This window comes from Syzygium oleosum, unplaced genomic scaffold (genome assembly GCF_021117445.2).
Source record: "Syzygium oleosum isolate NSW1041296 unplaced genomic scaffold, Sole_v2.1 Sole_v2.01, whole genome shotgun sequence".
In the NCBI taxonomy this organism is placed as follows: Eukaryota; Viridiplantae; Streptophyta; class Magnoliopsida; order Myrtales; family Myrtaceae; genus Syzygium; species Syzygium oleosum.
The window spans coordinates 12,598,252-12,670,089 of NW_026607485.1; the positions used below are offsets into that span (position 1 = coordinate 12,598,252).

The 71,838-nt window shown below is 41.4% G+C and overlaps 3 protein-coding genes, 1 long non-coding RNA gene and 2 pseudogenes across 5 annotated transcripts; 5 read left to right on the plus strand and 1 right to left on the minus strand.

Annotated features, from left to right (window-relative positions):
• Positions 1-1,568: 1,568 nt before the first annotated feature.
• On the plus strand, positions 1,569-24,389 carry LOC115683564 (uncharacterized; annotated as a pseudogene).
• A 1,640-nt stretch (positions 24,390-26,029) lies between these two features.
• LOC115683584 (uncharacterized) lies at positions 26,030-32,068 on the plus strand (annotated as a pseudogene).
• Positions 32,069-33,383: 1,315 nt separating this feature from the next.
• Positions 33,384-35,854, plus strand: LOC115683536 (pentatricopeptide repeat-containing protein At4g11690). Of its 2 annotated transcripts, none has more exons than XM_056311512.1 (2): positions 33,384-35,123; positions 35,448-35,854. In XM_056311512.1, the coding sequence occupies exon 1, from the start codon at positions 33,602-33,604 to the stop codon at positions 34,934-34,936; it is 1,335 nt and encodes a 444-aa protein (XP_056167487.1). In that variant the 5' UTR covers positions 33,384-33,601; the 3' UTR covers positions 34,937-35,123; positions 35,448-35,854. The 2 variants fall into 2 exon arrangements, with proteins under 2 accessions (XP_056167487.1, XP_030463936.1); XM_030608076.2 differs by having other exon boundaries at positions 33,384-35,078.
• Positions 35,855-36,550: 696 nt separating this feature from the next.
• On the plus strand, positions 36,551-38,370 carry LOC115683537 (uncharacterized). Its single transcript, XM_030608077.2, has 3 exons — positions 36,551-36,837; positions 36,932-37,023; positions 37,116-38,370. Exons 1-3 carry the CDS (start codon positions 36,760-36,762, stop codon positions 37,960-37,962), a joined length of 1,017 nt encoding a protein of 338 aa, XP_030463937.1. The 5' UTR covers positions 36,551-36,759; the 3' UTR covers positions 37,963-38,370.
• A 2,656-nt stretch (positions 38,371-41,026) lies between these two features.
• Positions 41,027-45,546, minus strand: LOC115683538 (uncharacterized). Its single transcript, XM_030608078.2, has 2 exons — positions 44,710-45,546; positions 41,027-41,389 (listed from the first exon to the last, which is right to left on the minus strand). Exons 1-2 carry the CDS (start codon positions 44,946-44,948, stop codon positions 41,332-41,334), a joined length of 297 nt encoding a protein of 98 aa, XP_030463938.1. The 5' UTR covers positions 44,949-45,546; the 3' UTR covers positions 41,027-41,331.
• A 20,804-nt stretch (positions 45,547-66,350) lies between these two features.
• On the plus strand, positions 66,351-67,181 carry LOC115665187 (uncharacterized). Its single transcript, XR_004003728.2, has 2 exons — positions 66,351-66,954; positions 67,056-67,181. It is a non-coding gene; the product is annotated as an uncharacterized LOC115665187 (long non-coding RNA).
• The last annotated feature ends 4,657 nt before the right edge of the window (positions 67,182-71,838 follow it).

Below are 71,838 nucleotides of genomic sequence, written 5' to 3' on the forward strand. Positions count from 1 at the left end.
TACACCACAATATAGAGAATCTCGATACGAGTGCGACGGTACCAAGAACGTCCCAAATGGATGCCGGACGCGCCCTCACGCGCCATCGGAAAATGCGGCGCGTGCGTGCGTATTTAGTCGGTCAAACCCGTCTGAACCGCCGGTCCGACCAGTTGACCGGTCCAACCGGTCAATGGTCAACGTACCAATCCGACCGGTTGATCGATCGGGTCAACGGTCTGGTCTGGTCGAGTCATCGATCGGTCGGGTCAATAGTCAGGTCGGGTCAGGATCCGGGTCAACCCGGATCCGCGCCCCCACTAACGTCATGTCAGCAGTTACCGATGGTTACCGGTGGGAGACGCGCTGGTTCATCATGGCCGCGCGTGGCCGTCACGCACCGCCGCGCCCAGGGCGTGTGTCGGCGCGTTAGGGCGCGTGCGGCCTCCCCTGGTGACGTGCCGCCCGTCAATTTTCTCGTCTTAACGAGTAGATTCCAAATATGTAATAAAATTCAACTTTTATCCGACCAAAAATTCCGAAAAGTGGCAAAAACGTCTCGGTCAAGACGAAAACGGTCTTAATCCGCATGTTTCAGTTATAATCTATGGCAGGCTTTGATACCACATGTTAGCCACGAAAATGGCACATCCAGGATCACCATAAACAGAAACCGAAACACGAAAATGGAAAAATTATCTATTCGCGTACCTGGTTTGAAAACCATCAAACTTGACGCGGAATTGGCGACGATTTCCGAACACGAACTCAAGTGCATCTCCCCTATACCCTTTGTCGGACACTGGCCTAATGAGATTGCCACTCACAAGAAGAAATTTCTATCTAGATCCGTATGTGAGTTAGATTGTGTATCATCAGGTTAGGGGAGGGACTTGAACGCCATTTATAGAGTTTTTGACTACGGATCCTCTCATTACGGGCCGGGCCGTACTTGGCCCACACTAACCAGCCCCATATTAGACTTATTAAGAACCCATATATCTCACATTTATTAGACCAAACTAATTTAGTTAATTTCAATTAATGAAGTCCACATTAAGAAATTCTTACACCTACGTCATTAAAAAGTATAAGCCAATCTTCAAGTTCTTGCATCCTTCTCGTATGCACGACTGGACAATCACCGGCATTCACTTTGTTTGATGCCTGTTTATTTTTGCAGTTACCTAGAAGGACTTGAGAGCAATCCTGACGTCGATCGCAGCGAAACTTTGGGACAGTTTATCAAGTCACAGGGTTACTCTGAATTATTTCAAAAGGCTTACCTTGTGAGATTGTTGAATCACTGTACTCTGTCATATCATTGATCTTTTACTCATATAACAAATTCTGTCCTTCGCTTGTTTGTAGAATGTAGATATATGGCAATTACCAATTAATTTTATTTTCCTACAGATCCCAATTTGTGGTTCAATCCGGTCTTGCCGTCTGGAAGGAGTATATGAGCTATTCAGCCTTCCCGGTTCTGTCCTTTTGCCACAATCATCATCTGCTTCAGGTAGATCACGTGGCTCTAGAAGAGTTAGTGATTGATTGGAAATGACAAAAACTTTGTTTCGCAATTTCAGATGTCCTACCAACCAATTCTCTGCTGCTTAAGTTGGTAGCATTCTGTATCAATAAGTCAATCACCTAATTTTTTCTTCCATCTCTATCAGTCTGTCGTCATAATACTCTTTGTACATTTTTATTTGGTTTCTTTGCAGGTTTTGACCACCCTCAGTGGCTTACTGTCCGAAGATTTTCGCATTCTTATGTCAATAAGGTGATGATAATTTGGACATTTAGTAGTTTGAGATGCGAAACTGGACGTTCTTGGTCATAATTTTTTTCCTCTTGAAGCCCTCCAAAGAATTTCATGAGTTGAACTGTAAATATTTGTGAATTCAGGTCAGAGATGAGCTTGAGAGTAGAGGGTGTGAAATAAAAACAAGTTGTGAAGTGCGATCCATCTCAACTAGTGATGAGGGTAAGAACTTGCTGTTTAAGTCTTGTCCTTTTCTGCGTTGTTTCGGTCACATGACATGGAACTAGAGTAAATGATATGGGCGTACTAACTAAATTGTCATAGTAGGTATATTTAAGAATCATTATGACAATTTATAGGTTTGATCCTTTTAGTCCACAATTTATCAGTAACAGAAGGAGATTGAACAGGATGCGTTGTCCTAACTGGAGATGGTTCTGAAGAAGTATATGATAAGTGTATTGCAGCCGTCCATGCACCGGATGCTCTGAGATTGTTGGGAGACCAAGCAACTTATGATGAGATGAGATTACTTGGTGCATTCCAATATGCCTACGGGTATAATTGGTTAATCTATAGCTGGCACATTTTTGGATAAAGTTTTCATGACTAGTATCTGCCAACATACAACTTGAGAAATATTCAATTGTCTATCAGGGCACGTTTAGGTGATGTAGAATGGAACAATGGCGTTCATAGTGATACCGTTGTCAATTGCATCTGCTTTAAGCCTTCTGCTTGGGCAAAATTTCTTTTGAAATTTCAAGAATGGCAAGCTTCTTTTTGCTTTCTATATTTACGGCAACCATTGGTACATTTTATTTTGGCAGCGAGATCTATCTTCATCATGACAAAACTTTCATGCCCAAAAACCCAGCAGCGTGGACTGCGTGGAATTTTCTGGGGAGTACTGAAAATAAAGTGTGCTTGACGTACTGGCTCAATGTGCTTCAGGTATGGCAAATGTGCCTTGCTGATTTTATTTGTGATTCTGCTGTGCCCTTCAGGATCTGTTGTGCTACAAACTCGTGCTACATATCGCCTTAAAATAAAAGAAGTGAAACTTGCAGTTGTCTGCACAAACTACACTAAATAGTATTAGGTCTATATGCATAAAAGTTGTGAACACCTACTAAAATTTTAGAAACATAGCATCTTCATGAAGTGCATTCCGCAACATGTCGAGGGTCCTAATTTTTAATGAGGGTCCTAATTTTGTATGGTCTTTGCAAATTTTTACAGGCCCTACTACAAACTCGTGCTACATATTGCCTTAAAATAAAAGAAGTGAAGCTTGCAGTTGTCATGGAGTGCATAAACTACACTAAATAGTATTAGGTTGATATGCATAAAAGTTGTTAATGCCCACTAAACTTTTAGCAACATAGCATCTTTGTGAGGTGCATTCCGCAACATGTTGACAATTTCCGTGGCTTGACTGCCTCTAGAACTTCATTTATGTTGGCACCGGTTTCAGCATGACTGATGCTCTTTTCTTTAATAGGGCCTGTAAAAATTTGCAGAACCTTGATCAGAAGGATTTGCCATTTCTCGTGACTCTCAACCCTTCACATGAACCGCAGCACACATTGCTTAAGTGGTGCGCTGGCCATCCAATTCCATCTGTTGCCACATCAAAAGCTTCACTCGAGTTAGATCAGATCCAAGGAAAAAGAGGAATTTGATTCTGCGAAGCATACCAGGGTGAGCCTTTTAATTTCTATATTAGCGCTGGTGATTTTTTTTAGCAACGCTGAATGTTATTTATTTCTATGCATGTAATAAAGAATACTCCTGCAAGATTCTTGCCATCTTTCTTGTGGTGAAATTTTTAATGAGGGTCCTAAGTTATGCCTAGTTGATGAGTCAATTTTCTATGGTCTTTGCTCATAAAGTTGGTGTAACTTGAATCTTTCGGCAGCTAGAATTTTTTAATTCTTGAACTCAGGTCGCCAAGGGAACATAGTTGTATATGTCATGACCAACTTGAGTTCTTATTCTTCTTTCAGGTTATGGCTTCCATGAGGATGGATTGAAGGTATAGGCTCTCTCTCTCTCTCTCTCTCTCTCTCTCTCTCTCTCTCTCTCTCTCTCGACAAGTTGGATATGCGATTTTAAGTTAAGGGACTTCTTTGCAGGCTGGCATGGCTGCTGCACATGGAGTGATTGGACAAAGTCCTTCTGTTCTTGAGAATCCTCGACATATGGCTCCTTCACTCAAGGAAATGGGGGCACGCCTCTTTGTTAGTAGATTTCTCGGACGTTATATTTCTACTGGCTCGCTAACGTGAGTATACTACTACTTATCACGATAACTACTTGTGACATTCCGAAATTCCACCGATTGGAATTTATTAAATAACTGAGTTTTATGAAATGTGCTCGTAGTAAATTTCTTGCCCGGAACTGATCATTCCTAGGAATGCTAACCATTAGGAAAAGGTTAATAGGGAAATTAAATTCGCGCGACTAAAGAAAATTCGACCGTGAATGGACTTCGACCATTAAATCGCGGAAGTGATATTTTGAGCCACTGTTGGCCGATCCAAGGATAGTTAGGGGTCAGTTCGCCACTGTCCTAGTAGTGGATCGCGGGTGATTCCGTTGGACCACGAAACGACTTGACGAATGATTCTGAAATTATACCGAACGATCGTACCCCTTGGATCAAGTGATTGATCTTCGCGATTTTAATGACAACCGAGGTCGTCACGCACCGAACGGACTTGCACGTGACTTGATTTAGGTGATGCATGAAAACCATTCTGGTTTTGTCCAGAACTGGTTTTTTGTTCCCAGAATCAGTTTTGGACCAGAAACTCGTTTGGTAACGCAATTTCATTTTTCTATTTCCGGGATAGGTTTGCTTCCAAAACTGATTCTGAAATCAGAAATGAGAACCAAAAAAAAGTTGGTTTTTTATTTCTGGAACAAAAGTGAGAACCATTTCTGAGGAATTCATTTTCTTCAACACACATATTCATATGGAAGTCACGATCTTTGAGGTGAGAAAAAAAAGCAAAAAATCAAAAATTTCAAAACTTAACAGAATGGTTTAGAATCCGTGGCTACCCACTTTCAGTGAAATTTAAATTTTTTTAGGTACCGAAAAAAATAAAAATAAATAAATAAAAATAAAAAATTTCAAAATTTCACAAAATGGCTTAGAAAACCTATGGCCACCCACTTTGAGCAAAATTTAATTTTTTTAGTTGCCAAAAAAAAAATAAAAAATTCTAAAATTTAAAAACTTCACAGAATATCTTAGAATACCTGTGGCCACCCAATTTGAGCGAAATTTTATTTTTTTAGGTGCCGAAAAAAAATAAAAAAAAAGCAAAAAATCAAAAATTTCAAAACTTCACAGAATGGCTTAGAATACTTGTGGTCATCCACTTTGAGTGAAATTTAAATTTTTTTAGGTGCCGAAAAAAATAAAAAAAATAAAAAATTTCAAAACTTCACAGAATAGCTTAAAATACCTGTGGCCACTCATTTTGAGTGAAATTTAAATTTTTTTATATGCCAAAAAATAAAAATAAGCAAAAAAGTAAAAAATTCAAAACTTTACAGAATGGCTTAAAATACCTGTGGCCACCCACTTTGAGCGAAATTTTATTTTTTTAGGTGCCGAAAAAAATAAAAAAAATAAAAAAAAAATTTCAAAACTTCACAAAATGGCTTAGAATACCTGTGGCCATCCACTTTAAGCGAAATTTAAATTTTTTAAGGTGCCGAAAAAAATAAAAAAATAAAAAATAAAAAACTTCACATAATTGCTTAGAATACCTGTGGCCACCCACTTTGTCACGCCCCGAACCCCGCGAGCGCGCAACATCCTGCAACGGTCATTATGATGCGACGTCCCAGAACGCGTCGCCGACCCAACATTTTATCTTTTGGCTACGCATGCGGAAGCTAAACAAAGATTCACCCGGACAACAATAATAAACAAGGATAGATAGGAAAACGGTTTACAACATCAAAATCAAAACACCATTTTAACATTTACTTGATTAACCCCTGGAAACATTTTTACAAGCCCACTTCAGGCATTTCCAAACATAGTCTACAAAAAGATGTCGGGCTGGGGGTCAATCTACTTCACCAAAAGTTAGCTTCCAGGCACCCCGAACCATACTCGGTGCATCAATATGCTAAGGGCCTGAAAAATGTTTAACAACCACAAATGAGATAAAAATCTCAATAAGTTAACGCCTAAGCCCCGTTTAGAAGGTCAACTCACCTCGGGGGTCCCTAACCAGGCAATACAGCATCAACAGCAACATTATTAAATAACCACAGGCATCCTTACCTCGCCTTGGTACACTCGTTGATGAAATGAACATGTCACATACTCGAAGCATTTAAATAGATTTCCCATGCATCAATGCATCACAGGCGCGCGTGTCTCGATTATAAGACAAAATCCACTTGGGCACGTCCCATACCATGCCTAGCAGTTTCTACCCTATAATCAAGCACTATGCATCACACGTATTCCAGTTATTACGCCCCCTCGAGGCCACTACACATCAAGCGATCTGCAGCAAGATGGCAGTCTTCTGGCATAACCGGGCTCCGTCTCGCCCCATCGGGCACGGCTACGTCAAACGATCTACAGTAAGACGGCATTCCAATACGGCAACATCAAACGATCTACAGTAAGATGGTATCCCGTAAGGAGCATCGAGTCCGGCCTCGGGCCGCGACAAGGCATCCGGGGTATCGGCACTCCAGATAATCCCCAGGCATCCGATAAATCGGGCATCGTCAAGCGATACACAGCAAGACGGCTCCAACGTGTGACCACACGAGCACACAAGCATTCCGGCCAATTATTATCTTCTCAATTAGCCCATGCGTCCGTGAATAGTGCTCACATTAATGCCATACAATAATATCACATGGTCACACATGCAACAGTCAATCGATTCATTTTCAAACATGAATTCAACATCGGATCACAGCCAAATAAACATTATTGAAAAGCTAGGTAATTGCGGTTACTGTCTCTATTATGCCGGAAATCGAAAGCCAAAGATTTCAAGTAAAGACCGGCAGATTATGGAATTCTAGTAAAACTGGACAGATTTGTATGTTTTGGGAAATCAACTTCAAAAGCATAGCAAATGGCCTCCAAAAATTATAAAATTCGAATATGTTATAAACAAGACCTTCACAAATATTTTCCATGAGAACACAATCCCAAAATCCTTATACAAAGATCACTTTTGATGGCTCGGAAACAACCCAGAACTGGTCCGCCGGAACAGGGGAACTGAACCAAAAGAAATACTCGTTTTACAAATCAAATCCTTTCAAAACACTTTGAAATTTTTACACGTTGTAGAAATGGATTTCGTTTACAAATCTTGTGAAGGAAGTATGGTCGAAATCGAACTGGAAATTTTTATAAAAATCCGAATAGGCACGAAGGTCACGGAATCCACAGTATAAAACAATTCTGATTCGGTAAGAAATTGGACCTTCGTGTAACCCATTTGAGCTCAGAAAAATATGAAATTCAAGTATGTTATAGATCAAGATCTTGTGAACAACTTTGATGAGGAACACTTTTCAAGATTCTAACCACAAAATGCTTTATAAAAATGGAAAACCAGGGACGTACAGTAAAATCAGTTCTGAAATCAAGATAAAAACTCCAAGAAACACCTTCAACTTTGAGATCCACCACTTCTCAGCCATGAAAATACCACACCAAGAGTTCAAAACGACATCCAACATCTATTTCAACTTAATCTAGCAATCAAGACTCGCCAACGCTCATTCTAGAAGTTCAAACGCACTAAAACATTAACTAGCTAAACTACCCAATGCAAGTTAAACATCCTAAACAAGGGATTAGATGTTAACTTACTCGTCTAAAAACGAGTACAACGCGAGGACGACGACAACGACACGAGTTGTCTATGGCGGCCTCGGCTTGACACGGCAAGCGACAGACGGCGGTGAACGGCACACGGCGATCTACGGGGGCTCAAGGATGGTGGCGTGAAGGTGTTGGTGGGTGGACGGCGGTGGTGGGGTGATTCGGCCGAGAGAGAGGGAGAGAGAGAGAATAAGAGAGAAAGTGAGGAGAGAGAGAAATAGGGTTTAAATTTAAATCAAGATCAATGGTTGGGATTTGTTCTTGATGCCCAAGCAAAGATCAAGGGCTAGGATGTGTTCTTGCTCCCCAAGCAAAGATCAAGGGCTAAGATCAAGCCTTGCTCTCCAAGTTCCATCCAACGGTCAAGATTTAATCTAACACAAATGTTTCTAGAAGGGTAATTTAGCAAATAATTTTCGATGGCCAATTTGTAAAAATTATGAGGCGACGTCCTATAGTTCGGGTGTGATATCCTTGAGCACTCGACATGCAAAATCGGATCATAATTCGTGTCTGAAATCGATCAATCGCAACTATAGTTTATCTCGAACTAACGAGCAGCTGCTAGAAATAAATTTTTCGATAGCCTTTCCCCTTTGGTTAGTATTCCCTAGGTGATCAGGCCAGAGCGAGAATTAACTAGTAGAGCGTCGATGAAATCACCATTTCATAAATCACCAAATTTGGTCGAATTTTCAGGATATCACACACTTTGAGTGAAATTTAATTTTTTTTTAGGTGTCAAAAAAAAATAAAAATAAGCAAAAAAGAAAAATTTTCAAAACTTCACAGAGTGGCTTAGAATACATGTGGCCATCCACTTTGAGTGAAATTTAATTTTCTTTAGGAACCAAAAAAAATAAAAAAAAAATCAAAAATACCATTTGGGCATCTAAAAAAAATTAAATTTTACTCAAAGTGGGTGGCTAGAGGTATTGTAAGTCATTCTGTGAAGTTTTGAAATTTTTGATTTTTTATGTTTTTTTTCATCTAAAAAAATTTAAATTTCACTCAAAGTGGATGGCCACATGTATTCTAAGTCATTCTACAAAGTTTTGAAATTTTTTATTTTTTGCTTTTTTTCACCTCCAAAAATTAAAATTTCACTCAAAGTGGGTGGCCACAGGTATTCTAAGCCATTCTGTAAAGTTTTGAAATTTTTGAGTTTTTGAATTTTTTTGGGCACCTTAAAAAATTTAAATTTCACTCAAAGTGGGTGGCCACATGTATTCTAAACTATTCTGTGAAGTTTTGAAATTTTTGATTTTTTGATTTTTTTTGGGCACCTAAAAAAATTTAAATTTCACTAAAAGTGGGTGGCCACAGGTATTCTAAGCAATTCTGTGAAGTTTTGAAATTTTTGATTTCTTGATTTTTTTTGAAAAAATTCAACAAATTTCCTATTTTCCCGAAATCTAAATTTTTTTTATTTTCTCGACATTTTGATGATTTTTTCTGGAATTTTTCAATTTTTTGGGATTTTCTGAATTTTTTTAAAGATTTTTATGAATTTTTCGGATTTTTTATTCCATTTCAGGAAATATAAATTTTGTGCTGTTATCAAACGGGTTTCTGTTCTAGAAATATAAATTTTTTGTCATTATCAAACGGGTTTTTTTTCTCAGAAACTCATCCAGGAACCAGAAATAGAAAAATCTATTTCTGGTTCAGGAACTCATTCCGGAACAGAATGGTTATCATTCGCTACCTTAGTATCAGTCATGAGTCGATTTCGCGAATTTCCCCAGCAAGCCGCCCATTAGCTCGAGAAACGCTCGAGTTGCGTTTAATAGAATTTAATTATTGAAATTTTGCCCAAATTGGACACCGGAAAATTAGGAAGTCACGACGGAACGCTAGGACGACGTTGCACATGACACGTGCCAATTTTTGGTGCGCTCAAATTCTTCGGAAAAATTCGATTTGGACGAGAAATGGAGAAAGTGACGATTTTGCCCTTAAGGATTTATAAAGGATTGTTTTAGGGGCAAGGGGCATTTTGGTCATTTGTGCCTTAGATATTTTGGGTCAAAGTTACTATTTAGTCTAGACCACTCTTCTCTCTCTCTCCTCTCTCTCATTTCCCATTCGGTTTTCTCTCTCCCCGTGAAAATTTCCCCCAAATTGCCGTGAGCTTCCCCCTCCTCCACCGTGGGCTTTCCTTGGCCGTTCTTCCTCCACCGCCGGCACCGCCACTCGCCACCACCGTCCGGGCCGCCCTCCAGCCGCCGTACCAGCCCTCAAGCCACCACCACCAGCCGCCGTTTTCTCTCTCCCTTCCTCTCGGTTCCCCCCTTTGGCCGTGAGCCTTGCCGGCCACCGCCCAAGTAAGCCGCGCCGTCGCCACCCAAGCCGATCGCCGCCACCCGGGAGCCGTACGTCGTCGCCGCTGTTCCCGATTAAGGGTTGCCGCTTTCCGTTCTAGCCGCGATAGTCTAGAACGCGGGTAAGTCGCGCTCTAAACCCAATTTAGGACTTCGGGTATCGACGGGCGATTTTGGGCGAAATCTGTATAAAGTTATGTGCGGAATTGTATGAATTGGTAGTGGAAATTTTATGGCGGGCCTTGGGATTTAATTCGGGCATTAATTATTGGAAATTAGAAAATAACAGTGGCTGTGATCTACTGTTCATGGGGCTGTGATGGGCCAATCGGGACGCAAGTTGAATTTTTAGAACCAAGAAATTATGGTGAAAAAGTCCCGTGAAGGACCGAAATCGATTTGACGTCGTTTGGTGGAAGAAAAATAATGATTTCGGTATTAACGGACTAGTGTTCGGCAAAATTTGGGGTTTGTTTCATGGACGAATTTATCGAGTTCACCTTGGGTGAAATTATGGCTGAAATTATGATGGTTTTGGGGTTATTTAGAGAGTAAATAAGGGCTGCCTATGAGAAGTATACATGCTGGAATTTGTGGTTCGGAATAATGTGTTTATGGCTTGATTTGTGGTGCATATGTGTCGGATTGTTTTGTGATGTCGTGGCTGAATTGTGAGGGTCCTTGTGACTGAAATTACTCGCGATTGTGATGGTTATATGTGTGTTTATAAGCTGCGAATTACTGTTCACAAGCTGTGATTTACTGTTCACGGGGCTGTGATGATTTGTTCGGGACACAAGTTGGATTTTTAGAACCGGCATTTAATGGCGAGAAAGTGTCGTGAAGGATCGGAATTGATCCGACGCCATCTGGTTAGAGAAAATTGGCAATTTACGCGTTTTAGGCGCGTTTGGAATTATTCTGGATGGAGTTGATTTAATTGGGTGCTTAGTTGTGTAATTATATAATAGAATTATGCATGTTTGGTGCACGCGTGGGCCAGATTGAATTAATTGTTGACAGTGGCCATGTGAATTGCTGAATGAGCGTGTTTTATGTGTGAAGTGATGCGTGCACGGGCCACGTGTGAAGGGCCAGTTGCGTGTGATAAATGCATGTGGAGCGTGGGCATGAGGGAGAAGGAAATTGTAGTGTGGCAAGTGATGGTGGGAAAGTGTGTGAAAGTGCGAAAGTGCGAATTTGGGATCGGGCCGAGTATCATAAACTCGGGCCGCGATCATGTAGGTCTGTTGCATTTGGCACAGGCTGAGGCTTGAAAAAGCAAGAATGAGAATCGGCCCGAGGCACGATCAGCTCGGGTGAGACCAAGATTGGACCAAGGCATTATAAGCTTGGGTTTCAATCATGTAGGCCTGTTGCATTTGGCGCGGGCTGAGGAAAGTGTGAATGTGGGATCGGACCGAGGCGTGTGATGCTCGGGGCGCGATCGAGTGTGAGTTGGGATCGGGCCTGGGGCGTGTGATGCTCAGGTCGCAATCGGGGCCTGAGGCGTGAACGAGTACGCAGGCCGGAAGTGTGGTGATGATTGGTCGCAGTGTACCTGAGGCGTGTACTTCAACGCGGGTCACTGGCGAGGATTGTGAAAGTGGAAAATGAGAATGGAAGGAATAATGGGATGAGAACGGTACATGCGGGTGTTGCATATGACGTGATCGTGATTGAGTGCAAGTGTGTGCATTATTGAGCCTGACCGTCTTAATTGATGTGCTTGTGATGTGATTACTTGATGTTCGTGAATGTGTGTGATTGCGTAATTGTCTGGAGGTACGTGATAGCCTAGGTGGGGTTTAAGGGTGAACTTACTGAGAAGTGTTCTCACGGTTGTTTCAACCGACAATTTCAGAACCCCGACAAGAACCATGAATCCTCCACCGCAGCCACCAGAGCGTTTTGGGGTACCCGTGCACTCCGAGTTGGACGTTGCAGAGTTTCCAATGGGAGATGGGATGACCTGGATTAGGCATACTACTACCGTTTTCGTAGAAATAGGCTTGCCCCTGTGGGAGGAACAAAAGCACACTGCCTGGTTATTCCGGGATGCTGACGGGGATGAGTTCGGGCCCGTTAGGGGTTTTGATGTTCCCTTTGATTTAGTTGGGGATTGGGACCCGACGGCCGTACCCCCGATAGACGGAGAGTTGACTAGTGTGGATACTAGTTTAGCTCAATCGGGTTTGCATTCAGCGGCCGCAGCTCAAGGATCTTCAGGGGCTGAGCATGAACCCGAGCCCGAAGCGTCGCAAGTTGAGGACGACCCGATGGACATAGATTTAGAACCGATCCCCGAGGAAGAACCAGAGGAAGCGGAGGCCGAGGTAGATCCCGAAGCGGAGCCCGAAGTGGAACCCGAGGACGAATCTGGCGAGTCTGAAGAGCCTGTAGGAGATCCGGAGTATATACTCCCGTTCGAGCAGTACATGGATCCCAATTATGTGTCTGAGTATAATTTCTTCGATTTCTTGGCTGAGGAGTATCAGAACGCAGCTCCAGCTGAGTCGGGCGACATCAATCACCCGATTGTGATCGAAGCAGAGTCAGAGCCCTCAGAGGAGCAAGCTGCTCAGGAGAGTTCGGAGTCAGAAGATGAAGAATCAGACTCAGAATGGACGCCTAGTAAGGGGCGTTAGGGGTTAGTACGGGGGTTCCTAGTAAGTTTTGAAAAGTAACATTTTTGGGATAGAATGCCAGGTCATCGGTCTTTTTGGTATATCGATGGGTTGTAGTACGGGGTGTAAGTGTTGCGATGGTGGAAAAATGTGGCGGTCGTAAGTTGTGAATATTTTATAAGTTGGCAATGAAAAGAAATATGTGTATTCTCCTTATTCTCCCCAGTTTTATTTGTCAAGGATTATTTATTAGTATTCGCCGTGGTTGTAAATCTCTGATGGCGATTTGAGGTCGGCGACATTCCTGGGACGTCGCACAAATCGACCATGTGAGGGTGTCGCGTGCCCGATGAAGTTCGGGGTGTGACATCGCGTATGAATTGGTATCAGAGCAAGGTTAACTCGATCTGGACTGGTCGAAGTTTGGAGTGATAAGGAGCAAAGATTTGGGGTAGAAATTAGGGAGATTTGAGTGAGACAGAGCGGAGTGAGCTACACGTGCCTCCAGATTAATTGTTGTGACTGATTGAGCGGATTGTTTGTTGTGATGATTGTTTGCCTGCTAAGTGAATTATTGTGTTAATTCACTGCCTAGAACTAGACTGATCTAGTTGGCTTAGATTACTAATTCCTGAGTGGAATTATAGCAAGTAGGAGAGTGGTAGAATTGTGGGATGAGCAGTGAAGGAAAAGGAGTAGGAAGAGTCCCAAGAAGGGACGCTAGAAGAGGAACGAGAGGTCGAGGTCGTGCTCGAGCTAGGGCTGTCGAGGACCTCGGAATGGGTGTTAGAGCAGTAGAGAATCCTAGAGTGGATGTTGGAGCTACCGTGGACACTAGAGTGGAAGTTAGACTTACTAAGGATCTTCGAATGGAAGTTGTTATGAGGACGTTGGAACGGATCGGAAATCTGTTAGAACAGCAGACTCAGGAAAGAGCTGCTGAAATTGCCCAACCTGTTGAGGCCCCTATGGCTGCTGCTACTGTCATTAATCATGAGAATCAAGGGCAAGGGCAAGGAGTTGTGAATAGACCGATGCATCAGCTAGTAGAACAGTTTATAAAGCTGAAACCGCCTAAGTTTGCCGGGAAAGGTGATCCTAAGGCTGCACCTCGATGGGTAGAGGAGCTTGAAAAGGCTTTTGAGGTGTTAGAGTGCAATGATCATGAGAGGGTAACTCTGGCGGTGTATCAATTGCAGGATAATGCAAATGACTGGTAGAAAGCCACCAAAGATAGGATTCTTCCGGAAGGCACAGCTAGGACCTGGGCTGTTTTTACTGAGAACTTTTATGAGAAATATTTCTCGGCCAGTGCTAGGGAAAGGAAGCTCGCTGAGTTTATGAGACTCCGCCAGGGTCAGATGACGGTAGATCAGTTCGTGATTGTTTTTATTGACGATATATTAGTGTACTCGAAGAGCCTAGAGGAGCATGAATTTCATTTGCATCGAGTGTTGCAGACTTTAAGGGAGAACGCGCTATATGCTAAGCTTAGCAAATGTGAATTCTGGCTCAGTCGAGTAATATTTCTTGGACATGTGATTTCCGGAGAAGGAATCTCAGTGGACCCATCAAAGATTGAGGCTGTGATGAAGTGGCCTAGACCAACGACGGTAACAGAAGTTCGGAGTTTTCTGGGTTTGGCCGGATATTATCGTCGTTTTGTGGAAGGATTTTCGGCAATAGCAACACCGTTGACATATTTGTTGAAAAAAGTAAACGAAGTTTGAATGGACTGACAAATGTGAGAGGAGCTTTCAGGAATTAAAACATAGGTTGACAACGGCACCGGTGTTGATGATTCCATCAGGACCCGAAGGATATGAGATATATAGTGACGCGTCGTTGAAAGGATTAGGGTGTGTGTTGATGCGACATGGGCGAGTGGTAGCATATGCATCCAGGCAGTTGAGGCCACATGAATTAAATTATCCGACGCACGATTTGGATTTAGCCGCAATAGTGTTCGCCTTTAAGATTTGGCGACATTATTTATGCGGAGAAAGATTTCAGATCTATACTGACCATCAGAGCCTCAAGTATTTATTCTCGCAGAAAGAGTTGAATATGAGGCAGCGACGTTAGATGGAATTGTTAAAGGACTATGATTGTGATATTTTATATCACCCCGGAAAGGCAAACCGAGTAGCGGATGCGTTGAGTCGGAAATCAAGCATCGCGTATTTGATGGTCAAAGAATGGACTCTGTTGGAGAAAGTGCGAGACTCAGAGTTCAAATTGGAAGTAAGTCAAGTCTCAAGCTTGTTAGCCACTTTAAGGATTGAACCGGAAATACAGGCTAAAGTTAAAGCTTTGCAGTCTACGGACCCAGAGGTACAGAAGATTATTGAGATGGACGTTACTAAGAGGAAGCCGGATTTTCAGATATCCGAAGACGGTGTATTGAAATTTCGTGGGAGGTTATGTGTGCCAGACGATGCGGGAGTTAAGGAAGAAATTTTTTTTCCGAAGCACATCGTAGTCAGTACAGTATTCACCCCGGCAGTACAAAAATGTACAGGAATTTGAGACAATTTTATTGGTGGAATGGTATGAAGTCGGATATAGCTAAGCACGTGGCTAAGTGCCTGACGTGTCAGCAGGTGAAAGCGCAACATTGTAAGCCTGGAGGATTGTTGCGACCGTTGGAAATCCCAGAGTGGAAATGGGAACATATAACCATGGATTTTGTGTCGGGATTGTCGAGAAGTCAAAGAGGTTATGACACCATTTGGGTGATTGTCGACAGACTAATTAAGTCGGCACACTTTTGGCAGTGCGAAAGGATTTCGCGTTAGAATGATATGCAGAGTTGTACGTGCAGCAGATAGTTTGCCTGCATGGGGTTCCAGTATCGATTACGTCAGATCGTGATCCCAGATTTACCGCCAATTTTTGGAGAAGTCTGCAGACGGCTCTAGGATCGAAGCTGCAATTCAGTATAGCTTATCATCCACAAACGGATGGTCAGTCTGAGAGGACAATTCAGACTCTGGAAGATATGCTCAGGGCATGTGTGCTGGATTTTCAGGGTAAGTGGGAGGAGCAACTACCCTTAGTAGAGTTTGCTTATAATAATAGTTTCCAGCAGAGTATTGGAATGGCGCCTTTTGAAGCGCTATATGGCAGGGCTTGTAGAACGCCCGTGTGTTGGGACGAAGTGGGAGAAACGACTATAACTGGACCAGAGCTTATTGAGCAGTCAATTGAGGCAGTTAAGATTATTCGCGAAAGGCTGAGGACAGCGCAGAGCCGTCAAAAGAGTTATGCAGACAAAAGGCGAAGACCTCTCGAATTCCAAGTAGGGGATCACGTGTTCCTTAAAGTTTCGCCTATGCGAGGATTATCCCGATTTGGTAAGAAGGGCAAATTGAGTCCGAGGTACGTGGGACCCTTCGAAGTGTTAGAAAGGATTGGAGATTTGGCGTATCGCATCGCGTTACCGCCAAATATGTCGCAGGTGCATAATGTGTTCCACGTATCGTTGTTGAGGAAATACGAACCGGACCCGACGCACGTATTGAGCTATGAAGAGATAGAAGTAGATGATAAGGTATCGTACGTCGAGAGACCAGCCAGGATTGAAGATCGGAAAGAACGGGTTTTGAGAAATAAGACGACCCCAATGGTCAAGGTTATCTGGGAGCACCACGGGACTGAAGGCGCAACTTGGGAAAGTGAAGAAATGATACAACGTCTGTACCCCCAATTGTTTGAGCAGCAGTAAGGAATTGTAAATTTTTAGTAGTGGTAAGATTGTAAATTTCGAGGACGAAATTTTATAAGAGGGGAAGATTGTGACATTCCGAAATTCCACCAATTGGAATTTATTAAATAACTGAGTTTTATGAAATGTGCTCGTAGTAAATTTCTCGCCCGGAACTGATCATTCCTGGGAATGCTAACCATTAGGGAAAGGTTAATAGGGGAATTAAATTCGCGCAACTAAAGAAAATTCGACTGTGAATGGACTTCGACCATTAAATCGCGGAAGTGATATTTTGAGCCACTGTTGGCCGATCCAAGGATAGTTAGGGGTCAGTTCGCCACTGTCCTAGTAGTGGATCGCGGGTGATTCTGTTGGACCACGAAACGACTTGACGAATGATTCTGAAATTATACCGAACGATTATACCCCTCGGATCAAGTGATTGATCTTCGCGATTTTAATGACAACCGAGGTCGTCACGCACCGAACGGACTTGCACGTGACTTGACTTAGTATCAGTCATGAGTCGATTTCGCGAATTTCCCCAGCAAGCCGCCCGTTAGCTCAAGAAACGCTCGAGTTGCGTTTAATAGAATTTAATTATTGAAATTTTGCCCAAATTGGACACCGGAAAATTAGGAAGTCACGACGGAACGCTAGGACGACGTTGCACGTGACACGTGTCAATTTTTGGTGCGCTCAAATTCTTCGGAAAAATTCGATTTGGACGAGAAATGGAGAAAGTGACGATTTTGCCCTTAAGGATTTATAAAGGATTAGTTTTAGGGGCAAGGGGCATTTTGGTCATTTGTGCCTTAGATATTTTGGGTCAAAGTTACTATTTAGTCTAGACCACTCTTCTCTCTCTCCTCTCTCTCATTTCCCATTCGGTTCTCTCTCTCCCCGTGAAAATTTCCCCCAAATTGCCGTGAGCTTCCCCATCCTCCACCGTGGGCTTTCCTTGGCCGTTCTTCCTCCACCGCCGGCACCACCACTCGCCACCACCGTCCGGGCCGCCCTCAAGCCGTCGTACCAGCCCTCAAGCCACCACCACCAGCCGCCGTTTTCTCTCTCTCTTCCTCTCGGTTCCCCCTTTGGCCGTGAGCCTTGCCGGCCACCGCCCAAGTAAGCTGCGCCGTCGCCACCCAAGCCGATCGCCGCCACCCGGGAGCCGTACGTCGTCGCCGCTGTTCCCGATTAAGGGCCGCCGCTTTTCGTTCTAGCCGCGATAGTCTAGAACGCGGGTAAGTCACGCTCTAAACCCAATTTAGGACTTCGGGTATCGACGGGCGATTTTGGGTGAAATCTGTATAAAGTTAGGTGCGGAATTGTATGAATTGGTAGTGAAAATTTTATGGTGGGCCTTGGGATTTAATTCGGGCATTAATTATTGGAAATTAGAAAATAACAGTGGCTGTGATCCATTGTTCATGGGGCTGTGATGGGCCAATCGGGACGCAAGTTGGATTTTTAGAACCAATAAATTATGGTGAAAAAGTCCCGTGAAGGACCGAAATCGATTTGACGTCGTTTGGTGGAAGAAAAATAATGATTTCGGTATTAACGGACTAGTGTTCGGCAAAATTTGGGGTTTGTTTCATGGACGAATTTATCGAGTTCACCTTGGGTGAAATTATGGCTGAAATTATGATGGTTTGGGGGTTATTTAGAGAGTAAATAAGGGCTGCCTATGAGAAGTATACATGATGGAATTTGTGGTTCGGAATAATGTGTTTATGGCTTGATTTGTGGTGCATATGTGTCGGATTGTTTTGTGATGTCGTGGCTGAATTGTGAGGGTCCTTGTGACTGAAATTACTCGCGATTGTGATGGTTATATGTGTGTTTATAAGCTGCGAATTACTGTTCACAAGCTGTGATTTACTGTTCACGGGGCTGTGATGATTTGTTCGGGACACAAGTTGGATTTTTAGAACCGGCATTTAATGGCGAGAAAGTGTCGTGAAGGATCGGAATTGATTCGACGCCATCTGGTTAGAGAAAATTGGCAATTTACGCGTTTTAGGCGCGTTTGGAATTATTCTGGATGGAGTTGATTTAATTGGGTGCTTAGTTGTGTAATTATATAATAGAATTATGCATGTTTGGTGCACACGTTGGCCAGATTGAATTAATTGTTGACAGTGGCCATGTGAATTGCTGAGTGAGCGTGTTTTATGTGTGAATTGATGCGTGCACGGGCCACGTGTGAAGGGCCAGTTGCGTGTGATAAATGCATGTGGAGCGTGGGCATGAGGGAGAAGGAAATTGTAGTGTGGCAAGTGATGTTGGGAAAGTGTGTGAAAGTGCGAAAGTGCAAATTTGGGATCGGGCCGAGTATCATAAACTCGAGCCGTGATCATGTAGGTCTGTTGCATTTGGCACAGGTTGAGGCTTGAAAAAGCAAGAATGAGAATCGGCCTGAGGCACGATCAGCTCGGGTGAGACCGGGATTGGACCGAGGCACTATAAGCTCGGGTTTTGATCATGTAGGCCTGTCGCATTTGGCGCGGGCTGAGGAAAGTGTGAATGTGGGATCGGACCGAGGCGTGTGATGCTCGGGGCGCGATCGAGTGTGAATGTGGGATCAGACCGAGGCGTATGATGCTCGGGGCGCGATCGAGTGTGAGTTGGGATCGGGCCTGGGGCGTGTGATGCTCAGGTCGCGTTCGGGGCCTGAGGCGTGAACGAGTACGCAGGCCGGAAGTGTGGTGATGATTGGTCGCAGTGTACCTGAGGCGTGTACTTCAACGCGGGTCACTGGCGAGGATTGTGAAAGTGGAAAATGAGAATGGAAGGAATAATGGGATGAGAACGGTACATGCGCGTGTTGCATACGACGTGATCGTGATTGAGTGCAAGTGTGTGCATTATTGAGCCTGACCGTCTTAATTGATGTGCCTATGATGTGATTACTTGATGTTCGTGAATGTGTGTGATTGCGTAATTGTCTGGAGGTACGTGATAGCCTAGGTGGGGTTTAGGGGTGAACTTACTGAGAAGTGTTCTCACGGTTGTTTCAACCGACAATTTCAGAACCCCGACAGGAACCATGAATCCTCCACCGCAGCCACCAGAGCGTTTTGGGGTACCCGTGCACTCCGAGTTGGACGTTGCAGAGTTTCCAATGGGAGATGGGATGACCTGGATTAGGCATATTACTACCGTTTTCGTAGAAATAGGCTTGCCCCTGTGGGAGGAACAAAAGTACACTGCCTGGTTCTTCCGGGATGCTGACGGGGATGAGTTCGGGCCCGTTAGGGGTTTCGATGTTCCCTTTGATTTAGTTGGGGATTGGGACCCGACGGTCGTACCCTTGATAGACGGAGAGTTGACTAGTGTGGATACTAGTTTAGCTCAATCGGGTTTGCATTCAGCGGCCGCAGCTCAGGGATCTTCAGGGGCTGAGCATGAACCCGAGCCCGAAGCGTCGCAAGTTGAGGACGACCCGATGGACATAGATTTAGAACCGATCCCCGAGGAAGAACCAGAGGAAGCGGAGGCCGAGGTAGATCCCGAAGCGGAGCCCGAAGTGGAACCCGAGGACGAACCTGGCGAGTCTGAAGAGCCTGTAGGAGATCCGGAGTATATACTCCCGTTCGAGCAGTACATGGATCCCAATTATGTGTCTGAGTATAATTTCTTCGATTTCTTGGCTGAGGAGTATCAGAACGCAGCTCCAGCTGAGTCGGGCGACATCAATCACCCGATTGTGATCGAAGCAGAGTCAGAGCCCTCAGAGGAGCAAGCTGCTCAGGAGAGTTCGGAGTCAGAAGATGAAGAATCAGACTCAGAATGGACGCCTAGTAAGGGGCGTTAGGGGTTAGTACGGGGGTTCCTAGTAAGTTTTGAAAAGTAACATTTTTGGGATAGAATGCCAGGTCATCGGTCTTTTTGGTATATCGATGGGTTGTAGTACGGGGTGTAAGTATTGCGATGGTGGAAAAATGTGGCGGTCGTAAGTTGTGAATATTTTATAAGTTGGCAATGAAAAGAAATATGTGTATTCTCCTTATTCTCCTCAGTTTTATTTGTCAGGGATTATTTATTAGTATTCGCTGTGGTTGTAAATCTCTGATGGCGATTTGAGGTCGGCGACATTCCTGGGACGTCGCACAAATCGACTAGGTGAGGGTCTCGCGTGCCCGATGGGGCTCGGGGCGTGACACTACTTGCTTGTAGTAGACATGTTTCTTTGTCTTATTTCTCTGTAGATCCTTAGAATGTTAACTGTCATTGCTCTGAATCAGTCTCTTAGTCAACATCTTTTCATCTTCAGCGTCATATCCATCGCTAGTTTGCTGTGGTCTGCTCCTGCATTTTCATTAATAGCTTAGAACAGAATATGCAAATTTACTTGTCAGTATGAATGATATTACAAAAAGTGAAATTTGTTCTTAATGACTTACGGCATAGGGGAACATTTTCAGAATCACGGAGCTATAATTATGCTTTCGTGAGTGGCAGTTTATTAGAGGAAGGAGGCACGATGTTTACCTTCGAGGGAACCAGGAAAAGATGTCCTCTGATGGTTACTATGAGGATCCACAGTCCACAGTTTTACTGGAAGGTATTGTTCTAACTTTACGCTCAACTTCAGCCCACACCGCATAAGACTATTCAGGACCCTTCTACGAGTAAAGCCCAGTTTTTGCTAGTTCCTGCTGAGACCCTTTTGTGTCTTAATAACAATTTTTTTGGTTTTTCAGGTCATGATTCAGGCCGATTTAGGCCTAGCAGACACATACATAACTGGTGATTTTTCTTTTGTAGATAAAGATGAAGGTTTTCTAAATCTTATTCTGGTTATTTTCTTCATCAAACAGACTACATTTTCCAAATGCTGTATCCTTTGAACTTATCAAATGCTTAATCACTTGTCAACAATGTGTATAATCGCAGATTCTCATAGCCAACATAGATACTGATACTACTGTCCCAAAATTAAGTAATAAAAGGTATTCAATAATTTACTAAGTGGAACAAAATGCTTTGGACCTTGTACGATCTTATTGAAGATACTAAACCAGTGGATGTCCCTTTTGATTAGGGGTTGGTGGACACCGATGTTAATAACAGCTGGTATTGGTTCGGCCAAGTACTTCTTCAAGCATGTATCAAGGCAAAACACTTTAACACAAGCTCGCAGGAACATCTCCCGGCATTATGATCTGGTAAATACTTTATTCCTAATCCTTTTTCCTAGCATTTTTTCAAGAGAACAGAATGAGCCATAATACATTGTCAATTACTCAACATTGATGTATATCAAAGGCAAGAATGTGCATGTACATATGATAGGATGTAATTCTAGGATTTCCATTTTGTCATGTTTGCAGAGTAATGAACTTTTCTCGCTGTTCTTGGATGAGACTGTGTCATACTCATGCGCGGTATTTAAGGTCAGCAAGTACAACAACCCGTTTTGATATTTCTGCTGCTGAATACATGCTTTAGAAGCCAGAGTCAATAAAGAATCCATGTTTGAGTGAAGTCTAGTCGCTCAAAACAATGATGTGTTCTCGTCCTGTTGAAAAATTTGATAGATGGCAGGTGAAGACCTAAAGGCAGCACAGATGAGAAAAATCTCTCTTTTGATTAAAAAAGTAAGTTTTACTTGCTATTAGTTGTGAGCTGCTTGACGGTTAACCTCCGACTGTTTTGTGGTAATGCTTTGTCTTATCGAAATGTAGTCGAGAATTGAAAAGATGCATGAAGTTCTTGAAATTGGCTGCGGTTGGGGAGGCTAGGCCATTGAAGTTGTCAGGCAAACCGGATGCAAATACACCGGCATTACTTTGTCAAAAGAGCAACTGAAGTATTCTGGATCGAGAGTGATAGAAGCGGGCCTTCAGGTACCCAATCTGCCTGCATTTTGTTCTTGAAATTCTACTTTATTAGGTCCAAGAGATAATGTATTTCCTTTTAATGCAGGACCACATCAAATTTCTTCTTTGTGATTATCGCCAATTGCCAGGTACCTACAAATATGACAGGATCATTTCCTGGTCAGTTTGTCTTTTCATATTAATGTTAAACAGACCAAAAAAGATGCTTAAAAAACTCACTGTTGATTTCACAGAGAGATGATAGAAGCAGTCGGCCATGAATACATGGACTTCGGCTGTTGCAAATCGGTGCTAGCCAAAGACGGACTTTTTATTCTACAGGCATGTGACATAAACCAGTTTTGTGGCTCGAGTTATTGTTTCAAAAGTAAAAGATGTGCTTATTTTTTTCGCTGGGGTGTTAAATTCCACTAGTTCATATCCATACCCGATTAGCGGTAGGACGAACACGGGCGGAGTTCAGACTTCATAAAAGAATGTATCTTCCCCAGCAGCTGCATGCCTTCGTTAAGCAGGATAACATCAGCTATGGCCTCCACGTCCCGACTTTGGTACAATTGCGTATTTAATTCTTTGTTCTTCTTCTCTTCATTTTTTCACCGAAAGATCTTCCACTACAGCGTGGAGCATCTGGACAACATAGGAATCCATTACTACCAAACGCTTCGGCGTTGGAGGAAGAACTTCATGGAGAAACAGAGGTGACTAGTGACAGGATGCTGCAATCACTTTCGTACAATTTCTCCCAGTGTAGTTGTCATTCATGACAGCTTTCTCCCTTTGCAGGAAAATATTGGCTCTGGGATTCAATGAAAAGTTCATAAGGACGTGGGAGTACTACTTCGATTATTGCGCAGCTGGTTTTAAGTCCCGCACACTTGGAGATTATCAGGTAATGCTAGTCATGGCCACGGCCGGTTTTGGCCCGGAACCGGCTCGGGTCAAACCCGGGACCGGCCCGTTGACCAGGCCCGCGGTTCGAAACCGGAACCGGCCCGTGGCCTACGGGCCCGGTTCTGATTCCAATAATTTTGGAACCAGCCCACAACCAGCGATTCTGGCCCGATTCCAAAAAAAAAAAAACAGAAAAAAACTGTTGCTGCACAGCAGCCCCACCCCCACGTTCCCACCCCCACCACCGGTCCTCCTCCTCCAAATCCCTCCTTCCCCCCTCTCCCCTGCGCCTCCTCCGGTCTTCCCCTTTTCTCCTCCACCCGCCCCCCGTCTTTCCAGATCTGACCCCCGCCGCCGTCGCCCCCGCCCATGCCGCAGCCGCCGACGCCGATGCCCCCTCCTCCTCCCCCCCTCGCTACCCGGCGCCTCCTTCCCTTTTCTCCTCCGCTCACCCCTCATCTTCCCAGATCTGACCCCCGTTGCCGTCGCCCCCGCTCATGCCGCAGCCGCCGACGCCGATGCCCCATCCTCCTCCCCCCTCGCTACCCTGCGCCTCCTTCCCTTTTCTCCTCCGCTCGCCCCCCGTCTCCCCATATCTAACCCTTGCCGCCGTCGCCCATGGCCGCAGCTGCCGACGTCGACACCCCCTCCTCCTCCCCTCCTCACGAACCCGCCCAACCCCCGGGGGAGGAGGACCCCCCGCTCCTCCTCCCCGTCCCCGTCCCCCTCCCGGCCCCCTCCTTCTCCCCCTCGCCGCCGCCCCCGTCTCCCGCTTCATCTCCTCGCCGCCTTGAACCCCGCCTCCACCACCATGGCCAAGGCCGCGAAACCCGAGCGACGACCGACGGAGGATCAAGCCTGCAATTTTTATTTTATAATTTATTTTATTAATTTTTAAATTACGAACCGGAACCGGCCGGAACTGGAACCGGAACTGGTCCGGAGCTGCCGGTTCCGAACTGGAACCGGAACCGGAACCACCCCTTGTGGTTCCGGTTCATACATGGCCACGAACCGAAACCGGCGGCCGTGGCCATGTAATGCCTCATTATTTGAAATAGTACTGCTTTCTTTCCTCGTGATAGGAGAAATCTGCTTTCGCTCTCGTCAAGTTGAAAATAAAATAATACACTAGTGCAGATTACAAATGCACTTTTATTCTGGCGCTTCCTCTTCAAAGTGTAATTTTCCATGAACTTCGAGATGCAGATTGTGTTCTCACGTCTGGGAAATGATGCTGCATTCGCCGATCCGTACGTGAGTTTCCCGCCGTCTAATTGATCTTTTCGTTGCGAAGTGACTAAGCACCACCCAACAGAGCCTGCTCACAATAAATTCTCTCTGGGTCATTCAACCCTTGGTACACGGGAAATTTTCCTTGCTTCTTTCAGTGATTCAGCATTCTTTGGTTTGTAAGAACGATGTTCAAAAAGTGCAAGCTGACCGGTTGAGAGAACGGTTCTCCTTTCGTAGTCCAAAATAATATTCAAATGAGTGCAGTTATCGATTCAGAGACGGAATTAGCCAAAATTCTCCTTCCACAACTAGTAGTATAACATTTGCATTTGAAGTAGGGGTAAGCATAATTTCAAGGTAAAACCTGAAACTTGAAAACCTGATCGATGAGAATCTATAGTTTCCAAGTTTCAAGGTATGCAGGGTAGGTTCTAGATTCTAAAAATTGAGGAACCTATTTCGACGAGTAAGTTTCAAGTTCTAGGTAAGTGGAACTTGGAACCTGAAGCCTAAATAAGTATTTTGTATTTTTTCTTGGTCTATGTCTTCGCGTGATCCTGCGGTGTTTCATGATGTTAGATAATGAATGTATAATCTGGAACCACTAATTTGAGCTTTCATTTTATGACTTGTTAATGTTTTATATTCTTCATATATTTAAATATATGTTCTGATCAATGGATCATAACAGTAAGTGGAAGTCATTAAAAGTGATGATTCACTGTAATTATTCAATTAATAATACATGAGAAATCTGAGTAGACCCTGTAACCTACCTGGAACCTGTGATAGATAGGTTCCGGATTTCAAAAAATGAGGAACCTATTCTCATGGGTAGGTTTCAGATAAAACATGTACGGAACATGGAACCGCTCACCCCTAATATCGATTCACACAATGACTTCTCGTTTTAATTATATTTATTTGAACCGTAATACCAAGAAAACTAGTTTTCTGTATTTTTCTTGATGAATGATAAGCTTGTTCAGTATTATTGCATTCATTTTCGTTTTATTTAAGTAAAAATGAAATTAAAAAAAAGAAGAACATGTTAGACCTTAGAACCTACCCTAGAACTTGTGACCAAGTAAGTTCCAGGTTTCAAGTTCTAAAAAATGAGGAACCTGCACCCGAGGGCAGGTTCCAAGTTTCTTACACTCACCCCTAATTTGAAGTTGCAAAAATATGCTATTCTTTGCCGGCTTTCGAAGCAGTTTGCACAAGCATGAGATGATGTGAGTTGAGAGAGAGCGAGATCACTTTAGACAGTTTTGATTGCCCATATTGTGTCGGCATCAGATGAACGAGACAAGATTGTGTCCCGCCACAATAATTTCCTCAATCTGATAGTAACATTCTCACCATGGGTTGGTAATTTAGTTTCAATAGCACAAGATAACTTTTCATAGACTAATGAAAATTCTATATGATTTTGAATCTTGACAAGTTTAATGAAACAAAATCTAAATTCAAAATTAGTACAAGAATAGAGGGGAACTGACTGTGATATGGAACTATTTTTCAATTACATGAAGAATAAAGAATTTTAAAAAAAAGTAGAAAAAGACAAAGGGAATGACGGGTCTCCTGCAGGTTACAACCCTAACATGTTGGAGTTGTTTGAGAGTCTTTGAGTGGAAATGGAGATATCAGACATGTCATTTTCGTGACTCTCAGTACCCTAATATGATGGAGAGTTGTCTGAGAGTTTTTAGTGGAAATGGAGATATCAGACATGTCATTCTCGTGACTCTCAATCCTTCACATGAACCGGAAAACACATTGCTTAAGTGGTGTACCGGCCATGCAATTCCATCTGTTGCCACATCGAAAGCTTCGTTTGAGCTACATCGGATCCAAGGAAAAAGAGGAATTTGGTTCTGCAGAGCATGCCAGGGTGAGCCTGTCGAAGTTTCGACATTAGCACCGGTGATTGTCATACCACAGCCTTTTAGCAACGCTGAGAGTATTATATTCCTATGCATGTAACAAAACTTTGAAGGGCCTAATTGATGAGTCAATTTTGTATGGTCTTTGCTCGTAAAGTTGCTGTAATTTGAGTTCTTATTCTTCTTTCGGGATATGGCTTCCGTAAGGGACTTCTTTGCAGGCTGGCATGGCTGCTGCACGAGGAGTGATCGGACAAAGTCATTTTGTTCTTGAGATCCCGACATATGTATGGTTCCTTCACTCAAGGAAATTGGGGCACGCCTTTTTGTTACTAGATTTCTCAGACGTTATATTTCTACAGGCTCGATAACGTGAGTATACTACTACTTATCATGAAAACTATTGGCTTGTAGAGTACACAGTTCCTGGTCTTGTTTCTCCGTAGATCCTCAGAAGTGTTAAGTGCCATTGCTCTGATACAGTACTAAGTCATAGTCAACATCTTCTCATCTTTAAAGTCATATCCCTTGTTCCGACCAAAAACAAAAAGTCATATCCATTGCTAGATTGTTGTGGACCACTCCCGCATTTTCATTAATATATTAGAACAGAATTTGCGAATTTACTTGTCAATAAGAATGATATTCGAAAATGCAGAATATTCTTAATGACTTGTGGCTTAGGGGAACATTTTGAGAATCACGTGGTACTAATTATGCTTTCGCGATCGGCAGGTTAATAGAGGAAGGAGGTACGATGTTTACCTTCGAGGGAACAACGACAAGATGTCCTCTGACAGTTACTTTGAGGATCCACAGTCCACAGTTTTACTGGAAGGTATTGTTTTAACTTACGCGCGACTTCAACCCTCACTGGATCAGACTATTCAGGACCCTTTTATGAATAAGGCCCGGTTTTTGCTTTTTCGTTCTGAGACTTTATGGTAGCGCATGATAATCATTCTAGTTCTGTCCAGAACTAGTTTTCTGTTCCCAGAAACAGTTTTGAAATAGAAACTCGTTTGGTAACGCAATATCATTTTTCTATTTCTGGGATAACTTTTTGTTCCAGAACCGATTCTGAATCATAAATCAGAACAAAAAAAAGTAGGTTTTTTATTTCTAGACCAAAAATGAGAATCATTTCTGAGAGAACTCTTTCTTCAAAATATATGTTCATATGGAAGTCACGATTTTTGAGGTGGGAAAAAAAGAAAAAAATCAAAAATTTCAAAACTTTACAGAATGGTTTAAAATATGTGGCTACCCACTTTAAGCGAAATTTAAATTTTTTTAGGTGCCGAAAAAAATAAAAAAAATAAAAAATTTCACAAAATGGCTTAGAATACCTATGGCCACCCACTTTGAGCGAAATTTAATTTTTTTTAGATGCCAAAAAAAATAAAAAATAATCAAAAAATCTAAAATTTAAAAACTTCATAAAATGTCTTAGAATACCTGTGGCCACCCAATTTGAGCGAAATTTAATTTTTTTCAGGTGCCGAAAAAAATTAAAAAAAGCAAAAAATAAAAAATTTCAAAACTTCATAGAATGGCTTAGAATACCTGTGGCCATCCACTTTGAGCGAAATTTAAATTTTTTTAGGTGCAAAAAAAAATAAAAAAATAAAAAATAAAAAATAAAAAACTTCACGGAATGGCTTAGAATACCTGTGGCCACCCACTTTGAGCGAAATTTAATTTTTTTTAGATGCCAAAAAAAATAAAAATAAGCAAAAAAGCAAAATTTTCAAAACTTCACAAAATGGCTTAAAATACCTATAGCCACCCACTTTGAGCGAAATTTTATTTTTTTTAGGTGCTGAAAAAAATAAAAAAAAGCAAAAAATCAAAAATTTCAAAACTTCACAAAATGGCTTAGAATACCTGTGGCCATCCACTTTGAGTGTAATTTAAACTTTTTTAGGTGCCGAAAAAAATAAAAAAAATAAAAAATTTCAAAACTTCACAGAATTGCTTAGAATACCTGTGGCCACACACTTTGAACGAAATTTAATTTTTTTTAGTTGCCAGAAAAAAATAAAAATAAGCAAAAAAGAAAAAATGTCAAAACTTCACATAATGGCTTAAAATACCTGTGGCCACCCACTTTGAGCGAAATTTTATTTTTTTTAGGTGCCGAAAAAAATTAAAAAAAGCAGAAAAGCAAAAATTTGAAAACTTCACAGAATGGCTTGGAATACATGTGGCCATCCACTTTGAGTGAAATTTAAATTTCTTTAGGTGCCGAAAAGAAAATTAAAAAATCAAAAAAATCAAAAATACCATTTGGGCACCTAAAAAAAATTAAATTTCACTCAAAGTGGGTGGCTAGAGGCATTCTAAGTCATTCTGTGAAATTTTGAAATGTTTGATTTTTTATGTTTTGATTTTTTTTTTCGGCACCTAAAAAAATTTAAATTTCGCTCAAAGTGGGTGGCCACATATATTCTAAGTCATTCTGTGAAGTTTTGAAATTTTTAATTTTTTTCTTTTTTTTCACCTCCAAAAATTAAAATTTCACTCAAAGTAGGTGGCCACAGGTATTCTAAGCCATTCTATGAAGTTTTGAAATTTTTGAGTTTTTGAATTTTTTTGGGCACCTTAAAATATTTAAATTTCACTCAAAGTGGGTGGCCACATGTATTCTAAAATATTCTGTGAAGTTTTCAAATTTTTGATTTTTTTTGGGCACCTAAAAAAATTTAAATTTTACTAAAAGTGGGTGGCCCAGGTATTTTAAGTCATTCTATGAAGTTTTGAAATTTTTGATTTTTTGATTTTTTTTAAAAAAATTCAACAAATTTCCTATTTTCCCGAAATCTGAATTTTTTTTATATTTTGGAAATTGTGATAAATTTTTCTAGAATTTTTCAATTTTTTTGGATTTTTTGAATTTTTTTGAGATTTTTAGGAATTTTTTGGATTTTCTAATTATTTTTATTCCATTTCTAAAAAAATGGATTTTTGTTCCTGGAAATAGAATTTTGTGTTATTTATCAAACAGGTTTTTGTTTTAGGAAATAGAAATTTTGTGCTGTTATCAAATGGGTTTCTGTTCCAGAAATAGAAATTTTTGGTTGTTATCAAACGGGTTTCTTTTCTCAGAAACTCATCCTTAAACCAGAAATAGAAAAATATATTTCTGTTTCAAGAACTCATTCTGGAACAGAATGGTTATCATGCGCACCCATATGTCCTAATCAAGAATTTTTGGTTTTTCAGGTCATGACTCAGGCCGATCTAGGCCTAGCAGATGCATACATAAATGGTGATTTTTCTTTTGTAGACAAAGATAAAGGTCTCCTAAATCTTTTAAAGGTTATTTTCTTCATCAAACAGACTTCATTTTATAAATGATGTATCCTATCAAACATATCAAATGCTTAATCGCTTGTCAACAATATGGAAACTCGCAGATTCTCATAGCCAACAGAGATTCTGATACTGCCGTCTCGAAATTAAGTAAAAAAAGGTACTCAATACTTTACTAATTGGAACAAAATGTTTTTGACTTTATATGATTTAAAAGATACTAAACCAGTGGCTGCGCCTTTTTGATTAGGGGCTGGTGGACACCGATGTTCTTAACAGCTGGTATTGCTTCGGCTAAGTACTTCTTCAAGCATGTTTCAAGGCAGAACACTTTTGACTCAAGCTCGCAGGAACATCTCCCGGCATTATGATCTGGTAGATACTTTTATTCCTTATCTTTTTTCCTAGCATTTTCTCATGAGAACAGAACGAACTAGAATACGTTCTCAGTTTATCGACATTGATGTATATCAGAAGCAAGAATGTGCTTGTGCATATGGTATTCTGTAACGCCGATTTCCATTTCATCGTGTTTGCAGAGTAATGAACTTTTTTCGCTGTTCTTGGATGAGACTATGACATACTCCTGTGCGGTATTCAAGGTCAGCAGCCACAACCCTGTTTTGAAATTTTGCTGCTGAATATGTGCTTTAGAAGTGAGAATAAATACAAATCCATATATTAATGAAGTCTAGTGGCTCAAAATAATGTCGCATTGTTATCCTGTCGAAAAATTTGATAGATGGCAGGTGAAGACCTAAAGGCGGCACAGTTGAGAAAAATCTCTCTTTTGATTACAAAAGTAAGTTTTACTTGCTATTAAATTCGGGCTGCTTGACGGGTTAACATTCGACCGTTTTGTGACTAATGCTTTGCCTTAAAAAAATGTAGGCAAGAATTGAAAAGACACATGAAGTTCTTGAAATCGGCTGCGGTTGGGGAAGCTTGGCCATTGAAGTTGTCAAGCAAATCGGATGCAAATACACCGGCATTACTTTGTCAAAAGAGCAACTGAAGTATGCCGAATTGAGAGTGAAAGAAGCAGGGCTTCAAGTAATGCAAATACACCGGCATCTACCAGCATTTTGAACTTGCAAACTTACTTTATTTGGTCCAAGAGATAATGTATTCCTTTCGTATTCCTTTCGATACAGGACCGCATCAGATTCCTTCTTTGCGATTATCGCCAATTGCCCAGTACCTACAAATATAACAGGATCATTTCCTGGTGAGTTTCTCGCCATTTTGTCTTTTCTTGATATGGTTAAACAGACCAAAAAGTTGCTGAAAAGACTCTCCTAATGGAATGAATTCACAGTGAGATGATAGACGCAGTTGGCCACGAATACATGGAGGAGTTCTTCGGCTGTTGCGAATCGGTGCTAGCCAATGACGGACTTCTTGTTCTACAGGCATGTGACATACAATGGTTTGGCAGGTTGAATCATTGTTTCAAAAGTTAAAGATGTGATTTTTTTTCATTGGTGTATTAAATTTTACTAGTTCATATCCATACCCGATGAGCGGTGCGACGGATAAAGGCGGAGTTCAGACTTCATAAAAGAATATATCTTCCCTGGTGGCTGCCTGCCTTCGTTAAGCAGGATAACGTCAGCTATGGCCTCTGCGTCCCGACTTTGGTACAATTGCGAAACATTAAGTACATGAGTTTCTTTGTTCTTCGCTTCGTCTATTCACCGAAAGGTCTTCCACTACAGCGTGGAGCATCTGGACAACATAGGAATCCATTACTACCGAACACTTCGATGTTGGAGGAAGAACTTCATGGAGAAACAGAGGTGACAATCGACATGATGCTGCGATCGCTTTGGTGCAATTGCTCAGTTTTGTCATCAGTCGTGACACCTCTCTCCTTTTGTAGGAAAATAATAGCTCTGGGATTCGACGAAAAGTTCATAAGGACGTGGGAGTACTACTTCGACTATTGTGCAGCTGGTTTTAAGTCTCACACGCTCGGAAATTATCAGGTGATTCCTTGTTTTAGGCAGTACGACTTTCTTTCCTCGTGATGGGAGAAGTTACTTTCACTCTCGTCAAGTCGAAAATAACACAACTGCAGATTACAATGCACTTTTTCTTTTGGCGCTGCTTCTGCAAAGTGTAATTTTTTGATGAACTCCGAAATGCAGATTGTGTTCTCACGCCCAGGCAACGATGCTGCTTTTGCCAACCCGTACGTGAGTTTCCCGTTGTCGAGTTGATCTTTTGGTTGCGAAGTGACTAAGCACAGCCCATTTGAGCCAGCTCACAATTGATTCCCTCAGGATCATTCAGCCCTTGGTTCTGGGAAACTTTTGTTGCTTCTTTCAGTGATTCATCGTTCTTCGGTTGTGACCACCATATTCAAACGTGCAAATTAATCTTGTTGAAAGAACAATTCTCTTTTTGTTGTCCAGAACGATATTCAAATGGGTGCAGTTATCGAATCAGGGAAAGAATAGACCAAAATTCTTCTTCTGCAACTAATAGCAAATCATCTGCATTTCAAGGTGTAAATAAGCTATATTCTCCAACTGCTTTTGAGTCAGGTTGCACAGGCATGAGATGATGCGAGTTGAGAGAGAGAGAGACTAATTCAGACAGTTTCGATCGGAACAAGACGAGATTGCGTCCCGTGACGGTAATTTCCTCAATCTGATACTAGCATTCTTAACATGGGTTGGTAACTTAGTTTCAATAGCACGAGTTTTAGGACGCGAATGATAACTATTCTGTTTCTGTCCAAAACTAGTTTTCTGTTCCCGGAAACAGGTTTGGAACAGAAACCCGTTTGATAAAGCAATTCAATTATTCTATTTCTGGAACAACTTTTTGTTTCAGAACTGGTTTTTGACCAAAAATCAGAACAAAAAAAAAATAGGTTTTCTATTTCTGGACGAGAAATGAAAACCATTTCTAAAAAAACATGTCTTCTCTCTTCAAAACACATCTCTTCCTAAATTTGGCCCCGATTTGACCTGGTCAGACCGATTCGAAACGATTTGGTCCGGTTCATTTCCGGCGGGAAAATAAAAAAAATTCTAAAAAAATTAGAAAAATCAGAAAAATATCAAAAAATTCAAAAAATTCATAACAAAAATTTAGAAAATCCGGAAAATTTCTAAAAATCTAAAAAAAAAAATTTCAGAAAATCCATAAAAATTGAATAATTCCAGAAAAATTCATAGAAATTCCCAGAAAATAAAAAAAGGTCAGATTTTGGGAAAATAGGAAATTTTGTGAATTTTTTCAAAAAAAAAAATCAAAAAATCAAAAATTTCAAAACTTCACAGTATGGTTTAAAATACCTGTGGCCACCCACTTTGAGTGAAATTTAAATTTTTTGAGATGCCCAAATGGTATTTTTGAAGACTCTTTAGTTTAGGGATTTAAAAGGGCTTTTAACCCCCAAAAGGAGTTCTAAAAAAATGGATTTTTGTTCTAGGAAATAGAAATTTGTGTTGTTATCAAATGGGTTTCTTTTCTCAGAAACTCGTCTTGGGAACAAAAATAGAAATATATATTTCTGTTCTAAGAATTGTTTCTAAAACAGAATGATTATCATTCATGCCCTTAGTTCCCATAAATCATGTAGCTGTCACGAGACTAATGAAAGATGGCCAGAGTCTTATTCAGTGGCAACTTAGGCATTTTGCATGCCATAGAACTTGAAATTGAATGACAATTCAACTTGCCAACATATATGCTAGGAAGCAGATACACTCTCCGGAGGTCACGGTGTCCGACACGCGTCCAACACGTGATCAACAGGTGTCAAACATCCGACACATGGTCAACGCTCTGGACACGTCAAGGACATGCAAATCATGCATCCCAACGCGCCATTCCAACACGCACCGGTCAATTTTAAACATTTTCGTATCATGTATCGCTTGTCAGTGTCCGCGCTGCTTAGCATATATGAAGGGAAAAGACAGACAGAGAGAAGAAGCCCGCCAAGCTCTCACCGCCGCTCCAAAAATGGTGGAAACCCCGCCACTCGACGCCTTCTCATTGATCACATCTCCCAACCCAACGACACCTTAGTTCTACTCAATCCTTCTTGCCCTTTTGCAGTCTCCATCGACGGAGCGAGACCATGATTGTTTGACCCCCGAATGGCGAAAAATGGCCTCGTCCCCTGTCCCAGCGCCCTCAACAACCTGCTGACTTCTCTCATTCGTTCCGGCTCGTTCGACAAGGCGTGGCGCCTGTTCAGTGACTCCAGGGCCAAACCCGGAACAGTCGACGAGCGGAGCCTCGGGATCATGGTGAAGGGCTGCTGCGAAGCCGGTCGCTTGGACAGGGGTCTCGAGATCTTCGCCCGGTTGAAGGAGATGAACTGGTCTCCGGTGGCTTACGTATACACGGCCTTGATCGATGGCTGTTGCAAAAGCGACGACGTCGAAAGGGCCGGAGAATTGTTCTCCGAGATGAGTGAGCTGGGTTTGGTTGCCAAGCGCAACACCTACAGAGTGTTGCTTGATGGGTATCTGAGGAAAGGCATGAAGGAAGATGGTTTCGAGCTGTTCCGAAAGATGAAGGTTAGTGGGGTTGTTCCGAGCGTACATACTTGCAATCTCATGATCAACGTGCTTTGCAGGGGAGGTGATGTAAACAGAGCCTTTGAACTGTTCGACGAAATGCGCGAGCGAGGGATCGCGTACAGCGTTGTTACATTCAACGTTCTCGTTCGGGGGCTGTGTCGTGAGTCGAGAGTTTGGGAAGCCGAGAGGTTGGTGGACTTGATGAAAAGGAGCGGTATGAATCCGGACGTGATTACATATAATACGCTCATACATGGATTTTGTCACTGTGGGAAGTTGGATAAGGCTTTCAGCTTATTTGATCAACTGAAGTCAAATGGTCACTCCCCATCGTTGATTACATACAACACTTTGATTGCTGGATTCGCTAGAGCCAAGAATTTGCCTGCAGTGACTGATTTGGTGAAGGAGATGGAGGAGAGAGGCATCTCTCCTTCGAAAGTGACCTATACTATTCTAATAGATGCCTTCGCGAGATCAGATGACATGGAGAAAGCATCCGACATCTATTCATCCATGCAGAAGGCAGGATTCATTCCTGATGTGCACACATACGGTGTTTTAGTACACGGGTTGTGCACAAATGGTAATATGAAGGAAGCATCGAAGCTGTTCAAGTCAATGCGTGATGGGTGTGTAGAACCCAACGATGTGATATACAACACAATGATCCATGGATACTGCAAAGAGGGCAGCTCGTATAGGGCCCTGAGTTTGCTCACGGAAATGGGCAAGAAAGGAATGGTTCCTAACTTCGGCAGCTACAGTCATACCATCGAGGTTCTTTGCAAGGATTGCAAGTGGGAAGAGGCAGAGGATTTACTGAATGCCATGGTGAAGTTAGGTTTGAAACCGTCTCTTGCTCTTCATAATATGATTTCAAAGGCAAAGAGTGGCACAAGTTAGCGTGGCAAGACTGAGCTATGTATATTATGGAGCTCTTTTGTGGAAATTCAATTTCTATAGACCAATCAAATGGCATAGTCCAAAGAGTTGCTTCCAGCCGGAATTGACCAGTGCCAACGAGCAAGTACCAACCTCTGCATCTGTAAGATTCTGCCTTGGGTTGGGTATCAAGTCGTGCATAATTTTGGTAATGCTCAGGCTTTGCAGTTCTGGATATTGTAGATTTCAAGATTTGATTAGGACAGTTTTGTCATGATTTTACTTACTAAAACTCCTGTGTTAATCATGGATTGCTGTTATTGACCCAACATGAAAAATCATCCTTTGTTGTTGAGAAGTGAGGCCATACCTATTCATTATGTGACTAGAAAACAGCATTGAACAATGACCCAACTCTCGAGCTGCCACAACTTTCTTGTTTTTTTGAATGTTTTGAGTGCGATGACAAATCATTCGTTTCAAAATCACTGTCTGTCAATAGATTTGTGCGATGAAATGGTTTCATGTGCAGAACTTCCAATTCTTGGAGGAGCTCCTTTTAAAGACCGATCAAAATGGCGAGCGCAATGGCGTCTCTTTTCGCATTCGGTGACGTTGCAGGTGCCCACAACGCTACAAGAGCCAAAAAGGAGTTGAAGCGAATCGTTCATAATTTGAAAATAGGATAGAAGAAAGGACAGAGAAGAACAAACAGAGACGAAGCGATAACTGAAGGCTTGTGTTGTAGCATATTTTGAGAGAGAGAGATGGTAATGGACTTTAGGTTTGTAACGAGGAATGGGATTCTAATTCCTATATTTTTCATGTTTGGAGAGAAATCAAAAGGTGGAATTGGATTCCACTTGAAATAGGGTTGCTGAAAAATGCGGAATTGGATTACCTAGCAATAGTTTTCATATTATGAGTCCACATTTCTAACGTCATGAATCTACCGAAAAACCCAACTCTATCATACCTGCCATCCCCATTCGCCGATCGTCGCCACCGGCCACTAATCGCCGATCACCGCAATTGCTAATCGCCTTTCTCCGGTGGCTATTGTCGATCACAAATGAGAAGTGTTGTTTGTTTGAAATGGGAATCCATTTGAAAATTTTTTATCATGAATAACAAAAAATCTCCTTAATGTTCATAATGGAATTTCATTAAGTTTTCTGTAGTATCAATCCTAAAATTTACTAAGAGAACAGCTTATCTCTGTTGGTGTTAAAAAAAAAAAGAGGCTAAATATGTTATGTCATATGAAATTTGAATCTTCTTTCCACATTTCCAATGTTGTCTAGTTGTACATAAAATCCAAACATAATGCTTTCTGAAGTAAGGATTTCTTCTTTCGACCAAAAAAAAAATGTAAGGATTTCTTCTAGGAAATTATTTTATTCATTTTGGAGGAAGAGAAGTTTCATGGGCGAAAAGAGGGCATGATGGTGTAACCAGCAAGCTGTCAGACAAAGCTGGATTTGTCTCCATCTTTTATCTCTCCTCATTAAATAAAAGCACGAGTGCCCACCACCGCCACCTCTTCTCCTCCTTCATCATTATGAGACTTCCAACGTTCCCTTTTTTCAAACACTTTGGAGCCACAGCACAGATTTGAAACCCCCTCTCTCTCTCTCTCTCTCTCTCTCTCTCTCTCTCTCTCTCTCTCTCTCTTCCCTCAAATCAAATGCCCTTCAACACCCACCCACAGAACGCACACGGTCTCTCCCTGCCCCTGTTTCCTTCATGGGCCATCTCTATTTGAGACAAACTCCTCTTCCATGAAGATCTTCTAGCCTTGAAGAGAGACACACTCGCCCCTGCAGAACCCACCCCCACCATTGATGGGGTGCTTTCTTGCGTGTTTCGGGCTCTCCAAGAAGCGGGGGCGGAGAAGAAAGCCAATCCATTCTGGAGACCAAGTACATGAGACCCTTTTTGTTTCCAAAGCTTCATTTTTGTTCTTCCTCTATTTCGTGATTGATGCTGAGTGCTTGTGTTTTTGGGTTGTTGCAGGTTGGTCATGGGAAGTATGAGCCTCTGGATAACTCATCCCAACTAGATCTGGAAATTGGTCAGGACTCCAGCACCTCGACTTCTTCCTTGAGGTTAGTCCAATCTCTGTACGTTAAGTGTCTTGAATTACTGATTTATTAGGAGGGTACTTATAATTTTGCAATGCTTTTGCTCTTATATATAGCAAAAAACAATCTAGTGCGAAGACCCGAAAGAAAGTCCGGTTCAACTTGAATGTCCAGACCTATGAGCCCATCCCGAATGCGGATGCTTATTTCTCGGAAAGTGATAAAGAGGAAGATAAGAGAAAACCCAACGATGAAACATCCCGGTTAGATCGATCCCCAACAGTACTTAACGAGGGTTCGATTGCTAAAACAGGTGCTCGCTATTCGGAGAACTATAGGTATCAGAACTGCAGAGACAGCTCTGATGAGGAGGAGGAATTGCTCTACGATGATGATGATTTCGAACTCGAAGATGAGGACGATGATATAGGCAGTGATGACGATATCGATTTTTATGGCAATATGCAGGATTCTAGAACGAGTCAGAAGCAAATTCCCCTGCAATTCAATTCTTCGGTGTCTTCGAGTATGAAAGAGCAAGTTTCTCTGTGGCGGTCAGATTTGGACAAAACTGAAAACCTGATATCCCATCATTCCATGAGTGTCCTAGAAACAAAAACTCTGAGCACAAGTGAAAATGCTCGATGTAGGACTCAATACGTGGATTCTGTACTAAACCCGGTCGAAAATCTTATGCAGTGGAAAAGAGTCAAGGCGAAGGCCACGCAGGTTAAGCACCATCACAAGGAGAATGTAGTGTTGGAGAAACAATTTAGCGCGCCATTTTCACCGAATGCTAGATCTAGTCCCTCAGCTTCCTCATTGGGATCCAATTCAGTTGCTTCTAAACCTTTTGGCGCGGTGAACACGAGCCTTTCTAACTGGTTGGTCTCGTCCAACACTGTTCCATCCGAGAATGCACCTGTCAGTAAGAGCAGCACCATCTTATTTAAGACCGTATGATCGGAGCAAAAGCATGTTTTATTGAGCTGATTTCAGTCATCAACAGATGGGATCAAGATGAATTTCATGTGAACCAAAGGAACGATAAGGAATAAGCTGATGAAACACTGGTCTGCTGTAATAAAGCAATGCACATGGCAATACAATTTCACAACATTGTGATCAGGATTTTCATCCGTCATCCTGGATAAAGACAGTAACCTTCAGTCACATACATGCCGTTATCCAATATTTTGTGTGTTTTGAGTTATATTCTTTGCCTCTTACAGGCAATGATTGTTTCTGCTCTCTGCTTCTTGTTTGTGAGAGAGAATTGGACTTTTTTTCCCTTAGTGTATTTGGAGGTGCTTGACTACTTCTGGTTGTTATTTTGTTGGTGATGATCATATATTGTTCGATTGTCTTGAACTGCCAAGAGGGTTGGCTCCGAATTTCATTATGACACCAATATATTCAGCATCACAGTTCATCTGTTTTATCTGAACAGAACCAAAATGAACACAGAACACAATTCGGGCAATGAAATTTCTGCAAAATCATGCACATCTGAGATCCATGTTTATTCTCCTAATATCTGTTGGTGAAATGAAAGGACAATTGTCGTGCTTCAGAATCATCGCCATTGTTCCACGTTGAGCATCTCAAAAATAGTATCGAGTTGAGAAGTGATTACTGATCATTCCTTGCTCAAGAAGCACGGGTATTATGCTTCAGTTATTCTTGAGGTGCTCGGGACAAAAGACTTCGGCAAATACAAATTTGAGATTTTACTCCGGTGCTCGAAGAGTCCTTGACACTCAAATGTTAGCCCGAAACCAAAATGAACAATGACTACGGTCGGTATCTCTTTGGATTATACAGTACTTGATATTTGTTCAAGTAAAGGTATCTGTCTTAAGAGGCGGTATATGCTTTCAACCAGCATAGGACTCTTGCACGGATTTGTGTGCTTGGGCCATCTGGGCCGATCACTTTAGAAGAAAAGAAGGAGAACCGTACGATCAGACAAACCCAAATTAACTGGGAACTTGCTGTCTCTTCTTTGAAATAAGTTTCAATAGAAAGAAGTAAATTTCAAGAAAACTAACCAGAAACTGATTTCAGAAAATTCGCTCTTTAGGAAGTTGCTCAACACTTACGAACTTTACTCAAGTATTGGGTTTAAACTTATATAATGAAATAAATAAGAAAATTATTCACCAACTCCGAAATTAATATTTCACCTTGAAAAGTAGCTAAACACCTACAAAATTACTGCGTACTACTTGCTTTGGTTATAGAAGAAAGCTATTAAAAAATGTGGAAACCTACTGTTCTATTTTATACCACCGAGGTGGCTGGCATAGTGACTAAAGGGTTACCTGTATTTCACGAGGTCATGAATTCAATTCACGTCATGAGAGAACTTTTAAATGACTCGTATTATATTGCATAGCAGTAGCATCACTCGTGTGATGAGGTTTCTCAGCTGCTAGTATCTTCGTGAGGTTGCAGTGACGGGCTTACCAACTTTGAAATCTCTGGTCACAAGGGGTGCGAATTAGCAAAGTTCAAATTGAACTTTCCAAAGAAAATATAAGACCCTTACAATGACATCCAAAACTTGTCCCTAGCACTGATCACCTCTCTTTGCCCTTTTACTTAAGAAAAAGAATATTACAACTTATTTTTCTCTGTGAAAAAAGTACTAACCTCGTCTAACAATTACTAACTTTTATGTTACACTCGTGACTTTGGGAAGTTACTATACATACGTGTTGACAAATTACTAATAACTTACAACTTAGAAATTATTCATAACGCAAGAAGTTACCTATATATGTGGAATACCTACTAAATATATTGCAATTTACTTTTTATAAAATAAAAATTTGCTAAGAACGTTGAAACCCTACCTATTGATTGATGAAATCTTATATTCTCAAGGAGTCCTTGGTTTGGATATAGCATATTCAAATCACATCATCTACCAGTTAAAGTAATCTTGAAGACCACGTTCATCACTTACCGGTCGCCTTCCCATGAATATGAAACGGGCTATTGAATTTTTTTTTTCTGTTCACGATTAGTAAAACAAAAAGATGTTGATATTTGGTTGCATCATAGAATAGAAGTAACAGTTCCTCATTCTTTTCTACCAAAACTATGCACTTATTGATAGCTACTATTTTTTTTTACGTGATAAGTAGCTTCAAATTAGGAAAAATAATTTTTTACCATTGAATAGTTGGTAAGTTTTCAGTGATTGTAGTAGCTTGCCACATAACAAAATAAGTTTCACCCCATCTTGTAGAAAAAGTTTGACCATTATAGGAAATACTAATTTCCCATATGCTTTGTTATATGGGCGTGTTTGATTGACTTTTATGCTTAATGAAATTCTTTCGGCACACGCACTTTAACATTTGTTAATCCGATACACCTAAGGTTATTTCCGCATACAAATTTTGACACGTAGATTCGTATCTAATTTTTTTCATGCTGTTTTGAAACCGGTATAACAAAATATTTACATAAGCAGCGCGATCCAACATGGTTTTGAGAGTTTGGTGATCATCATAGATGGATATTAATTTTCTTTCACATATGGTTGAGTTTCAATATGCTTAGTAAATTCTAATACACAAAATCATCAAGATTAATGTGGTTAGTAGCGCTTTACTTACTAGTAATAGTCATAAGTGATTAGCAAAAATCTCACATGCGCTCAAGATTATCGATATACATACATATCAATGTCAGTAAGTTTTGACATTCTGAAGTAAGTCTCTTAACAACTCTGGTAAGAAACTGGCTACAGCCAGTTTCAATGGGCAAGTGGGCACAGGATCATAGAAATGCCCTTAGCATAACAACTTATACAGATCTGTACTTATTCACCCTCGTTTCTTTGCAGAATCACAATTTCCCATCACACTATCCAGAAAAAATAGAGAGAGAGAGAGAGAGAAAGAGAGAGAGAGAGAGAGAGAGAGAGACATATGTATCCAGAAAACTCAGTATCCGCGTCTCTTGCCATTGAGAAGCCTGCGTGGTAATGTCACTGTTAATTAGACTCGTACTCGAGTAAGCGCGGTATGAATTCATGTGTAATGTATTTTATACATAGTATTGCATCTTAGACTATCAAGATGAACTCAAAATCTTCTTTTCCTCTTTGGGATAAAGCACTACTCTTTCCTCCTTTGTTCGTAGCCGTAGTCACTAAAAGACTCATGATGTCGCGGAGAACAATCTTAGTGGAGGCAATTTTCATTGCTTGCCATTCCTGAACCAAACAACCATCCTCAAGCAGATCCCACTACCCAATAGGGGATGGTGTCGACATGGCCAATCTGCTATGTGGTGATGTGCAGAGTCATATCACTACTACATTATGGTACATATGCAAGAATCATTATCCTCATCATCACTGTCGCTCGGCTCACTGCAGGACAAACAAGGCAATGCTCATCACCAAGCATCAAATTCAGGGAAAAAGCAATAAAAGTCCAGTAACATCTGTAGAAAGGTGAAGTAGGAAAAAAAAAAAAAAGAACTAGGGAGTGCACTTAACTGGCATAAAACCACAAAGATTGTTTAGATGAGATTATTTATACAATCTTTATCATTTCTTTTTTGGCAATGGTTGAGAGTTCAAGCATTCACAGATCTGATTTTATCAAGCAGAGAACAGTGAGTCTACAACAACCACTATTGCTTTCGTTTGACTATTATTAATGTCAGTGGCTTCCTTCTCGAGTACCCCTACTCTATTTTCTGCTTAATTGGCATGAAGGTGCCTATGCATCATATGTGGACAAAACTCAAATATATTCTCGAACTCAAAGACAGGGAAGCATATTCAAAAGCAAAGAGATCAGAAAGAGGAATCTGGTGATCTGTTCACCAAGTTTACTTCAGGCTATATGCAGTTGAAAGGATGCACTCATCATCAGACAGATGAGTTTGTTTAAGAAATTAGTACTGCGATGACCAATTAGAGATGGAACATGTATCGCCACTCTTCTGCTTCTTAGCTAATTTGCAGTTAAATCATAGAAGTTCTAAATCAAACCAAAACAAAGGCAAGAAGAATATTAGGAAACAAGAAAAGTACAGCAACTTGTGCAGACAATTTAAATAATAATGGATTCCTAATGGACACCCAACCCACCATACACTACTATTGCAGCAACTTTTCGTAGACAAATTGGGCTGTGACATCCAGAAAAAAACGACAATTGTTTATTTCTTCAGTATATTCATCTCATCATTCATTGGTTTTGATTTTGAAGGGATATTAATGGGCCTATGGTCGATATGAAGACCTACTCTCTTGTTAGTACCATAAGGATAAGCTCTCCTAGTTCTTCACATCCATCGTCTAAATTCCCTTGCCTTGACCCTCTTCTATCTGGGATATATATATACATATATACCCAATTTGAACTTCCCTAATGCATTTCAATTTAGTAAAATGAAGAGTGCATGGACGATCCATATGTTTTACATATAACTTCCTGCAAGCGACAATTTCGTTACAGCTTTACAAGATTAGTATTACATGCACGAACTCAAAAAGATCACAAGACCTGTAAGGGTCACACCATCCTAATAAATTGAACATGAAAAGAAAGCAAAATGTCTTCACAGAACAAATATGGCAGTCCAGAACATGAGCTGACCAGTGGACCAGTGAGAAGGCATATTCTTTCAAAATTAAAGCAACCGATCTGTATGATCATGAGCATCAAGCCAACCATATGTGACGTGCAGGATCAGATGAAACCATTCATCTTTTCACACTTGTAGAATCCCTATCTTTCCTCCCCTTACTTACAAAGTTATCACATTCCCCATCCCATTTTATGTCATGCTTTCATTCAAGTGTAGGCACTCATTTTTGTATATGATGGGGTTAAACTTAAGAACATACTGATTATGGTCCAAAAGGGTTCATGCACTGCTTATTGTCTGCTTCATTTTTATGAGAGTTAGGTCAACCTCTTCATCGCCTACTCTTGGCTGTAGAGTTCAACAAAAAATATTCTCCACTGCGTCTTTGCACGTTTGAGTATTAAATATCCCCAGGTACATGGAGAATCCTTATATATTCGAAGTGATGACACAAATCAACCCTCAACCAACATAACTAGAAGCCTTACCTCCTAGGTTGGAATTAAAATAACGGACATCACTGTCTACATTCATTTGACGAGGACTAAAGTCTAACACATATTAGAAATATACATGAAGATTGAAGATGATCTCAGATAGCTGAACTCTGAGCACGTTAGACAAAAAGACTGATAAAGAGGTCTTAACATGATAAATTATGCAATTTAAGGCCTTCCTTCTCCTCAAATAATATCATAATCTGCAAATTCTCTGGTGCGGTTTTCAATAATCAGGAAGGCTCAATCCTCTAACAGTAAGATCCCAAATCTGATGAAAATTTGTAAGGGAAGAATAGAGACTGCTAAAAAGCATGTCTAGCATGGGTCTTTCCACAGTGGACCATGAAAATGAGTTTCCAATTGATCTATTTTAGTGGAAAAAGCTAAAAACCTTCTTAAAGCAACTGGTCGTTGTCATAGAAGATGGCCCAGTCATATGTTCACAATGTCCAAAAGAAAGTAAAGCTTCGGCCAGTGCTTGACAAGCCCTAGATATGGCTTCTCAATTTTATTGGATTTCGTTTCAAAGACTATTGTTGAATAGCTAAGCTGACAAGTTCCAGACATAAGAAAGCATAAACTGCAATTGTATCGCCAAAACTATAAAACGGGTGAAGAGAGAAACACATTATGTAGCGCAATGATGGAAAAATCTTGATCGACCTTGCTTCAGTTAGCATCACTAAAGCTCTAGTTGCTTGAACAAGTTAAGTTTATAAATTATATAAAATTTAGATAACACCACCTTACCGAGTGTTTCCCCACTAAGTGTAGTCAACTACATGGATCCTCTTAACCCATTGAGCTTTCGCTTATACTGTATCCTCCAGTAATATTAAGTATAGACAAAAAACAACAGTTAGGTAATTCCCGTTCTCAATGACTAACATGTAACAACCGCATGCATGAAGTCAAATTGTAGTTACGGCAGCAATATTAACTTATCATGGCATACTGAACTAATGGTATTACAACCATTCATTTCCAACCTTTAGCAAATAGAAGTATCAAAGCGAAAAACAATATTAAGAGTAACTTTTCTCCTTCACCAACAGAGACTACCGACTCTAGCATCTATTGCACTCTCTGGAAACTTATCAGACATACATCAAGTTCTATGGAAGCCATCAAAAGTCAAACTCCAATTTCTTTCACCCTTTTAGACTGTACTCAGAATCAAGCACCAGTACCGGTTATACCACAATACGTTACCTGTGTTTATAGTTGCAAGACAACCTCAAAAGTCACTTTACTTTACTAAGCTTTCTTAGTTACATCATCCCCAGTAAGGCAGGATATAAGACCAGTGCTAACCAGTCAGACTACTGTAAGATCATAACAACTACCTTCTCTGTTTTCTCACCTAAGAAGATAATAAGAACCATAAATTCTGCCCTTAATAGCCACCCACCACAAATTGAAGAACCGCAATTACAACAATAATGACTAAGCTTTAATAAGTTTGAGGCAATTCAGCATAGAAAATGCTACATTAACAACCTAAATAAATCCTATAATCACAAACATGCCAGCTTACAAACTTTTAAGAGTATAATCAAACATTTAACATACTACTAAAGTGTCATACCTCGGTTGAAACTCCAACACCTCGGTGAGATTGTTGCCGTTGCTATCATTCCACTGCACCTTCCTCCTTGTCTTCTCGGAAGTTCTAATCATCCCAACCCCTCTCGGCGGCAACAACGACTTCACCTCGCTGTCCTCTTCCACATCACCATTACCCTCAACCTTTCCAGGGTCTACATCACTCACAGGCTTCACAGGCTTCTTATCATAGCCGTTTGCATCCTTAGCACCCTCATCCATCAACAGTTACAAGAGCTACTTACTACAGAATTACCAAAAATTTTCTTCCGATGTCGAGTCGAAACCCGGATCAAAAAACATTAAGCAAAGAGAGAATATTCAGGGCCTCCGGATTGAAAGGAAAACCCATTTGCCCAAATTGCTTAAAAATCACGCGATCGCAAGCACGCAGAGATGAAAGTCAACGCCCGCCTTTTGACCCGATCCTTGATCTAACCCCAGAAGACAAAAAAAGGTCTAACCCCAGAAGATAAAAAAACCAAAAGGGCAACGACCCAAGAACCCCCAGAAGCCGGAAACGACGGCAGAAACGGAAAGTCCCCAAATTTGCAGCTGCAGATCGAGATGATTTGAGAAACCAATGCTGATTGCAAACTCGGGTGGGCAAGAAACCGTCGTTTTCTCTTTCCCCTCCGACACGGGCAAGAACAGCTAGAAGCCCAGAACCCAGAGAAGTGCAGAGATCGTCATGAGTTTTTCGACTTTGAAGCAGCACCCGCTCTTCGATGGAAGCGACGGGAGACAAGGAGATGCGAATGTGCGCGTACGATGACGGAAGCGAAGCCTGCGAAATGGAATAGAATAGGGGGAGTTCGGGTTGGTGGGACACGTGAATATATATATGATAGGCATTGTGTGGTCTGTCTGTGGGACCCCCTCCCTCTCTCGCCGAGCTAACTTTCCTCTCCTATGTTGTGTTTGGTAATGTTAGTTAATATCGTTATTGGTTACATGGTATGATTTTCTTTGTAAGATGCATAGTTGATTTTTCTTCTTGTTTTGTATTTTTCTTATAATCACATGAAATTATCAACTTGGAAGAAAAATAGAAAAAAACACATTTATATGACTTGACCAGTGATGATCAATTAGACTCGCGGTAATTGATTGGGGATCTCTGAAACTTTCATAATCTATCGTGTTACATTGCTTTAATTCATTTTCTTTATATCGCTCCAATATTGATCCTCTCGAAACTAATAGTAATTTACACCTGTCCTTTGTCCTTCATATCATCCAAGGTTCTACCGGTGTATTAACACTTGAAGGCTCAATTTGCTTGGCGTATAATGAATGATTTAGAAAAAAAAAATTCTAAATATGGTTGCTTGTGTCGTTTACAAAAATGAACGAACAAAAAAGGTTTTCATCATCCACGAAAATGTTTAGACATAAATTTATGTCGATAATGAAAACTTTTCATTGACTAATTATTTTAAGCAATTATTTTCTAGAAAAATAATTTTCAAATCATTCATTTTTCGTTAAACAAACGGAGCCTTAAAGAGAAATATGATTCCCTCCTTTTGGGAAGGAGAAAACGCAGTCCAACTAGAACATCAATGTACACTACAAAGAAGCAACAATCTAACCTGTGCTCAGCAAAGAATGTCCATGGGGAAGTTGACAAATTCGGGAATAGTTGCGCAATTTGAGATACCATCTGCAAATAGTATTTGAATCTTTTTCTACCATATTGTAACAATTGAACCTATCTTTTTATCATTATTTCTTCAAAAAATAGATGCTTCATATGAAAACTGTAATGGTGGTCAGTTAAGTGATTAGTGGAAATGCTTGCGGTGATGATACTTAGCTAATGAGATTATAAGAATCAAGAACTAATAACGTGAATTGATCGTAACTATCTAGATCATTGAATTAGATAGATTCCAAATGAGACACCCGATGCATGTTAGGGATGTTGTCGAGGGTTCAAACAAATTGTCACACAATCCTTACTCTTTCTTTGACTCATCTATCCTGACAGCTAGCCGATGGTAGTACCTCGTACTATTGTTCGAAAGTCGGGGCCACTTGAGTGGAGCTTGAATTTCAACATGTGGGAATTGCGTTGATAGAGATTGCAGACATTATCAGAGCAAAATATCTTGAGGATGCTGGAAGCCAATGCGGAAATAAGTGAGTTACGTACAGATAAAGGTCAGCTTAAGGGAAAACTCAATTCTTGCAGCAGCAGCAGCAAAATAACAATGTAAGCACTTTCAGCGAGCTCAGTGACCATACAATGAAGGGAAAACCATTGAAATGCTAGTCTCAAATTGGGCAATTGACAGAATAATCTATATAGACTATAGTCTATACTGAGTTTCTTTCTGCTCCTTTTCATCTGAGCTAAGCTTTCGTGTGATCGCACCAATATCTTCTGCTGCAACCGTTAGCATCTCCATTGATTTCGATCGCAATCATAGAATCAGGCATCATTCTTCATAAAACTTTACCTCGTAGCTGATCAGCCTATTGAGTTGCTATGGTCCTCAGTTTTCTTTTCCAATTCTTTTTTTTTTGGGTTTCTGTATCATGGCCATGGCCAAAGAATCCATGTCAGTTCAGTCTGCAGAGTCTTGATACAGTTACCGAATAGCGCTTTCAAAAAACAAAAGCTTGGCGTAATCAAAAACGAAAGTTCCAACCAGTTGTTTCTAACAACTACTCTTCTTTCCGCTATGACCGTCTGAGACTCAAAATATGGCGCATTAAAATGCCACTTAGGTAGAGAGGGTGACGACAATGACATTTCACCATATAAAGCAAACACCGGCAATAACCTCTGAAAAGGGTTTTATAAGAGTACCATGAAAAAGACAACATACCTGCAATTGAAATTGTTAAATTCATTCAATTCCTCTAAGAAAGAAATATTTATATGTCCCATTATGACTACATCTAGCTGACTATTTCAGAAGTCAAAAGCATGGAAAAGTCAAGCTAATTGACCCGTAACTCGTCTCAAGGCCCCTAATCATACTACTTCTTCACGTGTCTCGTTTTCTGAAAATTGATGAGCAAGAACTAGGAAGGTAGGTCTAGCCAACTGAGAGGTTGGAAGGAGCAAGCAACTGCTCTCCTTCTAAAGTAAATTCGACAATGCAACCGTAAGAGAACTGCAGGGGCGGCCAATGTAAATGATGGTGGATGATCCACCATACTTGCCACTAGAGCACCTGATCAGTCCCTAAAGAAAATGTAAAAGTATAGCCATGTAGAATGGATTCGAAAGGGAAAGCTAGCAATTTGTGGGCTAAGCACCTAACTGTGACCACCCCCGTGGGTCCAATAGGTGGCAGACATGCCTTGCTAAAGTTGTCATAGCATTATTGATGACATAAAGTGGCTTGAATCCTTTCACTGGAAATATTTAGTAATCTACAACTTCAGGTAAACAGAAATATCACAGAGGTCACATAAGCAGGTGTAAGGAACCTACCTGTCATTCTACCATTCTGTAGAGAGGATCATCGATCTTTTCTCCAGCTCAAATTGGCATGTTGTGTGACTCAATCTATAATGACAAAGGCGCTTGCTCTGAACCAGCGCATGTTGACAGAGGTTTGGCCAAAATCCCATAGAATAGAATGCTTACTTGATGCCGACCAAACAAATTGTGTTCTTTGACAGTTGGACGCATGAGTGAAGAGATAGATTCGTATCTCAAAATCTAAGATCGTGAACTAGAAAAAATCTTCGCCGAGAAAATCAATAGAATCATTTGCAGAATCCAAGACCATGGGTCGGCCTAATAAAGTCTACAATTGAAATCCAAAATATCCTTCTGCTGCAGAGTCTACTACTCAATCACACCAAAATAATAAACCACAAAATTGGGTACATCTATTTAAACATTCACAAAAATTCTGCATAAAACTATTTCTCTGTCCTCCAGGATCTTCCAAAAGAACAGCAATACAATAAGTTTGTCTTAAACAGCCTTTTATAAAACGAGTTGCTGTTAGGCCTTTCCCCTTCAACTGGTTTTGGTAACATCAGATGATCAGAGGATCATAATTGCTCTCCTAATGAATCACCGTTCCTGTTTCTTGGAAACTTGGCATCAACAGCAATTAGGCTTATTGTCATCGATGCTTCAAACAAATATGTCATGTGCAATGAGAAAAAATGTTTCATTTATATCTCAAGTGTCTCGTCAACGCTTCGGTTTAGTCCACCCACCGTGGCCAAAAATAGAGCCAATGTTTCATAACGAAGTTTGGGAAACAATCTCTAGACCTTTCCATTAGACAAAAATAGAGCCAATGTTCATAGATCTGTTTTTTTGGGGTCGAATCATAGAGCTTTAATAGCTTCAAAGAACTAAGATTGCTCCCAAATGTAACACTAGCAACTCCATGTGGTGGTGATGCATAATTGACGATGCCACAAATGCAGCGCTGAAGACACCAGAAATATACTAATCAAAGCGAAGGGCTTACTCCAATTGTCTAATTGATCAATTCTTCATGTTCGTACTCATCTTTGGAACCATGTTTCTGCCAATTTGCAGGGCATATGCCCTCGACTTATGAACAAACCAAACAAAACTTTTAATGTAGGGTATATACATAAGTGAAGGACAAAACATTACATGTCAACCACGAGACCCAAATGCATGATGGTCCCGTGGAGCAAGTGGTAGCCATGAATTGTGATCCCCTATTTCCTCTATCAGGTGCAATCAGTTAGACTTGAACAAAAGAGTCTTCATTTGTTGGCAACCAGTCACTAAAGCAAAATTTCTACTAACTCTTTTCATTGCGAAACAAAAGAAGGATTTAAAAGAATCAGTTGTTCATTGGCGACCACGAACAGGCAAAAGTAGCCTACCTAAATGAAGTGAAGAATTACAAAAAGAAGGAGCAAATATGAGTGACCTTCATTCCAGCTCAAATTGAGGTGCCGGCCGCATCAACATGCTCTCCGATTCAAGCTGAGCCAACAACGGCCCACTCGCATCGCCGAATCTCAAATTCCGGTTACACGACAACAAGCCAAACAGCCCGAAGCCGACAACGACAACCCCGATGGCGTGCACGATAAACAACAGATTCATCAGTGCGACGCCCCGCAGACCATCCTCCTCAAGAGCACATTTCACATCGAGATCCCACCGTCCTGTCGAAACCCCCGACTTGTGACACCCCTTTAAGGCAAACACATCAGTACCCAAATTCAGCCCAGCTTGCAAAGCCCAAGTCCCCTTGAACACCAAGCCAGACGACAACAAGTACTCTGCAAAGAACGCGGACGGCCTCACCCCCAAGTACACGCAAGAACCAGCACAGACAAGACTCAATCTCCCCAGCAGCTCATACACAGGCGCACCAAGACCGCCGACCCCCTTCCCGATCACCGAATACTCCACCAAGAAAGCAACGCCGGCGACGACGAACACGTACCCTTCGCTTATCGCGGGGCCGTCCACGTATTCCTTCAATATCACGAGGACGACGAGGACCCAGAAGAGGAAGACGGCGGCGGACTGCTGGGAGAAGGCGAAGCGGTACGTGGGGGGGCCGGAGAAGGTGAGGAAGAGGAAGGACTCGGAGAAGGAGGCGATGGGGAGGGCGACGAGGAGGGCGTAGAGGTCGAGGTTCTTCCACCGGGGCTCCGAGAAGTACCAGGGCTTGGATCTGTAGGAGGAGGGGTTCTTGAGGTAGAGGGAGTAGGAGCAGAGGAGGCGGCGGAGGCCGACGGGGAAGAGGAAGAGGAAGGCCGAGAGATGGGTGGCGAGGGACGCCATTTTCTTGATCGGAAGCGGGTCGCCGGCGTCGTCGTCGCGTTTCTTGATTTTCTTGATCTCGATGAATCGGTCAGGGCAAGAGATCGTTGAAATTTTTTAGGAGGAGGGGTGGTTGTGTGCACTCTCGCACGACGTTGGGCTCGTTGCATTCGTCTTCTGTGGGGAAGAGAAGTTCCTTTGATTTTTGTTGTTGGGAAAAAAAACATTTTCCGAAGACAAATGATTTGAAAATTATGTTTTAAAAAATGATTACTTGTATTTTTTAAATAAATGAATGAACAATTGAAATTTAAACATTTGCACCTACTCTTTTGAATTCACAATTTGGCTTAGAGTAAGAAAAATAATGGGGGATTTGTTTACAAGATTGGAGCATAAGCAATGCTTCGGAATATCGAATTACATTTATTCTTTCATCGAAATCAGCTGTAACTTTTCAAAAAATGTTGTGACCGAATTGTAAGCGATAATGTAATTCTTTATGCAGAAAATTCGGAATTAAAGAATCTTAGATCTTCATGATTAATTCACGACAAAAGGGATGAAGATATACCTTTACTCATAGCAATAATTTTGAGAAAATGATTATTGCAGAAATAGGAAAAATGAAGAAATTTGATTTCTCTCTCTTAACCCATTTTTGTCTTTTATGTATGTTATTTGATGGAGGATAAAATACAACATTTCCTTATTTTGGGTGGAGAGAGGAGTAGACTCTTTATACAGGCCATCAATATGTATATTTCATTAAAGCACGTAAAGAGTTGCAATTTTTTCATAAGAGTTGCACCTTTTCATCTTCATAAGAGTTGCAACTTTTCATTACCAATATATTTTTGGCACTTAAATAGTTATTACACCATTACTTAATAACATTACATGGGCCACAATTATTCTTACATTCTCCCACTTGGCCTATATGACCTTTCTTTCATGGTTTAATAAAGACCATACTGTACAAAATAACATTATGCTAAAAAATTTCTTAATTTGGCTATCACATAATAATCACAATTAAGTAAGGGTCATTAATCGCACAATCCCTTCCAAATACTACAACTATAGCTCTCTACTTAATATGATTTATATATGAAAAGAAAAGTAATGATCCAACTATAATGTCTTTGTTTCTGACCAAAAAAAAAAAACTATAATGTCTTTGTTAGAGACCATCTTGTTAAACATTTATCTATTTCCATCATGTATGTTAAATAGAAAGTAGGAAATATCATAAACACAAATGAGCTCCAATTAGGAAATAAGTAAACTTAATGAAATCATAATACAATAACATTAATGGCGTCCAATGATGCACATCCTTTCAACATGTTCATTAAATATTTTGGGCGATAGTTCTTTTGTTAAAAGATCTGCAATCATAAGGTTGGTGATAATATACTCAATTGACAAATTTTGTTTCTAAACTTCTTCTTTAACAGACAAGTATTTAATTTCCACGTGTTTAACACCCTTAGAATACTTCTCGTTCTTATAAAAGAAAATTGCTAAGGAATTATCACAATAAATTTTCGCAACCTCTATCGACAATCACAAAACCTAAAATAAAGTTTCGCAGTGATAATCCATGAACAGTGGCATCAAAGCATTGCACAAACTCAGCCTCCACAGTGGATGCAATATTGATTGATTGCTTCGCACTTTTCCATGAAATTGCCCTCCAACAAAAAGGAACAAGTAGCCAAACATTGATTTTCTTGTATCGGCACATCCAGCTAAGTTTGAATTTGAATATCCAATCACCTTAAGATAATAAGATCTTTTATAAGTGAGCATACAATTCTTAGTTCCTTGCAGGCATCTAAGAACTTTTTTTGCATATTTCCATTGATCCAATCCTAGGTTACTTTTATAACCACCTAGCATTTCAACGGCAAATTGATGTCTAGCCTTATGCAAGTTTGAGCATACATTAAACTCCCAACAACAGATGCAAATGGAATACTTTTCATTTGCTCTTGTTCCAATTCATTTTTCAAACATCGCATAAGGCTAAATTTCTCCTCTTTCTGAATTGGAACTACCCCTGCTAAACATTTATCCATATTGAATTTCTCTAAAATTTTATTAGTGTAGGTTTTCTGAGACAACCCTAACAATCTTTGTAATTTATCACAGAACATGTCTATTTTCTGTTACAAATGTTGCCTCGCTCATATCTTTCATTTTAAAATTCTTAGAGAGAAATTTCTTAGTTTTACATAACAAACCAAGAATAATAGTAACAAGCAAAATGTCATCAACATACGGACTATAAAAATAAACTTGCTCCCATTGACCTTATATATATACATCGACCAACACTGTTTTTCTTTAACTTATACACCATGTTCTGACCAAAAAAATAACTTATACCCCACGTGTTCCTTTCCTTTAATTGAAAAGCCCTAAGGTTGGTCCATATAAACCTTTTCCTCTAAATTCCTATTAAGAAAGGTAGTTTTGACATTCATTTAGTGTAACTCTAAATCGTAATGAGCCACTAAAGCCATAATAATTCTAAGTAAGTTTTTCTTGGAGACAGGTGAAAAGTCTTCTTATAATCAATGTCATCTTTCTGAGTAAAACCTTCAATAACAAGTTTGGCCTTATACTGTTTGATATCACCTTTAAAGTTGTGCTTGGTCTTAGAGACCCATTTACACCCGACCCTTTTACATCCTTCAAGCAATTCAACAATATTCCAGTCTTGATTTTGATCCATAGATTTTAACTCTTCCTCCATGGCATTAAACCATTTATTAGAATCATCACATTCCATGGCCTGTGAAAATGAACTTGGATCATTAGCAATTCCTAAGTCAATTTCTAACTCTCGTAGATAAACCACATAGTCATTAGAAATGGCTGACCACCTTTCTCTTTAAAATATTCTTAATGTCATTTCTTGTGGCTAAATTACTGTAGGTTCAATATTGACATTTTCATTATGGAGTATTTGATAATTTATTTGTTGTTCTTGATTATTGTTGGGTTGAACTATAATATCAGGAGCAACAACTTTAGTAATTTTGGATATAGGAACTTTTACCCTAACTTCTTAAATATAAATATCATGCATTCTTTCACTTCCACTGATATCACCATTTTCAATGAACCTAGGGTTTCTAGGTTTAACAATTCTTGTACTACGATTAGGACAATAAAATTTATACCCTTTGGATTTCTCTACTGGACAACCTTGAACATACAAGTGTCATAAACTAGGTTTCTATCCCGTCCACAGTTCAAAAGGAGTCTTTGAAACTACCTTACTAGGAACACTATTTAATAAATACATTAAAGTCTTTAATGCATATATCTCCAAAAATAAGGGTAAAGTAAAAAAACTCATCATACTCCTAACCAATTCCATTCAAGGAATTTAGTAAATGGACCCGGACATTGTCCTGATTTATTATACCTTCCATAATCTTCACCACCTCTAACTGACCTTACTATTTTTCACCTTTTTATCTAATTGCCTTTCAACTTTTTTAATATGCACCTCAAGTGAGTTCATTGATTGAGATTTATCATGCAATAGATAAATGTAACCATAACGTGAAAAATCATTAATAAAAGTGATAAAATAACTTTCTCCACCAAAAGATGGAACATCAAAAGGACCACATATATCAATGTGTATAATTTCAAGAAAGAAACAAGAGATCGGGTTCTCTTTTGGGAGCATTTTCATGAATCTGTGATCTGAAATTGAGTTTCTCCCTTTGGTTCTTGGATGATGGCATTAAGCTTACACCAGAATGTGCAGGTCCTAAGGGAGATAGAGCTGATCATGCGAAAAATCTCCATGTTTTGACCTATGAAGGCAGATGAAGGCAGAAGGAGATTGGATGATGGCCGGAGATGTTTCATGGGAGTGAGTTGAATCATCCCATACAAGTTCTGATTACTTTTCCAATTTAATGACCTTTTTGTACATTACAACCAGCATTCCTCACAGTTTGTCCAATAATGGCTTCCATAGGATGTTCATGACCACCGTCAAGAGATTGAAGATCACGAGAGCTGACAGATCTTAGCATTTATGACAATTTTTCCAATTTTTGGATTATCTTCTCCTGATTGTGTAAAACGATGTCGTTCACTCCAACTCTCTCTCTCTGTTAACTTCGTCGTCATCTTCTCCTCCTTCACCATCCTCTCCACTGCCACCCACCACGCCAAGCACCGCTATCCTCTTTACTAAAAAAAATTGCCTCGTTTCACTTTAGACATCGTCGTTGTCGTTGCCATTCTTAGCTGCGTCCATAATTGTGATTTGTCAAGCTTTATTTTCCCTGTTCTTTGGTTGGAAGCTTCGAAAAGTTGGAATCGTAATTGCAGATTGTTCATAGATTTCGATTATGGTTGCCACTAACATTGCTCATCTTTGTTGCTATTTGTCGTCGTTCATCGTAAGCTGTTTTTGCTAGCTTCATCTCCGGATGAGCACCAAGAATGCTCTGTTTCACTCTGTTCTATCACCGAAAATTTCGAAGGTTGTTGGATCTCGTTCGAAGTTCTCATGATGATTCTAATTTCAAGTGATGACGCCAATTCATGCTTGCTTAATCATAGATTGTGAGTAGAATCTCTCTTCATCAAGGTACGATTCTATTCACTCAATCTCGGTTTATTGAGGACAAAAATAGCAGTGTCAAAAGCTAGTTTTCGATTGAACAACAATCTGATCGAGTTTGATTTTAGCTCAATGATTGTTAATATGTTTACATGTTTGGCTTTAATATGGATGTTGGATTCCAAATTGCTTTGAATGTAATACACTGTTAGGAAATTGCTCGCCACATGTTCGATGGAGATTTGTCTCCTCCCATCAATCTCGAAGCCAAAACGAAACCCTAGAATGGACATCCTCAGGCAAAAACTACTCAAGAAGCACTAAACCCTTGCCGAAGAAACCGGTGGCCAGCGCATTGTCAAGCGCTCTGAGATCGAGCATAAGCAAACCTAGAAGCTTCACGCCCAAAAGAAGTGTGAGTTCAAGGCCAAATCCCACCGCCAATCCTCCTCCTCCGACGCCGCCTTTAAGCCCAAGTTCTCCCCCTCTATCTACATTGGGGGCAAATCAAATAGGGCTTTGATTTGGGGTTGAGGTCAACTTAGGATTTTCAATTTAGAAAATTTCTTATAAGTTGTGATTTGGGTTTATATTTGAGGCAAAACGCGTAGATGACGTCGTTTTAGGCTACTTATGCTGATTGGGCAAGCCAGCGAGCCATGTCAAATAGAGAAATTAATAAAAAACTGGCCACATTGAATTTCTGGCGACACTAATCGGAGTTGGCACTTACATGATTATTTTTTATTAAAAAAAGTGTCATTTAAGTGATCCGAAAAAAACTTTTGGCAATAAAGTGAGCGCCGTACAATACTTTTGGCACTTCTAGTATCCTTTTGCCAAAACTTAGGTATCTTTCTTGAGTATAATGGTAGGCCGAAAGGATACGTGTCAAGGATGATACCATACTATAATCTCACTCGATTTTGATTATCTGAGACATATAGTGCATTAGTTGGGTTTTTCTAACTTCTTTTAAAGTATCTAGTTTATGGAGAAATCCAAAAGAGGACCAGACTTGACGAATATCACTAATTTAGATCACACGAAGGAATGCCATTTTCAGCTGCATTAGTACATTGACCCTTGATGGATGAATCACTTAGCATTTGTAATCAAGGTCGTCCAACTTTGATTTAAAAAGATGTTACAAAGGCTATGGTTCACCGTTAGTGATTTTGTAGATTGGATTTGCTTCTTGAGATATTTGTCTCTAGGTGCTACATGCAATTAATGTTTTATAGCCTGCGAGTATCACGGGCCGACATATTCTTGGCCGCGGAATAACCCGTGCGGCACCTAATGAGTCAAGAACACCAGGTTAGCCTTCCTTCTATAAATTGTTCCTAAGAGCAGTATGGTGAATCGTATCCTCACACTGGATCGTACCATGCACAGTTTACCTCATGCATTCAATCATTCGAGTGAGACATACAAATCACTTCGATAAAATAGCTGGTTTTGGTCTACCATGGCCTCAAAAGGTGAGTAATATCAGCTTCCGCCCAGTTTGTACATGGAAGGCTAACCCCGCCTTCAGAACTTCTCATAGTTATAATTGTTTTATTCTATAACTCTTAGCACAAACGCTCTGATGCCACTCCTATGAATCAGTCGTATCATTTCTTTTGTATCACTCACTCTTCACTTCGATGCCACATAGCTACACTCTTCAACTCACGAGGGTACACGGGAGAATTCGGTCTATGACATTCTCCCTTACCTAGTTTGTGCATGTAAGGGCAACGCCTTTGTTGTAGGTTGTTTAGTCATTTCCTTGTGTCCCACAACCATCAATAACACTCCTTCGGGATTTGCATGACCTGCAAACGCTCACGTAACAGAACAAGCCATTACACACCATCGGTAGCTTTCCCCTATCTAAGCTTTTTGCAAATCTCCATTAACTTGTGCTCTCCCTCACAAGTGTGGTATCCTGAGCAAACGGTGCTCTCACAGCAGCACTTTCTTTGGCCTACGAAGCTTCTCCTAATCTCGGCAGATCAATGGATGTTATTCTCCCTATTTGATGCGTGATAATAGATTTCCTCTTGAGATTCACTCGGAACGTTTTCCCTATTCGGTAGGTAGTTCAAGAACTCTTGTCCCCTACATTGCCATCCTAGTAATTTACCAAGAACCACACTTTGTCCAAACCCTCTAAGCCCGAATGATCACTCCAGCCCTCACAAATCTAGGTACACCACAGGCTTTCCTTGAATTATCCACCTAATAGAGGGATCAAGCTCTTATACCATTTGTCACGGGCTAATAGATTCTTGGCCGCGAAATAGCCCATGCAGTGCCTGGTGAGCTGAAAACACCAAGTTAGCTTGCTTTCTATAAATTGTTCTTAAGAATAGTATGATGAGTCATATCCTCACACCGAATGGTATCACAATTAGTGTAGCTCAGACTAGTCCTTTGAGTGAGACACACAGATCATTTCGATACAATAACTAGTTTCGATCAACTATGGCTTCATCAACATAGCGACATCAGCTCCCGACCAATTTGTGCATGGAGGCCAATCCCACCTTCAAAGCCCTTCATAGTTATAATCATTTTATCCCTAAAACCATTCCTATGAATCAATTGTATCATCCCTTCAACGTCACTCACTCTTCATCCTCATGCCACACAGTTCCACTCTTCAGCTCACAAAGGTATATAGGAGAATTCGATTCGTGACATTATCCCCCACCCAATTTCGCAACACTCTTATTACGGGCTTTTATATCGCTTTCTTGCACCCCACAATCATCAATGCCACTCCCTTGGGATTTGTATGACTTACGAATGCTTGGTCAACAAAACAAGCAAGTACACTCCATTAGTAGCTTCCCCAAATAAAAAATATTCGCAAATCTCTAGTCACTTGTGCTCCCCTCGATAAGTGTTCCAAGCCAACTTTCGCCTACTAAGCTTCTCCTGGTCTCAGCAACCAATGGAGGTTTCTCTTTATTTGAAACGTGGTAATAAACCTCCTCTTGAGATTCACCCATTGATTTAGGAACGTTTTCCATATTCAATGAGCAATTCGGATCAGTCTTGTCCCTCTATTGTCATCTTAGAAGCTTACCGAGAGCTGTACTTTGTGCAAGCCTTCTTAGCCCTGACAAACACTCTCTACCCTCATAAGATTAGGTAGACTATAGGCTTTCCCTGAATTTACCCACTTAGGTTGCGCATGGCAACCATTCTGTGCCCATAATCTGATTCTGGACAGAAATGATTCTTTTTTATTCTGTACCCGGAAACAATTTCTAAGCATTTGAAGGCGTTTGGTAACTGCCCAAAATTTTTGTTCTTAGAATAGAAAAAGAACAGAAATGTGTTTGGTAACTACACAAAATTTCTTTTTATTAATAATATTTTAATAATTTTTTGAATTTTTTAATATTTATTTCTTTTTTCTTTTTTTTTTCTTTCTTTCCCCTTCCTTTCTTGGCCATGGCCGGCCGCCGCCGGCGACCGGCCATAGGCCAGGGCCGGCGAGGGCGTCGCGGCCCTCGCCGGTGGCGACGGCGAGGTTGGCCTCGTCTTGGCTGGGCGAGGTCGGCCTCGCCTTGGCTAGGCGAGGCTGCGAGCCGCCCTTGTTGGCCCTGGCCTGTGGCCGGTCGCCGGAGGCAGTGGCCGACAGTGGCCGGCGGGTGGCAGGGCCGAAGAACAACAACAACCAAAAAAAGGAAAAAAAGAAAAAAATCAAGAAGAATCAATTCTGAAAAAATTGTTCCAGAATCAAGAAACTACTTTTTTTTTATTCTTGATTCTGTCCCAAAATTGATTATGTGCACAATTTTGCAAAAATTGTGCCCGGGCACAAAAAATTTAACAAACAGATTTCTGTTCTCAAACTGATTCTGGGAACAAAACAACATAATCAAACACTATTTGACAAGTTGCCAAACATGCCCTTCCTGTAGGGATCGAGTTTGAATACCATTTGCCAAGGGCCAACAGATTCTTAGCTACGGAGTAGCCCGTATGGCGCTTGGTGAGCCGAGAACATTAGGCTAGCCTTCCTTCTTTAGATTGTTCAGAAGAACGGTTTGGCGAATCATATCCTCAGGGTAAACCGTACCACGAACAATTTAGTTTGGGCATCCAGTTGCTGAAGTGAAACATATAGATCACTTCGGTACAATAACTGGTTATGGCCTGCCATAATCTCATTAAGAGCAACATCAGCTCCCGACCAGTTTGTGCACAGAAGGCGAACCAAACCCTTAGAACTCCTCATAGTTATAATCGATCTATCCTAGAATTCATAGCACAAATGCTCTAATGTCACTCCTATGAACCAATTGTATTATCCCTTTTGTATCACTCATTCTTCACCTTGATGCCATAAAGCTCCACTCTTTAGCTCACAAGGGTACATTGAAGAACTCAATCCATGATATTCTCCCCCACCCAATTCCACAACACCCTCATTGCGGTTGTTCTGTTGCTTCCATGCACCCACAATCATCAATGCCACTCCCCCTGGGCTTGCATGACTTGCGAACACTCGCCCAACAGAACAAGCCAATACACTCCATCGATAGCTTCCCCCGATCAAAGTTGTTCGCAAATCTTTAGTCACTTGTGCTCTCCCCTATGTAGCACCAACACATTGGTAAAGCCAATGTGTCGGTGTTCGACATCGAGACGCGGTCAAACAAGTGTCGGATTTCCGACACGCGGTCAAACAAGTATCGGATTTCTGACATGCGATTCTGGAATCTTAACACACGATTCCGACATACACGGGTCAATTTTATAAATTTTCAAAAACTTTGGGGTCAAAATGTAAATTTATAAATAAAAAAAAAGAAAGAAAAAATGGAAGAAAAGGGGCCAAACACATGCTCTTTCTGCTCCCATCTTCTTCACTCAACCCAACAACCTCCCCCTCTCAAATTCTCTTCTTTCTGTCCTTTTCGTTGACCGATGACTCTCTCCGCGCCACTAGCCACCGCAGCTAGGTACACCTCTCTCTGTTTCTTCCCCTAATTGTACTGCTCTTCTTCGCTCGACCTCTGGTTCTTCGTTGTCCACTCTAGGGCTCCGTGACTCATTCTGCTTGATGTTGGGTTGCCTCGGCAAGATCCGCTGGAAATTGAGTGAGAGATTCATTCTTGGTGATTTTTTTTGGCTTCCCTGATGTCGTGTAGCTTCTCTTGGCCACGTTTCATGAAATCCCTTATGGCCCTCTGAGATTCGATCGTCTCAGCTTAGCTAGCGAAAATTAGATTCTTTGTGTCGTGTTACGTGTGCACGGGGATGCGATTGCTATGTTGGCAAAAAAAAAAAATCATGTGCTTTCTTGATTGGGTTATTCTATATTCACTGAGTCTTTTGAGTTTCAAGTTCTTAGACATGGATAATATCAGGGATGCCTATTCTTAAGCCGGTCCATGAATCTAATCTACGATAGGTCTCTGAGGAATGGCTTTTTCTGCCCATTGAAATTTAGCAGACTTAATTTGGTCTTGTCCTTAACATCTGTGGGATTTCTTAAACTTTGACCACAAGATCATAGATATAGGATCAGTATGATTGTTACGTTGCCCTCAAATGCCCACTTCGTAGTGAACCTTTATGTCGATGAGATTAGTGATACGATATATGGATTGTTGTCTTGATTTCCACCATCTGATGCCACTTCTCTGTTGGTGCTTGCAGGGTAGTACTAACCTAGAAGCTATTCAGATAATCAAGAAAACGGGAGGATCTTTAAAGGATTCTTTTCTAGATAAAGGGTGAGGTTACTAAATATTCCCTTATTAACTTAGTTCTCATGGAGGCTCTATCCACCGCACATCTAATACAATAGGTAATAAGTTGATGAATAACTCCCTCCATCAATCTGATGCACACATATTTGGCATTTTCTTTGGTATTGGAATGTTTCATCAAAATTCTATAGTGTATTCCAACCATAGACAGGATCGACACACAATTGCTGCTGTATATGGTCTAGTAACATCATTTATTGTTTATTTGCATAGTAAACCCAAACCTAGCGTCTGAGAATGCTTAACAAAACTAATTTGGAGCTCTACCTTTGTGCAGATTTATTCTCGACAAGAAAATAGGTATTAGATTGTGTTTTGGGCAAACAACACAAACCTTTTCATGATCATACAAGCTTAAATGCAAATTATGATCCTTGGATGGTGCATGAAACACATTGTGACTGATTGTGTGATCTGCAATTGGGCTAGTTATGACCAAACTTCCATAAATTATGGAGGTTTGGGATACTGAACGTCGATGGCTTTGAATGAGAAAGGATGGGTGGTGATTCCCTTATGGAGAAATTTATATGGCATAAAGTTTTAACTTAATTGTATCGGCTATTTCTAAAGACCTAGCCTGCTTATCTCAACTTGCTTTGTTTGTGTTGATGCCTACTGTTCAAAAGAAATGGAACATGATAGAAATATTTCATCTCTATGTTGTTGTTGATACCTAATTTTTAGCTCACTTTTTCATATTTTCAAAAATTTCAAAATTAGGACTAGGAATCTTGACCAAGCCTAGAAACCTATTTCTAAACCCAGAAAATAATTTTTTAGCATTTTTCTGCATTTTTCCTTAATTTCTTTTAGTCAAAATAGCCGAGAAAATCAAGAAAAATAGCAAATGGAATCAGAAAATTTCATAAAAATATTCATTAGTCTTATTTTAAATCCAATTTCATGAATACATTTTCAATTTTGAAAAATCTCAATCAGGTATATGTTTTTCCCAAAATTGGGCAAAATTAAACCCGAATTGAACCAAAAATGCAATTAAATTTTTTCTAGTCATTTTTAAGTCATAGTGTCTTCACAACAAATGATTCTGGGACCTTGAATTGCATAATGGTCGGTCCAATTGCACAATTTGACATAAAATCAAAAATCCCCAAAATTCGATTGAAAATTAAGAATTTTGAACCCAAATTGGGAATTGTGCCCAATATGAAATTTTCGAAATATGATACCAACATTTCTAGGGTTAATCAGATGTGGGTAATTCAATTTTAGCATCAATTTTACCTAATCAGGTCATTAGGACATCAAATTGAACAAAACCTTACCAACCCGAGTACAAAAATGAGAAAATCTTGGGCTCAATTATAATAAAAATTGGGGAAAAACATATACTTGGGTTCGGGATATGATGGAAAATTCAATTTTGGGATTAAATTTGGAAAATTGGGTCAAAATCGAGTCGAATTTGAGAATTTAGACCAACCCGGGTATGTCGAGTTGACCGGGTCAACTCGACCCGACTTGGGTAGCTTGTCTTCTTCACCCGACTTGCTCAAAGCGCACTAAACCCAGAAAATCAGTTCGTGCCCACGACTTGACCGATCATTCTCGATCAAACTAGCACGTGTTAATCGGTTTGGCCAGTTGGAAAATATCCAGCTGGCACCAGATAATCATCCCCAACCGATTATGAGTCAGTTTTAACAGAATTTGGGTAGGAAATTAATCAACAAAAACGAAGAAAACCTGAAGGAGAAGGAGGAGAACCTGTTCGACGAATTGCCAAAGAGAGAGAGAGAGAGAGAGAGAGAGAGAGAGAGAGAGAGAGAGAGAGAGAAACTGAGCCAAACCAAAGAGAGAGAATCAGAGAGAAAGGGTTGTAGGTTCTCCCACGAGTGTTCGGCGCCGCCCTAGACGGTGGAGCGCCGGCGAATCGTGAGTTGATCGTGACCTCCCCTCTCCATTCCAGTCGGGAAAGCCTGATCGCGAAGGCCTGAAACCGGGCATTTTCCGGCGCACTGAGACCTGTTTCGGCGAAATCAAGACCACCAGGAGGAAGAGAAAGTGTCAAGGAACAACCCTTGGGGTGCAGATCACTTCAACAATTTCGTTTGGTCATCAAACAAAGCAGGTAAATCTTGTTCAAGGTCACGGTTTTTCCAGAATTCAAAAAATGTGATTCGGTTCAATCTTGTTGTTCTTGCGATTTTTTTTGCGATTTTGCATTCCAGGATGTTCATTACTAGTTTCTAATCATTTTGTTGTTGTTTGATTGTGTTTTTGGACATTAAAATGCATGAACCGAGTCGGCCCCGCCATTGAAACCCCTCGCCGAAGCTGAGGTGACCCTGCCGGAGCGTCACCGTGACCATAGGTCATCCAAGTAGGCTTCCTTTCAACTTTGTTTGATGATTTGATGTTGATTGGAACCGATTTAGACGGCTAGGGCGAGTAGGATAGTCATTTAGGTTCTGAAAAATGTAAGTTTAGCCGGTGAAGGTTTGGGTTTTTGGACCGAATTTTAGCCGGTCGGCGAACGTCCGACGGCACAACGATTAAGCTAGATTAGTAACAGGTAATATGGACTTCATCGTGGATCAGTCGGAATGGTCAAAAGGTCGCCGGAGGCTCGTCGGTGACGAGCCCGAACGGTGACCTCGAGAACGTTAAATACGGAACAGTGTCCACCAACTGTTTGTAAAAATGCCTCAAAGAAAATACTCAAAACGGCGCCGTTTTTGGCTCTGGTCTCGCCGGAGGGGATGACCGGCGATCGGCGCCGGCGACGCCCAGTTCGGCCAAGCCGAACCGGTCCGGTCCGGTTCGTTTCCCCGGCGGGAAAATTTGAAAAAAATTCTAAAAAAAATAAAAAAATCAGAAAATTCTAAAAAAAATCACAAAAATCATACAAAAATTAGAATTTTTTTAGAAAATCAGAAAATTAGAAAATTTCATAAAAATTCAAAAATTTACAGAAAATTCATAAAAATTTAAAAATTTTCAGAAAAATCCAAAAATTTTCAGAAAATTCATAAAAATTTCGAAAATTCGGAAAATACAAAAAAAAAATTTGAAAAATTTGGAAAATCAATAAAAATTGAAAAATTGGAAAATTCATAAAAATTTTCGGAAAACCATAAAAAATCAATTCTCGGTTTTAATAAATTTTTCGAAAAAATAAAAAATTAAAAAAATTTTGAAAATTCACAGAATGGTCCAAAATCATTGTGGCCAGCCATAAAAAGTGAAATTTGATTTTTCGGAAGTGCCCAAGTGGCATTTTTAGAAAATTCCAAATTCAGGGGTTATAACCCCTAAAAAACCTAAAACCCTAAAAATGTGTAAGTCATGAAATGAACAAGCTTTTAGAGCTTCATTAGGGTTTGGGTGTTTTGATTGATTTTCGTTTTAGAGACCACTTAGGATTGATTGACTTGATTGACTTTGATTGTGCATTTAATACTTGTTTGGTCTTTCCTGCGATTAGAACTGATAGGATTAGTGGGTAAGCCTCGGAAATTCGCATGACACGTTAGACAACATATCGTTCTTAGGTACTGAAAGGGCATTAGGGATCTCGATTCGAGATCAATAACGTAACCAAGTCCCCGTACTCAGAATCTCTGGTTCGTAGATCGTGGTATTTCTCCCGTACCTCGATTAGGTTTCTAGTCTACTTACCAATAATGACTAGTGGCGACTCCAAAATAAAAAACCTAGACAAAATAAGAAATTACCTTCCACTGTCACGTGAGGTATGGTCTGGGAGAGACCCTTACACGGAAATACCTCCTTAGCGTGCAAATCCCGAAAAAACCCCAAAAGCGCGGCGCGACAGGCTTGGCGACTCCGCTGGGGAATTCCTAACTTTTCTAAGTGGACTTAGGCCTAGATAGAACGATATGCTTGTGTTTTGTGCTTGCAAGGATCCCAGGTACGTCCCGCTAATGATAGTGTTAAATGGTTTTGCAGGCGGGTGTTATAAGGGGTGTTGTCTTTGCTAACCCTTGTTTTGCAGGATGGTGTTGGGATTGAATGTGTTTTGAATGAATTTTAGAAGTGTTGTTTGGTCATTAATTGCTATGCATGTCTTTAAATTGCTTTAGCACTACACCATTAGCACACACCACCCGTGGCCCAACCCCGGCTACATTTAGGATTACCCTTAGGAGGTATGTGTTTAGGCGGAACTATGGGCCGATTGCTCATGGGATCGTTTAAATACAATGCCGATCACCGAGGTGGAATAATATTCCATAACTTTAGGCCGATTGTCTATTGGAATGAAATCCCTTGTCCATTAAGGTGATGACCTTGAGCCTTTAGTATATCCAACCCTCTTTAGGCGTCAAAACCTCACTGGTTGCATTCGTTTGTCTTTGTGGTTGGTATACCTAAAACCAAACAAAAATATCATGGTAAGCAAGTATCGTTCCATTCCATTCCTTTACAATTATGCAATGCTAGTTGGCACATTTTTAAAAAATGCCTAAATGACATTCAATGCTTGATCTAAATGCTCTTTCATTTTAGAATGCATGATTAAGGCGTCATACTCCATTTGATCATTCTTTCATTTTTAGATGAAATGTGTAGGTTCATGGCGGATTTCTCATGTGATTCAAACGTTCATTTCAATGTGTTTGAAGTTGCAAACCATAGTTTATGACTTTATGGTCTAAATGGAGTATGACAGAATGGGCATTTAAATCACACATTGAATTTGTCCATAATCTCAACTATATGCTTTTTTAAGGTTTGAATGGACTTAAAATGACATTTGCATTACTTTCGAGGCATGCAAGTGTACTTTACCTCCTTTTCACCTCAAAAGAACATATGATTGAAATGGAGGCATTAAAATTGATTCGCAATCTATGGTGACTAATGACAAATCTTTTTGCATAATTAGGCTAAATGGGGAAACTAGGGTAGCGCATGGTAACCATTCTGGTTTTGTCCAGAACTAGTTTTCTATTCCCAGAAATAGTTTTGGATCGGAAACCCGTTTGGTAACGCAATTTCATTTTTCTATTTCTGGAATAACTTTTTGTTCCAGAACCGATTCTGGACCAAAAATCAGAACAAAAAAAAAGTAGGTTTTTCATTTCTTGAACAAAAGTCAAAATCATTTCTGAGGAACCTGTTCTCTTCAAAAAACACATCCATCTTGTCTCCTCTCATCTCTCTGATCTGGAAGCCCGTCTCTCTCTCTACTCTCTCTCTGTTGCCATCGAGAGGAAGCCAGGGCCGCTCGCTCGCTCGCTCCTTCCTGCTCCACGTAAGCTCCGATCCTACGCTGGATCTTCTCTCATCTCTCTCTTTTCTGGATTTGGAAGTCACAGTGATCGGGGGGGTTAGCTTCGGCCTCGCCATGGCCGCCGGTCGACCTCGCCATCGCCCAAATTTGGGTGATGGCGAGGTCGATCTCCAGACCTGGGCGAGGCCACCGCCGTCTTGCTCACTCGCTTTGGCCGAGAGGAAGCCAGGGCCGCCATGATCGGGGAGGTTGGCTTCGGTTCTCTTCCGTCTCAGCAAAAATGTGCAGGAAAGTTCAAGTTCATACATATAGTTTGTGGGAAATGTTAGAATTAGTCTTTTGTTCATAATTTTGTATATGGGTGGCTTCTACCTGAAGCCATTTTACATAGGAGCTTTACCTTGGTACTTTCTTGATGAAATCTTTTTATCATTCAAAAAATGAAAGTGTTGACAAATATGAATTGGTCGGTTGTTTGTGGGTTCTGTTATACCGAGTTTGATGGGTGAATACAGAATACTAGATTACTTAAAGTATGGTTTAAACCTGAGCTATGTTCTTGCGCCTACACTTTTTAAGATTTATGTTAAAAGTTGGTTTTTGATCATCGTACTGGAAGCTTTGTGCTAGTTGACCAAATATTTCGATTAAAAACGTGAGGATATGATCAGATGGTGTAACTTGAGCTGAGTGGTGTCACAGTCAGGTTTATTGAGTAGTTACTATGCATTCTCATGGGCTTGGATTGAATTAATTTGTCTTATGGTTTTTGTTAAACTATGTGTGTTGTAGGTTAGGTGGCAAATACCTGGTCATGCTGCAGTCAAGTTGAGAACCGTACTGTAGCTTGACGGGTGGTAGTTTTTTTTTAATGTAAGGTATGGGAATTGACCTGGACGCATCTCTTTTTTTTTAAACCTTAATTTTCTTCTACAGAAGTGGATGGAAAGTGATTTTTCGCCCTTAATCTGTCTGCTAGGTGTTCTGTTACTCGTCGGATTTACCTGTGGTTTGGTTTCTAAAAGAAGCTTGTGAGAGAGAGATATGGTGACAGGCTTTTTTCAGAGAGCTAATAAGAAATTGAAAAAAGAAGAATCAATGTGCAGCAGCAGCTGTTATGAGACATGAAGTTGATAGTATCGTGTGGTTACGTTCTGTGTCCGTGACATTTGCATCTTTCTGATGCCCTGTTTTCCGGTTCGGTTAATGCATGGTTTTTACTTCCGGTTTGTATTTACTAGTACAAATTACAATCTTGTTGGCAAAGTGGGAAATCAGATTCAAATAGAATGATAAGTATAACTTCTTTGGTTTCTTAAATCAAGAGAAGCATAATCATGTTTGTACCCTGCTTTCGGATCGCATGTTTTTCATCTTAGAACTGCTTCATATGAGTCTTCCTTAGCCCTATCCTGAAGTTTCAATTCACTTCTTTCAAAATTTTGCTAATTGTTAGTTCCAATTGAGAAAATGAAACTTTTTTTTGCCAGTGAAGGCTTAGGGAAGAAATGAAAAATGGTATATGGGAAATTACACTAGGACTGATATTTCTCATTGTTGTGACTTGTCCTTTTAGCTTTTCCAACAAATGCTCCCATGAAACTCTAACTAAATATTTTTTTTCAAGTACAAGCTGCTGCACCTATAAGTAAAGGAGAACTCGAGAGGGCCACCTGGACTTTTCTCCACACTCTAGCTGCTCAGGTCTTCTTAGTAAATAAAGCCTAGCTTTTTACTTTCCTTTTCGTTTTCCATTTACGAAGTTTTGCCTGAATATATCAGTATACTCCTACATCATTTGCACTTCTGCTGAGTTCTTCTGAATTTCTCAAACAATAAAGTTAGCACTAATTATCTATCAGAACACTCAACATTAAAGCACATGTACATCGAACGGTTCAAATTGTAGATGATATGGCTCTTTACATCAAATCTTCTGCATTTGAATTGGTACACCATATGATATGGCTCATTTGATGTTCAACCAGTTAAGGGTAAATGGCATCTCAAAAAGAGGCACTTGTGGCAAAGTGGACTGAGCCTTTAATCAATTTGCTTGTAAGCTTAATGGTAGAAGAGGTACAAAGAGGAAATCGCACCACTACTACCTACAACAAAGTAGGGTGGAATAACATAGTTACCGAGTTCAATAAACAAACAACACTCCAGTTTACTGTAGTTCAGTTGAAGAACGGGACAAACAAATTGAGGAGACAGTATGGGAGTTATAAGAAGCTTCTTTCACAATCTGGATTTGGATGGGATAATGTTAACAAAACGGTTATTGTGGAGGATCCAAGTGTATGGGATGATCACATCAAGGTATCAGTTTACTTGGGTCATTTTGTTCTTATTGTGGATGTATGTTTCGATTATGTTGCTGACGTATATCACTATTTTTGAAATTGCAGGATAACATCGAATGGGCTAAATTTCGAAAGGATGGGTTTCCTCAATATCCCTGTGACATTCCGAATTTTGGCCCATTTTTGGGATTTATAAAACGGGTATTTCGTCAGTGCGCTTATAGTAAAAATCTCGCCCGGGAACTGATCACTCCCGGTTATTATTTTTAAATCTTGAGATTTCGCTAGAATCGCACTCGATCGAATTTGGCCGTTATTTAGAGCCCAAACTTTGGTGTCGAATTTCTTGGAAGTTCCGGGACGAAATAAATTGGACGGTGTCAATATTATCATAGCCAGCGTTGAGATTGTCAGGAATAGTGAGAAAGTGGATTTTTGACCGGGTGCGAATTTGGACTAGTAGACCTCCCTCGTAGTGTGTTTTGGGTTATTTTCTTTTGGCCCTTTTTCCTAAATTATAATTAGGATTTTTGTGGACCGTGGGATAGTTTTCGGGTTCGAATCGTGACCGTTGGATCGCGATCATTGCTTTCTCTCTCTCTCTCTCTCTCTCTCTCTCTCTCTCTCTCTCTCCTCCTTCTGCCGCGCCTGCGCATGTCCGCCCATGCATGCGCACGTCCCCTCTCCCTTCTTTTCCGCTCACGTCTCCTCCTTCTCGTCTCCTCTTTTCTTTTCTTTTTTTTTTTCTTTTCTCCCTCTTCCCTTCCTCTTCTTCTTCGTCTCTTTCGCCCGACCCTTGCTTCTCGCTTCGCTTCTTCCTCCGCCCGACCGCACCTCGCCGACCGCCTCGCGCCGCGTCGCCCGACCGAGCCGCGCCGCCGCCGCTAACCGCCAAGCAGCCCCGTCGGTCGCCCCCGTCGCCTGGTCGCTCCCCTCTCTCCCCCGACTCCCGTCCACCTCCGCAGCTCCTCCCCGCCTCCGCAGCCCGCTGCTCGACCGCCCTTCGCCTCCGCCCGACGCCGCCCCACCGGTCCGCCGTCGCCGCCGTCGTCCGAGCCGCCGCGTCGCCCAGCGGCTCCGCCCGACGCCGCCTTCCTCCCCTCCCGAGCGCGCGAGCTCGGCTCGCCGCCGCTTGCCGCCGCGTTCGGCGAGTCCCAGCCGCCGTCCAGTCGTCCAGCCGGCTCCCCAGCTCCGCCCCGACGCCTGAGTGTCGTTGTCGCCGCCGCCGGTTCGACCCCCCCTCGGCCCCCAGCTCGCCCCCTCTCGCCACCACTGCCCCTGCTTTCTTCCTCTCCCCTACGGTCTCCGTTGCCGCCGTCGTGTCGCCTCGCCGGCCCGGCCGCGGCCCAGCCCGGCCCGGCCAGCCGGTCACTCGTCCGGCCCGGCTAGCCGGCTCGCCGGCCAGCTAGCGGCTCGCCGGCCGGCTTGCCCGAAGCTCGCCCGGCCCGCCCGACCAGGCTGCGCCCCGCCGTAGCTCGCCTCCGTCGCCGTCCGGCCGTCGTCTGGCCAGCCCAGCTTGCCGGCCAGCCCACCCGGCCAGCTCGCCGGCCCCGAGCGTGCCTGGCCGTGCTCGAGCTCGCCGGTCGAGCGTCCGGGCCGTGGCCGAGCTTGCCGGCGCCGTGCCCGTCCGACCGGGCGCGTCGCCCGTCCAACCAGGCGCGTCGCCGGCCGTGGCCCGGCGCCTTGCCCGTTCAGGCCGGGCACCTCGCCGTTCAACTTGCCGTGCGCCCGGCATGCCGTTCGCCACCGCGCCCGCGCGCCAGCGCGCCGTCCGGCCATTGTGCCCGCGTTGGCCGGCCACCGCGCCCGTTGACCCATGCCCGCGCCTAGTTCTAAGATTGTTCACCCGGGCCATTTTAGGCCCGAGCCGATTTTCTCCGGCCCAAAACCAAGTAAGTAACTTCCTAAACCCTACCTAGTACTTTGGGTATTTTTAGACTTGTTTAGGATGTGTTTAGTACCGGCTTAGGACTTTAATTAGGCGTGGGCTAATTAGACTGATTGTGCTTAATTGGTGAATTATTGTGGCGAAAATTGTGCGGCTAATTTAGTGATTGACTGAGATAAATATGCCTGACTGAATTGTCGTGGCGCTTGTGGGTGAATTGGATTAATTGAATGTGCCGACATGAATGTCGGGTCAGTGGACCGATGTGGGGAGCATGAATTGAGTTGACTGATGTGGCGTGCGAGATTGACATTAGTGAAAGGGTGGTGATTGAAATTGATTTATATGACTAAGAGCATGGTGAATTTTGTATTATGGTGCATGTGCATGAGAAAAGCCCGGATCGATCGGAGGGCTGCCAACCTGAGGGGTGTTGACCCGGGTTGTGAGAAAGGACCTGTGGGGTGTTGACCCGGGTCGTGTGAAAGTAAGAAAGGTCCTGTGGGGTGTTGACCCGGGACAGAGCCCGGATTGATCGGAGGGCTGACCTGTGGGGTGTTGACCCGGGTCGTGTGAAAGTAAGAAAGGTCCTGTGGGGTGTTGACCCGGGACAGAGCCCGGATTGATCGGAGGGCTGACCTGTGGGGTGTTGACCCGGGTCGTGTGAAAGTAAGAAAGGTCCTGTGGGGTGTTGACCCGGGACAGAGCCCGGATTGATCGGAGGGCTGACCTGTGGGGTGTTGACCCGGGTCGTGTGAAAGTTGGATGGATGCGCATGTGAAATGTGTTTGGGTTGAATTGGATGAACGTACGTGTGTATGGCGCTCAAATGATTTTGATGTGTCATTGACTATTATTGCATTATTATGATTTGACTAATGTGCAGTGTGGGCATGTGGTTGGATGGCGAGGTAAGTCCATTTATGTGAATTATATATATGTAATCGGGTAGATTGCATGTACGACTTGTCTGGGTACGCATTGGCCTATGTGGGGTATAGGGGGTTGCTTATTGAGACTCGTTCTCACGGTTATTATATAACCATTTTCAGATCTGCGACCGTGATTGATTGGAGACGACACCAGGGTATCTCGGGGATGGAGGACGGGTCAAGTTATCCCATATTTTGTGTGCCCCTCTTTTGTATAGCGAAGTAGGATACCCCACCACTATTCCCTTTTGATGTTGTGTATTTGGAATTATTGTTTTGTGCTATCCCTTTGTCATATTTTATTGTCTGGGTTGTTTTAATTTCGCTTCCGCTTGCCTTTATCGTTGGGTGTTTCGTTTGGGTTGGCGACGCGTCCTGGGACGTCGCGTTCAATGATTGACCATCGAGGGGTGTCGCGAGCCCGTTGGGGTTCGGGGCGTGACATCCCTGTTGATTTGGTATCAGAGCAAGGTCAGCTCGATCCAAGTTGGTCGAAGCCTGGAGTGATAAGGAGCGATGACTTTGGGGTAGTCAGTTAAGGAGTCTTGTGTGCCATGCGTACCCCAGACCGTGTGATTGTGATTGCTGAGTGATTATATGCAATGACATGTGAAATGCAGGTGCGTCGGGACTTGA

Coding starts and splice junctions, on each gene's coding strand:
- LOC115683537 (XM_030608077.2), top strand. CDS start 36,760: ATGGGGTGCTTTCTTGCGTGTTTCGGGCTCTCCAAGAAGCGGGGGCGG. Junction 36,838..36,931: donor CAATCCATTCTGGAGACCAA/GTACATGAGACC, acceptor GGGTTGTTGCAG/GTTGGTCATGGGAAGTATGA. Junction 37,024..37,115: donor ACCTCGACTTCTTCCTTGAG/GTTAGTCCAATC, acceptor TCTTATATATAG/CAAAAAACAATCTAGTGCGA.
- LOC115683538 (XM_030608078.2), bottom strand. CDS start 44,948: ATGGATGAGGGTGCTAAGGATGCAAACGGCTATGATAAGAAGCCTGTG. Junction 41,390..44,709: donor GTGTTGGAGTTTCAACCGAG/GTATGACACTTT, acceptor TTTGTCCTGCAG/TGAGCCGAGCGACAGTGATG.
- LOC115683536 (XM_056311512.1), top strand. CDS start 33,602: ATGGCGAAAAATGGCCTCGTCCCCTGTCCCAGCGCCCTCAACAACCTG.